A 60,628-nucleotide genomic window follows, 5' to 3' on the forward strand; every position below is an offset into this window, starting at 1 on the left:
CTAAAAGTGGGATTTGTAGTTCTGATCTTTGTTAATGTTGTTATATTATTGGTTTGTAAAGCTGCTTGAGAAGTAAAATGAAAGTGAAAGCATAATCTGAGCCTCTGGTCTTGACATAAAATCCCAAATAGCGTGCCACATGGATGAGAACAGACCCACTGCCACCTTATCCAAATGCAGCCCCCTCTGCTACCCTTCCATGGACTTAGGGAAGACAGAAGTGACAGCACAAGAGGAGGATGAAGAAGGGATGGACAGGGAAGGGCATGCCCGGGCCCTCTTCCGGCCCCTGGTTGACTCTGCAGAATAGCCTCGAAAATAGCTGCAACAGTCTCCATGCGGACCAGTCTGCCATCGTGGAAGGCCTCACGGTAGAGGAGGACGACCACTCGAGGTGTCACCTCTCCCCTATGAGCTTCTCCACGTCTCCCCTGTGAGCTTCTCCATGGTGAGCAGACCTCCCACAATAACAGAGTCCATCCCCTGACTTCTTGACTCCTTACCACAGCCCCAGAATCATACCAGAGACCACCAATCGACTGGCTGCAGGATTGCCCACCAGGTTGCCCCCATGCCGCAACACATAGCAGACTCCGAGACCGGAGCTCCTCAGGGACCCGGAGTCCTGAGAAAGCGAGATGTCATGGCATTTCCGGGATCCAGAGCTTATCAGGGACCCCGGAGATCCCGCCCGAGGAGCACCTCAGCAAGCTCGGCAGCGCGGTCCACCTCCAGGCGCAAGAACGATGCCCCCTCAAGCACAGCAAAAGGAGGTTTGGTTTCCTACACAAAGGTGAATTTCTGCCCAGGGCAGAAATTTTTTAAACTGAGGCCTGTCATGTGGGTGATGCCTGATATCCCCAGGGAGGGGCAGGACCTAATAGAGTTTAGAAAGAAAGAAAGGATTCCTGGGAGAGTGAAGACATCTCACGCTAAGCAGTGGAACAAGGAAGGGCACGTGGAGGTAATAACTATTGGAATATGTAAGCTTTGCAGATATTTTTTTTTAACTCCAAAGAACCACAAGAAAGATTCTCCAATTTCATATCCTTGCAAGATGAGAACCCTGAGGGATAGCAGTGGATAGCCTGTGTAAAAACAGTCATTAGATTTAAGAACAATGTTCATTTTAGCCAGCTCTTCTCCTCTTTTGTTCTATATTATGTCCACATGCGCAATAAAAAATCATCAAGAAAAGTTAAACACGACAAATGATAGGACATAAAGAAATATTAGCTCTTCAGCAATCTACCCGTGTTTCTATTAGATGAGGCTGAATTATTTTATTGCAACATTCTTAGAAAGTCAGCCTAATCTCCTCTTTGGAAATAAACTAAACATTGGTGCAGTATAAATACAAGTTAATATAGCATAACATAGCACAGCATAACATGTGTGTGGAACAAAGGGGAAAGATTGAGTCAATATGGGTTTAAATCTGGTACATAATTCTCCATTTTGATCACCTTTTGGCTTAAGTTTGCATGAGTTGAGGCCTGATTTCTTCGTACTTGCGCTTAAACCGAAACTGCAAACGTTTTACAAAGACTTTAAATTACCCTTTAAGGAAAAGATGCCTTTTTGAAAACCTATAATTCCCGATGCGCGGAGTCCACGGCAGTTTACCAAATCTGGACGCGAAATTGTGCGAGATTACCGATTGGCCACGCTAGGAAACTCCAACGCCCGCCCTCTCCGCCCTGTTCTGCCAATGGCCCTGTCATTGCGCTGCGTATTCTGCTGACTGAGTTTGTTGAGGATTACTATGGCTGAACGCACGTACGCTGCTTTTGTGTGGGCTTTTTTTGTGTCCTGGGAGTGTGTAAGTTGATTGGGGGCCCCAGAGATAAAAAGAGAAATGTGCAGTGAGCGGGGTTTTCTACTACAAGGGTCATGAGGGAGCGACTCCGTCGGCCTGAGTCTGTTGACAGCAAATTGGCAATGAGGGACAGAAATTGCCTTGCTGGAGCGCTGGGATAACATCTTCCAAGACATGTCTCTGAACTATATCAAGAATTTTTATGAAGGATGCGTGAGTATTGGGTAAATAAGGAAATGAGAGGCTTCTGGGAAATTCGTGCAGTGTGTGCAGTTGGTGCTGTAAACGGCAGTCACCTGAGTGCTGTGGCCATGGAAGAGCACATTCAATGGAATAACTTATCTATCACTAGTACGCCGAATTTGAAGGAATCATTTGACATCCATGCGATCAAAAATCATTGTCCAAATATAAACAAAGGGCCTGGACACTGGGACACGCAGGTGCGTACGCTGGGCTTTGTCAGTAGACGCGTGCACGCGCTTTGCAAAGTCAAGGCTTGGGACATCCCCGTGCCCGATGCTTGAGTCGGCGCTGAGCAGAATCCCAGCGGGCCTTCCCGCACTTAATTAAATCCGCGACGAGCTTAACATTTCGTTCTGTGACACTTTACTGACATTCATTGAGATGGGACTGTTTATGGTGCAGTGTTTATTGTGTGTACTGCTGGAGCTTCAAACAGGACAGCAACAATGTGTCTCCATGTTACCATTTACCAATTTCGATTGTGGAATAATAGTAATGTATGTAAATATATCCTTTTTAAATATGTAAAGCGCTTTAGATTAAAGTGCTATATAAAAAATAGATATCATTTTAAAATGCACAAGGGTCTTAGATGCGTTTTTTAAAACTATTTAAACTCTTTTTCTGCACCCTATTGCAAGCTGCTTGTTATTGTTTTTTAATCCAAACATATTCTACATGTATTATACTTAATAACTCAAAGAACTCTTACGTTAGGTTAACCAAGATGTTAGGTATTAAAGAGGATAACAGTAAGCAGCCATGTATATAAGGGATAAAATACCCCTAATGTACCCAAACACGATATTGGCAGTCACCTCGAAGTTCCATAACCTTAGAAAGGAACTCAGCTTTGGCCTCTTTCCTCTGTTTGGTTAAAGAACCCCAATGTGACTTCCAATATCCTAATATATGGCAGGGGTCCTTCTTTATCCCATGTATAAAGACCAGCTGTCATCATGTTGGGTGATTATATTGACAAAGCATTGCTTAAAGCGGCCATTTTAAGCACACCAAGAAAACAGTAGTGAGAGCAAGCACCTGACGGTGTTACTGAAATATACGGTGAACCTTTTTGTGCTGAACCTGTGTGATGGTATAGATATTGAAAGACCACAGATACGCAGCTTTCCGCGTAAAGCACCAGAAGACTATTATGCTTTCCACATTACGTCGTTTCCTGCAGTGTGAATTCAGAATTATGTCACACTCGTTTTGGGGCGAGAACATGGGCGGTCTGCAGTGACTAACGTGCTGGTCCTTTCATCGTGTTGACTGTTTTGTTCTGCCTTCCCCTCTTTCAGCTCAGGCCTCCGACGGTGATTGGCCAGTTCCACACCCTTTTCTTTGGCTCCGTTCGCATGTTCTTCCTCGGGGTTTTGGGGTTCGCCGTTTACGGGAATGAGGCCCTTCACTTCAGTTGTGATCCGGACAAAAGGGAGGTCAACCTCTTTTGTTACAACCTATTCCGGCCCATCACTCCTCAGGTTAGTCATTTATACCAGTGTATTTGGGTGATACGAATTTATGCGGCTCTCCAGCACACAAGATGATATCGAGTTTCCACAGAATGTATAATGAATGCAACATGGAACCAGTGGCAGATTTAAGGCAAAGGGCCCCAAGTGGGCGGGTCATGGAGGGCGGGGCCTAGAGAGGGCAGAGTGGCACAATGATGAACTTCATTTTTTGTAAGTTGTGTTTTCTGTGTTTGGGGGTCTGACTCTAGCTAGAGACAGCTGGGCCCCCTCACCAGATTTTGCTGTCAATGGTGGTAATATTGGAAGATCAAGCCTGAAGCTTATGTTGGAAATGATCGGGTTCAAGGAAATGGGCAATGGGAGAGGACATCACAGGAGGTGATGGCATGGCATAATTCCTACAGCATGCAGATCCATGTCGCTGGTGTCCTTACCCCACACACTTGAAATATCATTAAACATCACAGATGTAATTAAAGGAGTACGCCCAAACTGTAGAGTTGTTACATATTAATAATAAAGTGTCCATTCATATATTGTACCCCACAAAATTCTCTTGGTTTACACAGGAAAACCTGCCCTCTAGGATGGGGAAAATAAATGTATATTCACATTCTTCTGCATGCCCTGTTTCTATAATGTATATATATATACAGATATATATATATGTATGTCAGTTTAATTTATTATGTGATTTGTGTACTTTTCAAGGCGTTGTTAGACAAATAATTATTTACCCCTTTGATTACCAAACCTTTAAAATACTGATATGAAGTTGTATACCTGGGAAGATCGTGGCTTTAATTTTCACTTCCTAAATGGTAAAGAAAAAGTCCCAGAATGCAAGATAATGTCAACCTGAAAAATCTAGTTAACCCACTGTACTTTCAGTGATTTAAGACATGTAATAAAAGAAGTTATGTAATAAACTCCGATATTGTTCATAAAACATATACTATTGGTTCTGAAACCAAATCTGAGATTTGTTTATGCACGGCCCCATATTCCCAGGAAACGCCACTCGAAATTTCCACAGGGCACAACCAGCCCTCATCCCTGCATTTTCTCGGTAACTGCCCTGAAAGGCCTGGACCAAAGCTCGGTATTAACCAAGCCTGAGTGAGCGCCACTTGCAAACAACTGCCTGCACTAGCAATATCTGTAAACATTGAGCTAGTGGCTGTTATCTATGACTGACAGTTTACATTCATTAGCTCTGGGGTTTACTGTCAGTGGGAGGTCTATATGCAAAAGTCTCTATAAGGCAGATGCAGAGTGTGGTGAAAGCAAGCTCAGTGGGCTCATCCACCCACTCCTCTACAGCACTCCCTGCCTGGACAGTGTGGGAGGTTCAGTGTCTTGGCAAAGATGGGGGAGGGGGATAGAGCGGACTGTAACCTAATGAGCATTTTGGCATTACAATGAGATAATGCCAGTGGTTGCTTAGGGTACAGTTGGGGGGTGCTGGGATCCAGGTGAGAGCTGTGGATCCAGGTGAGCAGCACCAGAAGCCATGGGTAGAGTCCTAGGAAGCCACCAAGGGTAGCACAGAGCCGTCAAAGTCCAGCAGCAGCTGTCTGGTGCCCTCGGCGGTGGAGTGCCCCCTGCTGCAGCTGAAGGCATGCTCCCCCTGTGAGCACACTGGGTCTCCGGGCCCCCTATCACTGTCTGTAGGGATTGCGGGGCCCCCCGTTTTGCCACTACTGATGGCCTGCACTGCACAACCCAAGCAAGCATGGCGAGATCTGATTGCAGGCATGCTGCAACCATATGGAGACAGGCGTTTTCATGGGCTGCAGCAGAAAAGCACGTGCAATGCTGCGTTGCTAGAGCCCATCATTTTCAAGTAATGATGTACTCTGAGTATGGAATCTAGGCATCCCAGTGCGCAGTGATTAAGGCATCATGCACGGCATGATAAATAGAAGGGCGCGGGCGCCCTGTTGAGACTGAGAAGGGGAGGGGCAGGGCATGGCAGGGCAAAGGGGCCCGCTCACCATTTGTCTGCCTGGCGACCGTTAGATCTGCCTCTGCAAGGAACTGCCCCCTTCATGTGAGGTTACCCTTTTGATGCGTGCGTCTCTATTTGTTTTTACCAATGACTTGCAAGCCTGCTTCAAACTGACCAATGGCAATGGCAGAATGTGAAATGTGCCATTAGACTGCATGTTTCAATGCCCCTACCAGTGCCCCCGCTGCTGGACAGCATTTTGGGGGAGCTTGATGGCAGTTTTTAGATCTCACTACTTACAATAAATGTATTTTAAAAAAAAGAAATCGAACAGGTCCTCCTCACATCAGATAACAATACAAGAGCTCCTCTGTGTGGCATGCACTGCTGTGCTTCTGTTCAGAACTTGCCCAGCGCACATTGCTGAAAAAACGCTTTGCTTGCAATCTCGTAAAAAAATATCCTTTCCACAATGCGTCTGCGTAGGGGGACGGGTTCAGCCAGCGAAGTTGTAAAGAGTGGGGGGGGGGGGGGGGGGAGCTGGGGAAATGGGAAAGAGATGGGGCGCAAGGAGCATAAACAAGAGGGAGATCCTGCTTATATATTGCTCCCCTTTTTTTACTGGAAGTATGCCACCAATTTTAGGGAGCAAAACACAGATATACCACTTATTTGGAGGGCTGCACACAGAAGTGAGTGGGGCCCTTAAACTTATTACGTTGTTCATCCCCACCCAAGCCCAGGAGGTTGAGTAGATATTACGCCTTCCTTTGGCCCATTAGATGCATCTTTCACCCCAACTCACCAGGGCATAGTCAGGATTGTGTAACAAGTGGGGCCTGCAGCTAATGTAGTAGGGCTCGCTCTAAGGGGAGCCCAAAGAGGGACTGGGCTTGTTCTGCCTGGAGCCGAATCCATAGGACCTGCCGAGCGTGGCGAGAGAGAGCGTACCAACCAAGGTGTGTTCGGAGGGGTCTGTCGCAGAGAAAAATGTTTAAATAAGGGGTTCAAATGGTGAATTTTACAGTCGGTTTTGTAGGGTAAGATATGAAAAAAGTCCATTAGATGCCAAGTCATCAACAATGCACGGGGGCATTTTCAAACACATTTTCATTATGCCTTTGCCCACTATATGCCAGTTCTCTGCCAGTGTAAAAAACATTTTCATACTGATTGTGCCCAAACCCGTCCATTCTGGTATTTTCTCATAAGCAAATACTCATTATGCTTTACCCATGACGCCAGTAATGAAACTTTAACAAAACATGTTCATGCTGGCTCTGCCAATATATGCCGCATCTCCATGTAAGAACATGCCCCTGTTAGCTTGGCCTTAATGCCAGTTAAAAAAAAAAGCCATGCCACAGTAGGAAAACATGACCTTGTTGGCTAGCTGGTACGATAGCTCAGCGGGTTGAGCCCTCACTGCTGCAATCTGAGTGTGATCTACAGGTCACAGGTGCAAGGCCTATTCAGCCTTTCATCCTTCCGAGGTCGATACATGAGTACCAACTTTGGTTGGGTGATAATTTTATATAAATATGTTCTATGTAAGGTGCTTTGGCGACAGCGCTATAAACATAACAAATCATTATCATTACACAAGTCCCCCATATAAGAACACTCATCATGTTGTATTTGCCCCCTAATGCCAGTATAAAATGTCATGCAACAGTAAGAAAACAGTGCCTTGCGGACTGCACAAATTCCCCTCCACTCGCCCGCCTATGTAAGAATAATTATCATGTCGACAATGACCTTAACACCAGTAAAAAAATGCCATGCCACAGTAAGTAAACATGCCCTCCCCCTTGCAAGAACACTCACCAAGCTGACTTTATCCTTAATGAGAGCACAAAATTCAAGGCCACAGTAGGACCCAGACAGCCCCATTGCTGTACGCTCCCCACACTCCAACCCCTCCTTCACATAATCACACTCAAGTTTGCTTTGCTTTACCCAAAAGTGACAGTAAAACATGCCATTCTCTGTCCAGAAAATGTTCATGCTCCAATGCGCGCGCGTACGTGTTTCCCCCCGGACCCTCTCAGGTCCTTCCCCGTCTAGAATTCTGCATCTCACAGGCAGTTTAGTTAAACAAAGAAAGGTGGGAAATCATTGGAGACATGGGCCAACTAAGACTTGAGCCCAGCAGTTAAGCCTTTAGCTTCCACACAGGGGGTCTATTGATATATTCTCCTGGGCACACTGATTCTGCAGTCATGGCAATGACTATGAGAAATGGGACAGCTTCTTGTCGTCTGAGCCCGGACTGGCCCTCACTGCAAAGTTATGACTGCTGCCTCAAAGTGGTAGAGCTTTATCCCTCCAAAGCGCAAGCCTGGCGCTGCCCATGGGGACGAGGCAAGACACATGCCAAGCGCCCCATTGTGCACAGGCTCACATTTGAAATGCAGTGGTGTTGTTTTTGGACTTCAGCAGGAAACGAGAAGACAATGGACCTCATGAATTTGGTGGTAAATCGGCAGTAAATCTGCTGTTTTATGACCACATTTGTTTACCGTCACCTCCACTTGGTCCTGTGGCATTGCAAAGGGATTCTTATTTTGGAGTCCATAGGAATCCATGGGGACATTTAGCAGATCTACTACAAGCAGTAATTATGTGTGGTAAATTGGATGTGTTTTGATGGTAAAGTGGGAGATATACCTCCAGCTGTTTGCTGGAGGTGTATCTTCAACCTTAAGGCCAAAACTTACAGTGTGGAGTGGCAGTAAAGGGCTGGTAAAGTAGCAGTAACAAAATGACCACACCATTTCCTCCCGCCGTACTCGTCATGAGCCCGGATGTCCTTATGTTTTGCCAAACAGTGTTTAATGTACATTCCACACAAACGGGTAGTGCCGGCACTAGGATCTGCAGGGCCCTTGGCGGCAAAAGATGTGTGAGGCTTCCTAATTTGCATAAATAGTGAGATTGATATCACAGAATGAGTCTTTACTATGCAACGATATCTTGGGAAGTTACATTAAAAACATATTGCAATGTGCAAGGTATTAGACAAATACACTGTGATGTCCAGCATGTGAATCATCACTATTAATATTTACCTATGTGGCAATATCAGGAGTGAGGCTTGAGTGTAGCAGATATTGTGATCTGAATACCTTGTAGAGACTTCTAATTTTAGCCGATAAGGCATAGTGTGATAAACGGATTTATCTGGGAGCACTCACTTTCTTTAAGTGACGAAGCCCCGATTCGAGAGCAGTCTGTAATTCAGGAACTTGAACACATCTCTTCTCATATTTAATTAGTAGAAATATTGTTTGCAAAAGGTATTTTCGAAACTGGTTTGAAGCCACTATCTGACCATGGAAGGCATTGCAAAAATATGGTGATTGTGTTTTGCTAACTGAAACTAACTGATGTTTTTGCAGACGTTGCACGATTCTTTTTATTTAGTGTATAGTCGGTCATATTGTCCAAATTAGCAATATGATTTTATTTCAGAAGCTACAGATAAGGATTGGTTTGACTGTCAAAAGAAATAAACTTCAAGCAGATATATTATACTGTGTTGAGTTTCTCATCTAGACAGTGTGCCCAAGTATCATTGAGGGTGCCCTACTAGCGTCACTGTATCAAATCCTGCATCTAGATTCTGTTACAATTTGAATTTAGAAAGTGCGGCCAACATCATTGAGTGTGCCTAATAGCGTCACTGTGTTAAAATGTGAACTTAGAAAGTGTGCCTAATAGCATCACTGTGTTAAAATGTGAACTTAGAAAGTGTGCCTAATAGCGTCACTGTGTTAAAATGTGAACTTAGAAAGTGTGCCTAATAGCGTCACTGTGTTAAAATGTGAACTTAGAAAGTGTGCCTAATAGCGTCACTGTGTTAAAATGTGAACTTAGAAAGTGTGCCTAATAGCGTCACTGTGTTAAAATGTGAACTTAGAAAGTGGGCCTAATAGCGTCACTGTGTTAAAATGTGAACTTAGAAAGTGGGCCTAATAGCGTCACTGTGTTAAAATGTGAACTTAGAAAGTGGGCCTAATAGCGTCACTGTGTTAAAGTTTGAATTTGAAGGTTTTTCCCATCATCAAGTGTACTGTGTTAGCGTCACAGTGTTAAAGTGGAATTCAGAAAAGGTGACTAATGGTGTCACTGTGTCAAAATCTGAAGTTAGAAAGCATTCCCAACAGTATTGAGTGGGCCTAATAGCGTTAAAGTCGAATTAAGAAAGTGTAACTAATAGCCCCACTTTGTTAAAATTGAATTTTGAAAGTGTGCCCAACAACATTGAGCAAGGGATATCATCGAGTGTACCCCAACTATTTCACTGTGCTGTTCTTTACATCTAGATCACGCACTCAAAAAGCACTGAGTGTACCCTAACTGCTTCAACCGTGTTGAGTCTCACTTCTAGATAGTGCACCCAAATATCGCTGAATGTACCCCAACTGTTTCACAGTGCCAAATTTCACAGCTTGATTGTTGCCCAAATAGCACTGAGTGTAGAAGGTATCCCAAACATCATTGAGTGTGCATAATAACGTCACTGTGTTAAAGTTTGAATTTAGAAAGTGTGCCTAATAGCGTCACTGTGTTAAAGTTTGATCTTAGAAAGTGCGTCAAGATCATTGAGTGTGCCTAGTAGCGTCACTGTGCAAAAATTTGAACTTAGAAAGTGCGCCCAAGATCATTGAGTGTGCCCTACTTGTTTCACTGTGGTGAGCTTCGCATCTAGATAGTGTGCCCAAACTGTTTCACTGTGTTGAGTTTCTCATCTAGACAGTGTGCCCAAGTATCATTGAGTGTGCCCTAATAGCGTCACTGTATCAAATCCTTCATCTAGATTGTGTTACAATTTGAGTTTAGAAAGTGCGGCCAACATCATTGAGTGTGCCTAATAGCGTCACTGTGTTAAAGCTTTAATTTAGAAAGTGTTCCCAACAACATCGAGTGTGCCTAATGGCGTCATTGTTTTAAAGTTTTATATATGCTATGTACCTGTATCCCCATGTTATCTGTATCACATGTTTACCCCTATCCATCCTGTCGCTTTATATACGTTTGCCGCTATGTACGCCCCCCTGTCCTGCTCTCTTGCCTGGTCGCAGGCGCGTTCCTGATAACCACCATATCACACTACTACGCTTACTCTCTCCTATACACATCATTCAACTAGAACACAGTTATACCATGATAAATTCGGTCTAGCTGGTCTCATACTAACATGACCCCACAAACACCTCATCATCCTATTAAAAACACAGCTAGCTGAGCACATTCCGGCTAGCTTAGGCGTTCCTCAGGCCTAACGCAACCAGAACTCAGTCTGGGTGACCATCCTCCAGACTGAACAGATCAAACTGACTTCCTCAGCACCACACCTACCGCTAAGAAGCAGCTATCAGGCTACAACCACACCAGCTGCACACATATCCGGTGCACCCACGCACCATGCAACACTCTATCTCTCTACTGACTTGAACTGCGGTTCCCGAGGGCGTTCAACCTACCAGCGCTTGAGGTCATACCAATGATATATAAGGTGCTATATTAATGCCAAATAACATAACATAACATAACAAATAATAACTGCGTTTTTCAAATGCAGCTCACTTCAAAATGAGAAGGGAGTCTGATTAATGTACCCCCTGAGCCTTTGTTGGAGGGGTGAGCAGGCCAAATCGGTTTGCCGGCTCTGGGAATAGCAGGTTTTCCTAAAGAAGAATGTTGGAAAGGCAACTCAGCAGGTTAAGTGACTGTTGATGAGATGTTATCGGTTTAAGCCTTACGTTAAATTGCATGGCTTTTTTTCCTATTCCTGCTGCAACATCCGCTATAACATGTGTTGTTTTGACCTGTTGATGAGTACAGCTCCCTTGCTTCATTAACCATGTGTGCCATTCAGCAATACTCTGCTTTATGATGATGACTTGAAAAGTACACATCATAGTAAGGTACCCACTCAAATATATAAATCCTTATAGAAATATGTACAATTGTGTCATTATTGCCGCCTTCTTGAATGGGAGACTACAAATACCAGAATGCAATTCTGCAAAAGGCAAAACATGGCCATAGGGTTTTGAAACTGTAACTTTAAGAGTTATAACAAAATGTAGTGTGTGAAAAGGTTACCTGTTTGTGTTTCAATGTTTGGCAAATGCAGGGTTGATATATGATGTGATGAAATAAGACATTCTACCCAAAAATAAACGGTTAAATATGAACATCTGAAAATAATGTAGTTAGTTTGAAACTGTTCTGCGTGATATAATTTAAGTGGCCTGGAGCAGGGCATAGATTTAGGCAGTTAACTTGTGCTTTCTATGTGCTTTCAGAATGAAAATGTCCATTTGCATTTCCTAACACTGAAATGTCACGTGACTTGTCCAAAAGAATGGCCCCTTAAAGGAGCCATGGTTTATACATCCTCCTACTTTAAAAGCTCTGCTTGAAGAAAGTGATAGCAGCAATTAAAGGGCCTGCAGCGCTCAATGGGCCGCTGGGAGTGGGTGTTTGTCTCTAGAGAGCCAGAGGAGGACATGGAAGCCGCACAGTACCTCTTTAAAACAATATTCTTCGTATAGTCGAGGCAGGCACTGTTGTCCGCGGGGCCGTGGGCCACCGCTCAGACTGCTCATGCCTCCGGCCGGATCTGCAAACGGGGCATGAGGTTTCATTGTGGACTTTATATATGTGCCCAAGTTTGGCTGGCCCACCAGTGGCTGGATTAGGGGAGAAAAGGGAAGCTTGCTACCACAGGAAGTCAGCCATAATAGCACAAACCCTATTTAGAGCTCATTTTAGAGTATCAAATATCTGAATGATTGTAAAAACTACGGCGTTGCTAGGGGAGAGCTGGGGGACCTATAGCCCCGGGTCTTTTGGTTGTAGCCCCGGATAGAAGCTCAGGGGCTACAACCAATAGTCTAGCTACCCCTGAGTCCTGACAGTACCGACATTAGCCTAGCCCCAGATCTTTTCCAGACCTAGCAACACCCCTGTTACATGCCCTCTTGGCTCTCAGCATTTGAAACATTACCTTGTAGGAGTCCTACCCTTGGGTTTTTGAAACGAGGTGCGGAACCAGCAAAAGGCTCACAGCATTGTGTATTTGTGTGTCTGATGCTGTTCGGATGGATATTCATTATTTTGCTGACTCTCCGTCCTGCATAAAAAATGACACTTGTGCTGTTTGGGCACGTGCCCAGGTGAACTACATAGGTATGATCCATTCTAGATTGCTAGCAGGTTTTTATGCTTTTATTTAAACAAACAGCACTTTTCAAAGTATCCCAGGTTATAGTATAGCAGGCACCAGGTAGGACATAGGGAGTGATTATAGGAGTGATTATAAGTTTGGTGGTAGTGGTGAAACAGCCAATATGTCAAAATGTCTGATGTTCTACCATTCTGACACACTCTAAGAATTACTCCCGAAACCCTCGTGTAATGCTGGCTTTTGTGTGGCGGTGACTATTTCTCCACAAAAGCATTAGGCATCCAGTAATTTCCTAAGGTAGTAATTACCACCCGTGGTGGTAAAAAAAATCCCCATGGAGTCCAAGCAGACTACAAAATGGGGAATAGCTTAACGGTGCGCATGAATCAGGATCATGCAGACCCTTAAAAGTACTGCATGCTTACCACATTCGGTAGCGGTATTACCCTTTGGTAGTACTTGGGTGTCTTTGCCTTTTTGTGAAAGCACAGGTGCAATTGCATGAGTGCCTTCCCGCAAGGTCTAGAGCACTTATCGAGGGAGCTTTGTAAGCAGAAGGGAGCCGAGCAGGAGATCACACATGGAAATGAAGGCACAAGGAAGCACACTTGAGAGAGCAGCAAAAAACAACAAATATTTGCTGTCCCTGGATATGTTTAAAAAATGACTTGTTATATATTATATTTAATTATAGACATTTAAGTCCCAACTCATCTAAAAAAATACATTAATTCATGAATGTGAGAAATACATATTTACATTTCAAGTAAAAAATCATAATCAATCATTACATATCATGTATCAAAACGAACAAAAAACATATATTCAGAGAAACTCATGCTTTCTTAACCAGTAGATACATTGAAAAGAAAAATATGACATTGACAACAAAAATTACAAAAATGTATAATTTCCAGAAAATTGCTCATTTACTTAAAATTGGCAGTCACTGCAGGAACCAAAACAAGTTAAGTCTATGTCTAAACTACTAAATGAGAACAATCAAAGTGTTGTGCATTATTTAGCAGTTCCAGAAGCCATTTATATCAAAGCTCCTGAAATAGCTTTTATCATGATTTTTGGTTGTAAGTCAACTGCTATCAACAGTTTTTCAAGTAGTTTTTATCAAGCTGTTGTATTGTAAATCAACTGATGGAATAAGTTGTCCAAAAAATATAGTTTCAGTTTATGTTAAGTTTAAATGCCTTCCTCAGGACAAAGTATACTCCATGAAATGAACAATTCTGATAAGACTTCAATATTTTCACAGAATTATGTTCAAAACATTCCTTTAAAGAGAACAGGAATAACAAAAAGTGAGTGTACAAACCATATTCTAGGAGTTTAAGATACAATAATCAAATAGTGTATGTGGGGATCAATATGGGAGATCTAATTCACTCACATTAAGTGATGATTATTCACTTGAAAAAGAGGTCGTTTCAATAGTGCATATGTCTGCAAACCTTTGCAAGTTGCAGATCCCTGCAATAGTGTGTGCCATAAGCTTTTTATAGAACATATTGTTTTAGTCCATTCAACTGAGCTAATATGGAAAAAATAGTAAGGTGAGGAGAGCAGTGAAAAAAGTTTACTAAATTCAAAAAGGTATATCAGTTAGAAATGACCTGTTGAGTAGTAGGTGAGCTTGTGCCACAGGTATTTTAACTGTTCAATAGGTGTTCAATAGGTGTTTCAAATATCGATTCTACAAACACAAATTAATGGCAAATTAGTAGATAAATATCTTGGTTACTACAAATTATAACTGGAATTTCCAACAAACAAATACAAAATGTTTTTTCCAATTTTCATTTAACTTTTTACAGAGGACACATACCCTATTTTAAACATGAGATTCATTCATTAATTTCAGACGCCAAAGGCTTAGTCAAAATGATAGGTCCCACGAGGCCTGGCCTCTCATGCTTAGAAACACATATGCACTGCTCCATTTGATTATTTAGTTGAACGGAAATTACATAATTACGCTGTGCATGTTTACATAATATTTTTTCTAGTTTGTATTTAGTGCTATGGCTTGTAAAACAAACTGTTCACTTATAATACAATGAATAAACAGAATTAACAAAATATGTATTAAGAAACATACAATCTCGTACATACTTATACTTAATCAATGCGATTGTTATTTACATTTAATACAAATATAGCTTATATATCTGATAAGAGCAAAAATCTGATATATTCATCAGTTGTGTTAGAAAAAACATTCATTAAATATCTGATAATAGCAAAAATCAAAGACACTTGAGACCCAACCAATATCCAATTCCAAAGAACAAGTGAAGTAAGAACGTCCATATCACAGAAGAATTTGGTGAAATAGAAACACCTCAAATGGTCCAAATGTACACATTCAACAACCACATGTTTTAAGGGTCCAACCATTTTCGGGTTCTAACAGAGTCTGCAGCACCACTTGATCCTCTCAACTTTTTGGCAGGCCCCCAGAATTTAATTGGTAGCTAGCACATTAACCCTTAATCATAAGAACCACACTCTCTTATTTGCATTTGTCATAGGATGTAGTGGCAGCTCATTTTCAGGCTACCCCCGGCCTTCTCTTCCACTTTCCTCATCTCTGACTGTCTTTCTGCTATCCAGGAATGGTGTGCCGCCAACGACCTCTGCCTTAATGCCAGTAAAACTGAGATTCTACTTATCGGCACACCCACTCCCTCCTTCCCTGCAGTTCTCTGGCCGGTTTCCCTTGGCCCTCTTCCTGCTCCTACCTGCACGGCAAAAAACCTCGGGGTCATCTTCGACTCCACACTCTCCTTCTCTCCTCAAATCTCTGACGTCTCTAAGAAGTCACACTACCAGCTACACCACCTCAGAGGTATCCTTCCTTTTCTCTCCTTCCCCCAGAAGCTAACTGTCTCCAGAGCTCTGGTTCTCTCTAGGCTGGACTACTGTAACAGCCTCTATCTAAATCATCCTGCCTCTACTCTCTGCCCTTTGCAACTCATCCAGAACAGGACTGCGAGACTTGTCCTTGGCCTCAAGCCCAGGGACCGTATCTCTCCAGGACTGAAATCACTACACTGGCTCCCAGTGGCTGCAAGGCTTAAGTTCAAAACCCTCTGCATTGTCCACAAGGCCTTCTGGGGCCTTGGGCCAAAATATCTGCAACTCTCTCTTCCTAAATATCTTCCTTCTCGAGCCCTTCGCTCATCCACCTCCAACTACCTCAGGGTCAGCCGCTTCTCCAAGCAACGAGCTGGTGGAAGATCTCTCGCCGCAGCAGGGGTCTCCCTCTGGAACAGCCTTCCTGCCTCCCTGAAACTTGAGGAGAACCCTCTCCGGTTCCGGAAGCACCTCAAAACCTTCCTCTTTGCCTCCGCTTTCTCTCCCTCTCTCCCCTGCTAAAATCACTGAACCTGTACTGAATCTGCAACTGGGCCATTCACCAATCTCATGTCCTGGCCCAGCCACTCTTCCTTGCACTGCCTACATGCACTACGGGACTGTCTCTGTATCCTACAGCCCCTTCTCCCGGCACTTACCTTTGCACTTGCCACCAGCTGGCCCTATTATTTATCTTGTATTCTACTAACCATTTACTGCACTTCCCCTCTCCCCTTCCCCTGCACTTTTCCCAGTCCCCTTACCCTTGCACTTGCGCGATTTGAATGACACCTGGCCTAGTAGGATCGTTGTCTGTCTCCCTTTGTCCCCCCCCCTGCCTCTTCGCGCCTTGAAACACTTGTGTATAGGCGCGTTACAAATGCCATATCATATCATATCACTACAATTAATGGTTTCTCAACATCTGCGATACAGAAAAATAGCGTATACTCCATTTGAGTTTCCCTGGTAGAACACCAGTCTGAGATCCATACATTATTTTTAATCTCTGCAGGACAGGTGATCAATTCATGTACAGTCATGTTTATGGATTTCAGCATGGAATCACCATGTAGCGCCCAATTAATAAGTTCTTAATTTAATCATTTATTCAGGGCCAAATATAAGGTACAAAACAATGGGGCCTCTCTGGGCTTAAGAATCTTCCCATAACTTCAATTTTACCATGGCTGCTAAAGATAGCAAGCCCAATTCATAGAGTATGATGACAGTTGGTACACAATTTGAAAGATTAAGCGTGTGTCTTCAAAATAGACCCTTAATTTAAATCCAGAAGTTGTCTGTTATCAGGGCAACGATGTCTGCCCCCTGCCTTAGCTTTAAAAAAGAAAATGTAATAATAGGTTGTTGTGAAAATGTCCCATAACGATTATGGATCCTTTTGCCTGACTTATTAGGGTTAGACATTTACCTCATTTCCTTAGGTGATGTGCCACTTTCCTTTTTTGTTCCATGAATCGAAAATGCCAGATAGACTATTGAGCAAACTACTTCCAGACTGATCTCGTTTAGTCTCCATACAAAGTTGGTTTTGCTTCTATTTTGGGGCGAGAAGATGTATTACTTGGTTTTTAATGGGTTAATTTTCAAATCGGTGCTGTTCACATTAATATCCAAGGCCTTAAATTGGCTTTGAAGGTCAACCGGAGTGTAATCTAAAAGGACCAAATCATCCGCATAAGTCCAACAACTAACTGATGTGTTGTCACATTTTTGGGGGAAAGATCTAACCTCTGTAAATACGTCGCAAATGTCAGATATACACATTTTGAATAAAAACGGGGCAAGGAAGCAAACCCTGATGCAGGCCTTTGAACATAGATAGTAGCCAAGACATGAGAGTTTAGTCGAATTTGAGCCTTTGTTTCGTTATGCAAATAGCATAGGATACGTTATAGTGTATTTGGGCATCCCCACTTCTGAAGTTTTGACCAGAGTAGTGATCTATTAATAAAATTGAAAGCCATTATGAGGTCCACAAATGCTGCAGAAACTGGTTGTCTTTTTAGCTTAGATCTATTTTGCAGAATGTTTAAAATTAGACCACTTAATGAAGTGCCTAATTGTTTTTTAAAACCTGATTGGTTTATGCCATTGACTCTGTTATCGATAACCCAGCCTTCTAAGTGCTTTAAAAGTATAGCCGAAAAAATCTTACTTGAAATGTCTTGTTAAGCTATAGGTCGATAGTTCTTAGGGTGTATCTTGTCCCCCTTTTTAAAAATTGGAGCAACATATGAAAGGCGTAGAGTGAAAAGTTATTACTTGGTCAAATAATGTTACTTCAGAGTAATGTTAGAGAGAATGTCTGGTCTTGGGATAAGTGACATTTTGCACTTGCCAATTCCCAATGATCTAAAAAATGTCATCAGCATCATAGTCTAATGACCAATCTGAATTTAATATACCGGATTGATATCATTCTTAGTTGGTGTACAGGCATGTTATAAATGACATATCATATCTGATCATATATCATATAATCATCGGTAAGAATTAACCCATTCTACCTCAGATATTGGATTTATCAGTAGGTTAGCTTGATGGTCTTCTCTTCTGGGGATGAAGTTACAAAACGTTGCTGAGTTCTTTGAGATGAGGATGCTTAACACAGCGCTCAATCTCTCTGTACTTAATATTTACAACATAGCATCTTGATGAAAACTACTTCTGGAACTACTAAATAATACACCACACAAAGGTTGTTCTCATTTAGTAAATTAAACACAGACTTACCATTGTTTTGGTTCCTGTTGGGGCTCTCATTTTAAAGGAAATGGGCAATTGCCTGGAAATTATGAATTTCTCTTAATTGTTTTGTCAATTTCATATTTCTTTTTTTCAATTGATCATCTGGTTGTTATGAAAGCACTTGTTCTGAATGTGTGGTTTTGTTAGTTTTGATTCATGTTATGTAATGTTTATGATTTATTCTTGATATGTAAATATCTATATCTGACATCCATAAACAAATTAACATCTTTTTAGATGAGTTAGGACTGAAATGTATCTGATTAAATATAAGTAGTTACAACAAAAAAGGTAATTTATTTAGAAAATACAGGGAAGGCAACTTTTTGTTTTTCCTATGTAGCTTCCCAGCTCTCCATTGTTTAGGGAACCCCCCAGTTTGTTAACATGGGCCCATGATGAAGCAGACCAGGCGCATGGAAGCTACAGAGGTTTATACAGGGAGGGATGGTGGTGTGGATGTGGGTGTGGGGGGGTGGAATTGGGCCCCCTCTGCCTCAGCAGGACAATGAACAGAGGTTGGTTTGGAAGAGAGTCCAGAAGGTAACAGAGTGCGTCGAAATTAGCAGCACAAAAGCACATTGTAGTAAATGAATCTTTGAAACAGTTCCTGTTCTCATTTGAATAATTTAGTAAGTTAATTAGTAAAATTAGCAGAAGTCAGCATCTGTTTTATGCTACAAACAATATCCTTTTGGGTAGAAATTGAAGAAAACCTGGCCTGTCCCCCTTCCCCATCTAATCGAAATCAGTGTAGAAGACGTTCCTGCATTTAGGACATTCATCTAAATATCTTAAATTGTGACCAACAATCATCTGTGTAAATGTTGTGTTAGTGGGAAGTCAATACATTAGGCAGTAGTTGACGGGTCTTGTTTTGTGCCGATTCTCACCTGAGGGTTGAATTAGTGAGTGGGGATTTCTTGGAAGCCTGGTTTGTAGTTATAGGCATGTTGTTGCGGTGCATCCTATCCTGACTGTGCCACACCCAAAAGAGAGATACAAGCCTTCATGAGTCTTGTCAGATATTACCAAAGATTCATTGAACACATTTAAACTCTGACAAGACCCCTCACCGACCTACATATCATGTCCATTAAAAAGACGCACAAGACTAAGAATTAGATATAATGCAAAGTTCATGTATGAACACATGGGCATTTGGTCTGGAATACACAGAGATACCCAAAATTGTTGAATATGTGATAAATGGATGATAGAGAACATACCAGACATTCTAACGGAGTGTGAGGGTCTGAAGACAGAGCGATGCCTAAAGGCTACAAGATTACATGAATGATCAGGGGTGAGTAGGACTTCAGCCATTTGAAGCACTCGCTTTGCCAGCCACTTCTCCACATAATGACATACGTCAGATGATCCTTCATTCTACAGATGGATGGATGCCTCTAGGATCGGGTTGGGTTGGGTGCTGTCTGTCACAGCAATGTGACGCCTGAGCCGTAAGCTTCTCCCTAGTATGAAGAATAACAATGCTGGGCCATAAAGTTGGTAGGAAGTGGGTTTTAAAATACTGTGAAGAGTCTTGTCTTGGACACCTCCTCCATATTGTCTCCTCTCCCATTCTTTACCTTCTCCTGTGCTGTCTGGGTCTCCTCTCCCGCCTCCTTGATGCCACACAACATGTTGGCCCTCTTCTTCTCCCCTCTTAGCTTTTCACTGCACCACCTTAACACACTTTCCTTGTCCACCTTTTCTGTGGCCCCCTTAGTCTTCTTAAAATGACCTTTCTCCTTATGTTCTCATCCTCCTCTCCCCTCCTACTTTACCTCCTCTTCTCCCTTTGTCTCCAGCTCCCGGGATGTAAATCCCTCTACATCTCGTAAGTGACCTCCTTCAACTTCTTCTACTCTCTTTCTCTCCTCCTGCTCCCCCTTCCTCCTTGTTCTGCTCCACCATCACCTGATCATTTCCAAACTCCTCCACCGTCTTTCTCTCCTCCTGCTTCCTCTCTGCCTCCTTGTTCTGTTCCAACACCGTCTTCATATTTTCCAACCTCTTCTGCTCTCTTTTTATTCTCCTGCTGCCCCTGTTTTTCCTCATTCTGCTCTGCCACCTCCGCTCTCTCTCTCTTACTGCACACTATGCTCCTTTCTGTGCTCTGCAGCTTCTGTGCCACACTGAATTGCCACCTCTCTCTCACAGAACCTCCAGCCTCCAACTCCCACAATCTCGGCTGACAGTTAGTAAGCATATAGGCCCGCACAAAATATCCTTGGACAAATTATGCCCTACTGTGTCTTTGCCTCAGCCGAGCATAAGAATTGGTTCTCCCACTTTGAAGTTGGCATCATTGCTGATTCTTGTTTGGCACAGCATTTCTGCATAGAACTGTGCATTAAGTCCTCATTAGAGTCAACTGCCATTTGGGAACTTTGGTCTTCGCTGCTGTTGTTTTTCTGTGGTCCTGCCACTCCAGGCACCACTGCAATGAGAGCACGTTTTTGCTGTTCCAAGCTGGCACCCTTGAGCGTCGAGGCTCCCAATTTGCAGGTGTGTTGTGTGTGGCACCAGAAGCTTGAGATCACTGTTTAGAAAACCAGCATTGAATGATGTTGCTTGAGAGTCCATGAGGACTCATATTTGTTTGTCAATGAGCGGGTACCGCAAAAGCCATTGACCCAGCGTGGCCCTTTTTGTATGGTTGTTATCGCAGTGTACAGTGACCGCATAGAGCTGCAGTCACCAGGATGAAACCAAGACATTGATGGGCATGATGGGCAAACCATCAATGCCAAGTTCTGGGGAGGGTGTAGGAAGTCCTGAACCCTGGGATAGGGTTTGGTAGTTGGGGTGGGTTCCTTTAGTTCACCTCTTAGTCTGTTCACGTGGAAAGTATACGTCATCTTCTCCCTAGGGTTTGTTTCTGTGCAGGGGTCACGACCCTCCATTTCCTGGCTATTTGTTGCTAGAAACTTGCTGAGCCTATGGGTTCCTCACTATTGTATCGGGTTTCATTGTTTTGGTGTTGCCCCATTTGAGGGACCTGTACTTTCCTGTATTGGGGTCTACTGGGGGTTCATTTGGTGGATGGCATGCTTGAGGCTGGTGATGGACTGGGGAACCCAGGGGAACGTACATTTGCCTCATGCAGGACTGCATCACAGAGGAGGCTGTGGCACCCAGCCACCATGCTCTCCACATTCCTAGCCCACAACCTATACCGTCACACTGTTGATTGAGCAATAAGAAAACGAAGGAAGATGAGGTTTGATGAAGAAAATCACACCTGTGGGTATACATTGAATGTTGTTCGAAATACTATACATGTCCTGATGAAGGAATGTTGTTTGGAGTGAAGACGGTGGGACAGAGGATGTGTGTGCACTCACTCTAGAAGGCTGTATGTTAAAGGATGTTATTGTGTAACATCAATACAAGGCTTCTGCTCAGGATATAGAAAAATTGCTTCTGTATTCACTGTATAGACTGGATTATACCGTAGAAATTGTAGAACAATACGCTGTCAGGTCCGGTTCAATGAGAGACAGAGTTAGTAGAAGAGATCCCCTATTTAGGTGGTTTATGTTTCTCTATGAAATGGTGAAATTGTTGGATTAGCACTTACTAACCCCCATGCACTGTATTTTGTTGTAATGTTTTTATATGAAAGATAGAGATCGGATTGAGTTTTGTCTATTTTTGTATAATAAAGCGATGTTTTGAGAGATGCGAATCAGATACAGCAATATTTGATGGCCTTTTTGTCAAATACATTGAATGTAAGACATTGAAGTGGTCCATAGTGTGGTGACATTGGACCTTATTAGACCTTATTATGAGTATGGTGGTGCGAGGAAAAACAGCAGTGATGCAGTAGTTACTCCATTACCGCCACATTACAGCATCGCCGCATTACAACCTTGGTGGTGAGGCGGATGAAGAACGTCCAGCAAAATGCTGAAGGTAATTCGACTGCCTTAATGACAAAACCAACCAAATCAGCAAAATTACTGCCAGTGGTAATTCCACCAAAATCCCAATGGAGTCAGTTTGACTCCATAAATGGCGACTAATACAGCCATACCACCACTCGTAATCTGGCAGTAAATTCACGTAACAAGTGTCAGCAACAGTAATTGAGTTTGATGGTAATTTGGTGGAATTACCACCAAATTACCGCCAAACTCATAATGAGGCTCATTGGGCATCATTATGAGTATGACAGTAACTGAGTTACCTCCAATTTTACCAATATGCAAATTATGAGTTTTGGCTTTGAGTGGAAGATTTACCTCCAGAAAAACCCTGGAGGTAAATCTTGCCACCCAATGCTGAAAAATCGGCAGAATTGGTGGAATTACTATGGCTTTAACCCATTGGGTCCAATGGACCCAAAATAAATGGGGGTTTACAGCACTACCACCACTTGTAATCAAGCAGAAATTCCGCCCGACCATGTGGTGGTAACTGTAAATCCGTTTGTTGGTATTTACCTCTGAAATACCTCCAAACTTGTAATGAGGCCTATTGTCACTTCACCTCCAAAATAGAATAGAAGTCTTGAGTGAGATGATTAATTCACATAACTATAACTTTATCAGCCTTTTTTCTTTTTTTTAAATGTATTTATTTATTTACAGCAATTATCTATCCACTACACTTGAACAATCAACCGTCAACGCCTCAAATAATATCTATAAAAGTAAACAGAAACCTAACTGTATATACAACAATTCCGAAATAATGAATAAATAACACAATTCAAATAACTTTCAATATTACAAATAGAGAAAATCAACCTATAGACACAACACAAACATGAACATGAACACACACACACAAACATCTACAATAACACACCAACCTACTCCATAAATAGTGACCGCCAAGCACCTTTGCCGTAGAAATCACCTATATAAAGTATTAAACGGCGTCCCCATTACAAGATATAAATCCTTCCGATCCTTATTCAACATCAACACTTTCTCATAGTTGAATAGAACCTGAACTCCTTTAACCTCTCTTCCACACAAGGTTTTTTTCTAGTCTTCCAAGCCCTCAAAATCAGTTTCTCTGCAACAACCAGAGCTTTATTGATCCATTCTTCAAAATCCCTCACAACCACACATCTCCCACTACGCAATAGAAAGATCACTTGTGCAGGCGACCTTGGAAACATAATATTCAGAACCATGTCCACTCTATCCAAAACCTCCTTCCAGAAACCACGTACCCTTGAGCCGTCACAAAGCGTATGCAGCAGGGTACCCCTGTCCCCACCACAACTCCAACACAGTTCATCTTCCAACAGACCTACACCATGCATTCCTAATGGTGTCCAATAAAGACGCCCCACAATTTTCTGTCGTATCAGCCTTAAATTCCTATCCACCTTGCTCCTAAACGCAATCCTAAATAAATTATCCCATTCCACTGCCGAAATCAGTAAATTTAAATCATCCGACCAAGCTTGCCTCAACCCGTCCCAAGATTCCAGGCATGATTGTTCCATAGGCATCATGGCAATATAAGTAGATGCCATGTATGCTGGCACATCAAATACTTTGCAGAGATCGGGCCTAGATTCCAACCCAATATTCAACATACCAAGTCTCTGAGTCGGCAGAGCCCACATTTCCATAATGCTCCCTTTTCCCCAACTGGAATTTCTGTTGGGAGTTACTGAAAATTTAGCAAACTACCCTCTTTCAGAATATCACCCACCTTCAAGACACCTCTCTCAATCCAGCTACACCAATGCAAACTTCTATTTTCAATTTGGAGCGCCGGACTGTGCCACAGTGGCGCATCAAAATGTAGCCACAAGGATTGATCATCCTCCATGAACCTCGCCACCAGAGCTGCTCGAGTAGTAACCAAAGACTGTAATTTCATTTTCATCCTGTTACTTTTTCCATTCAATGCAAATCATCCAGAGCATATGGCCATACATCTCTCTCCAATTTCAACCAGAGTGGTTGAGTAACACTGCTCAACATTAAATAATGGGCCGCTTTTGTAAGCAGATATCATTTGTGGTACTTCCCAAGATACGGGTAGCCAAAGACGTCCTCCACAATGCTATGCAATAAAATGAATCTCAACATTTTTGGACGCTTATCAACCCCCCATAACAAGTTATGAAAGACTTTTTCAGACTTTGGGCCTTTTTTTAAATGCTGAATTTCTTCTTCTGCAACCATTTATTTTATATATCTGCTTCTATGTCTTGGATCATTGTCTTGTTGCATGGCGCAATGTCGGTGAGGCTGAGATTCTCCTTTGGAATCTTCTGATTCAATGCAGAACGTTTGTCAATGAAGGGAAGCCGCCTAGTTCCAAAGCAGCCCAAGCTCTTGACCATGCTTTCACTGTTGGGATGATGCTGTTCTGTTTCAAAACGGTTTTCCATTTTCACAAAACACAACTTTTCTTGATTGATGAACATAAATACCTGTTTTCTGAGATCCTCAGAGTCTGATTTTGACTGTAGCATGACGCCATCCCGCTCACCTGTATTGTGAAGACCAAGCGCAAAATGTTTCTGATCTTGACTTTGGGGTAGGCCTCCCAAACCCACCAATGTGGATTTATCTACATATTTAAAGCCTGATTCTAGTTATCCACATTAATTAAGCTGTAAAACCCATGGGTCCACTTAGTGGTCTAATTGCTGGTTTAATTTATACATCATTTTGCGCCTAGAGACGTTGAATGGGTCATCATAAACTCTATTAGATTTGTAGGGAAAAAAATGAAATACAAGAAGGCGATCTGGTAAAACTGCGGTCTTTCTGTAATTATAATTGGCGTTCACAGACGTTTTCATGACACTGCAGTTGCCCATTTGATTTCCTCTTTCTGTGGTCATATCTTCGACCTACATCAAGATATTGGATCATCTCATATCGATGTGCAGATTCTAAAATACCAATGTGCCTCCAGCACTATTATTTACAGGATTTCCTCTTCCATTCTCGTTGTGATATTGTCAAGGCCGCCTTGTATGATTTCAAACATTGTACGTACCCTGATATAGTCATCCATTTAACCACCTTTGACATCTCTTTAGGGAGGGGGCCAGTCATATGAACCAAAGGCTCTACCCATGCCCATCAGGGGGTCATGGCTCTGATTCTCCTCTTTGGAGGGAAATGCAATCCAAGAGTCAGAAAGCGCTAAAAGGGCTAGTCTCCCAGATTTGCATTGCCCCACATTTTGGTGCCGGACTGTCCATGGGAGGCAGGACCAGACTGACATGCAAATGGATATTTATGCTCTGATAAGGCAGAATGAGCTAAACCATGATTTTGGTCTTTCCTGGGTGAACATATAAAGTTCGAGAGGTTATTGGAGAATTCACAGGTAGAGGTGGTCGAACATAAACATTATTTTGGTACCACCTTTGCAAAGAATGGTCTGTGGTCAGCAAACAAGGCCAGAATTCAGACATTTCTTGACCAAAGAATCGTCTTTCTTCTTAGGTTTTATATTAGAGTTTTGGCTTAGGCGATTTCAAAATGCATAGTGTTTTCTCAGGTTAAGATTCCTGCTGCAGTGCTTCATGGAGAGGAAGTGTGAGGCTATTGGTGTCGGCAGCCTTTAAAGTATTCTGAATACCTTTTAAGGGCTGTTTTGGGAGCACTTCACTGCACTCAAATGAGTGTTGCTGGATTTGAAGCAAGCATACCACGAATGTGTCTACACTAGCTTGAACAGCATCTATAAGGTTTATTTACAAAAGATGGTTGTATGGACGGATGAATATTAATGTAAATATACAATCACAGAATTTGTGCAGGCAAGTTGTAGAAATAAATAACCCTTATTGCAGGAAATGTGCACATTAGGCTAAAGGTCTGAGCTTCCACATATTCCGTCCTCGTCGGGTATATACTCCTCCGGGAAGATCGGAAATCGGGAATCAAACTCTTGGTGGATGCACAACAGAGTGTGGATGGCTGGATAACCGCAAACAAGTCAAGATCTTCATGAATGTGGAGGATGGTAAAAATCCTCCATTGACAGAAACGTATCTAACGAATATCAGAGCAGCGGGTGTGAGGCGGTTCATCACTGGCGTGCTGCTAAATGTTTTAGGGATCTGTGACAGGTCATGGTCGTGGAATGGGTCAGAGAAAGGTAGGGATTGTGATTGTGGAATTGGAGATATCAATATTTTGCCTCACTTCTTGTAGTTTTGCCAAAGCACACTGAGTTAAGGAAGATGCATACTATGCCGCGTGGAGTTAGGCAGAGAGCTGAGGATTACAGTCTGATTTCAGGCGTGAACGATAGCGCAATGATCTATGGTAAGGCCAGTTATATCCATGAGGCTTTACTTAAGATGGCAATATTGTAATTCATAAACCATGGCACCTCTCTATACAAATAGTATTCTATTTTAACTTTTGGTTAGTTATGTATATTTTTGTTAGTGGGATGGTTTGAGGTATCAACCCTTGATTTTAAGACTCATGACAAAGTAATTGTGGTGTCATTGTTGTTTTTGTGTTGTACTTAATGGTGAAAACTGAATAGTTCTTTTGATGTTGATCTTGAGTGGCAGCATTCCACAGGACAGGCTGTTTGGCCTGTGCCTGATCTCATTAGAAAGACTCCCACATTTGCGGCAAATATCTCTCACCCAATTCCACTCCAGGCCCCTGACACGTACCATTTCTACAACCGGCAGCCTCACCCGTTGCCACACTCTCATTAGAACACATGGCAGGGAAGCAAGTCTGGGGAGCACAACATCACATGTGCAATAGACGCCCCCCTCATCCTCCAGCATCTGGTGTCAGCTGTAAAATGTCCGAGTCAGGTAACATCCTGTCCCAGCTCAGCACCACTAGCTTCTCGAATTCTGGCTCTTGTGATTGTGCTACATGGTCAGGCTGGAAGGGGACAGCTATGCTGTCTCTGAGGATTGGTTTCTTCCCACCTGTGGTCACTTCCGCAGAGGGGGCTACGGCTCTGCACCATCAACCTCTACAGCACACCTCCTCACCCTGCTCAACCTAGTAGTGTGGCACATCCCATATTCTCTTTGAACCTCTTTGCACCCCCTTGACGCTACCAAATTATATCTGGGCTTCATGTACAGACAGTGTCAAGTCGAGGTAGAGACTTGAATAAGGATGAGGAGGAAAGTCCTAGTGCTTTAGTCTGACTTCTTCTGCCCTACACTGTTCCCAGGCGCATTTTAAATATTGATTTTAATAAATGAACGGTATCTTTCGTTTTACTTCTAACATGGCTTCCAGTGTCATAATTTTTTTTGTTATTGTATTAGTTGAATTTAATCAACCTTTCAATGTTATTACAGTAAAATAAATCAATTTGCATTTACAGTGTGTAAAATCAACCTTTCAATGCTGTTAGAACAACCTATTAAGGACATCAATATTTTTTTAAAAAAAGAAAACAAAAACAAACTACATAACACGCAACAAGGTTCAGGGGGTACAACTCATGAGCTAGACACATGCTCGAACCTTCAACCGTTCGTGTCAGTAATACAAATTAATCATTCCTTACACAAATTTTACATTCAAACATGGAGGATGTACATCAACCTTCCTGAATTCATACAACATGTACAATGGTTTTCTGCAAAGAAAACTTTTTTAAACGATCAAACTCGTTTCTATGTTGACATCTACTTGGCTTGAACTCCCAAACTAGATGGTCACGGATGTTCCTGTGTCTATCTGAAGACTGTTTAAGAAGTTAATGGTCGCCAATTGAAGTGGTAATTGTTTGTTACTCATTATAATTGTCCAACAGGTGCTATATGCCAAATTACCCAAGAACTTACAGTGTTTGTCATAATGTATTTGTCTAAGATGACGTAAGGCCAACCATTGAGTGATCAAGAGTTCCAGGGTTTCTGGAACATCTGTGTTTTTACAAAATCTGCACACATTTGCTTGCGAGTCTATGAGATGTCGTTTTGCAAGAATGTCTTTTACAGGCCACAGGTTAAATCACAGACGTAAAATTAACAGCCTGTATTGTGGTGTTGGAACTCTAATTAAATAAGCAGGCAAAGCATGCATTTTTTCGGAGGAAACCTGCACGCATTACCTTCCTTGTAACTCACGCAAAGTTCATATGTGCGGATCCAATCCGTATTATATGATTCTGCTTTTGCTTTATCTGGATTGATAATCGGCAACTCAATGGTAATGTCGCTGTTACCTAAAATTTGACACACTTTATTTGCCCAGTCGGTCATAAAACAGTTTTTCGATGTGAACATGTAAGCGGACAACAGTCTCAATATGGTGTTAACATTAGTGGAGATCAAGCATTTCCTAAATAAAGAACAACATTGCCAGTTGTGCAAGGCATGTAAAGAAACCAGCCCAAGTTCATATCTAATCCAGGCATGTGGTACACACACTGGCAGAAGTAACATCTGCCTCCAGAATTTAGCCTCCCACTTATCAAACTGAAAATCAGATTTGATGGATAAGCTTTCCAGACCATACAATATTGCTGGCACCGCCTTCTGATTCCTGTAAAACCATGCTGGTTTAATGGACAATTTCCCATACCTCCACATGATGATTTGACATTGACATACTGCTGTGTCTATTTTCTTTTCCACACAAATAATCAGACTTTTTGAGTTAATTGTACCCTCAAAACACGTGCCCAAATAAGTGTACCGGGCTACAGTTTGCAGTTGTATTTTATTTACAGCCCATGGAAAACACTTCAAACCAGCTCTTGTCGGGGTATATAGCACAACCTGTGTTTTCTCGGTGTTCAGTCTTAGTTCATTTAATTGGATGTAGTTTTGAAAATCTGTTAATCATTTTTGAAGACCGACTTGCGTCTTGGAAATTAAGACAATGTCATCTGCATATAACAACGACTTTATGGGTTCGTTTGCTAGTTTTGGAGAGTCAGATTAACTTTTGCGAATACATGTTTAACATTGTGTATAAAGTAATTAAACACTGAGGATATGCTAATAAGCCCCCTTGCTTGAGCCCACGTGCTGTGTGGATGGGAGCAGAAAGGACACCATCTAGTGAGAGCACTCACAATAGTATTCTCATCGGCAGAGATTATTAATGATATGCTTTCTTTGAGCTTCTGTAAAACATCAAATTGTATACTAAGAGACCGTACTATTTCAACTTGAGTTTGTTTCTTTTTTGGTAAAGCAATAGTGTGCTAGCTCGATAGTATGATAATCAGAGATGCAGAGAATAATGATGAGAGGAGCAGGGGTCAAGTCTTTAAAAACAAGCATTGTCAAATCCTACAGTTTTGGCTGGTGTATAGGTATTAGGCCTTTGGCAGGCACTGCTATTAGATGCTCAGGTACTCGCTCCATTTTGCACCTGCTACCATCAATGGGCAGTTAATACCACTACGGCAGTGCCTGGCAAGTGCCTTTCCCATGCCTATACAAAAGCCCAAACTGTTGGCATTGTTAATGCTTGTTACCCTTTGGATTCTAGCACATGTCATTTTGTTATTTCCCAATAGGAAAATCACAAGTCCCAGAATTCAAAGCAGAAATTGGACTGCATGCCCTTCTCGCGCATGGCCACAGGAAACTTAGTTCTGCTCTGGTCAGCCACACCCCCTATTCTACTTCTGCCTGCTTCAGTTCGGTGAGCTCTGCCTTCATTCTCTGCCTTTGCTTCCTTCTCTGCAATCCACAACAGGCACACGTCAGTGTTTCGTAAAGTCTCCACAGTGGTGAATCCATGGAGTTAAAGATAGACTTGCTTCTGGGAGATAACACAAGGAATGGTATGTCCCTGGAAGCTGACTCGTCACAATAACCCCCAAATAGGTGATGTCAAATGTTAACCATTTCAATTCCACAAGGCTCGTACACAGCGAAAATACAGCCCCATAAATGCTGTCAAACCTTTACGTGTTTAATTTCACAATTCATTTTTAGTTTTGAATTATGAATTGGTGCTTTTTGGCGCCGTTGTTTACTCTGCTTGTATGCCCTTTTTTCTCCTCACACTTCACTCCTTTTCTCTCGCTCCTTGCAGAACGTCTTTCCTTTTTCTTTAGCAAAGCCAACCCTAGCACTTCCATAGTATTCATCTAAACAGTCCAGGTTTTTTGTTTTTTAAGTCTTGCAGCAGGGATTCACAACTTTATCAAGAAAACTCAAGATTAGTTTACGAAAAATAATATCACTGGTTTAACACAAGAGGGCGGTGATGACCCACAATGACCTACAATGAATCCCAATGTTTTCTCGCAAGAGTGTATGAAGTAAAACGTGCCGAATGGGACAAGAATTATTAGGGCATCAATAAACTGTTTCATACAACAAAACGGATCTGCAAGCCTTGCGTTGCAACTAGCTACATAATTCAGAAGAGTTGAGGTTTTGTAACTGGTACGTCCAGCCTCAGTGTCATACTGATGCATGTAAACAAATGAGGTGGAAGCACTTATTTGAAAGGTTGAGGGGAGTTGAGTGGGACAGCGGCCTAGAGACATTTTCTTTCCCTTGTTAAATGCACTGCAGTAAAAGTGAGATGGCGTGAGGACAACTGGCTTGTTGTGAGCCCCAACAACCACTTTTGTGCCAGAGTTCCCGTGGTCCCAGCATCTATGAGGGGTGGGGTTTGAGCATCTTGTACATCTTCGTCTAAGGAAACAAGGCATGAGCTACGTGCTAACCTTTAAAAAAAGAAAAGGTGTGTCATGTTGACGTTCTAGTTGTGGGAGACGGGAAGGGAAGTGACGTTGGGGTGGTGGGGAGTTGGGCAGTTGGAGATGTAACTGGAATAAAGAGGTCACATGCAAAGAAGCTCTGACTCTGTGTGTTTGTCCCGCGCTGCGAGGTGCGCACCTGTGAAGGAAACACCCAGGCCACAACACTGGCGACGAGGGGAGCCGCAGATGCCCATGGTGCTTGGGAGCGGAACAGGTCAAATTACGACAGTCTCACGCGTGGTAGCGAGCAGGGGAGCCGACTTATGAATTTCCCGGGGGGGGCTCAAATACAGGAAGTGACATCACTGGCCATGACCGAAAATTTGCATATTGTCGCCAACTTGGTGCAACGGCGCGCAGGGGTGGGGTCGCGCGCAGTGCAGAACAGTGGAAACATTGGCTAGCATGTACTGCATATACTAAAGTCAAGAAAGAAGGAGATTTAAGCCTTCAAGTTGCATTCCAGTAAGCTATCACTGCCCCTACTCCACCCCTCTATAATCATCCAGGTTGTAGTAGCCCTCCCTCAAAAGGCAGAGCAACATGGGAGAATGAAATGATTGCTAAACAGAAGGTACAGCTGCAAGGTGGAGTACCACCACCACAAAAAAAGTTCCCAATTCAAGGGAAACGAGAAGTAAAGACGTTTACCCATTAAAAACTACCAAGCAAGTGCTGCTGTAGAGGAGAACAGGTGAACTGTTTTTATTGCAGCACCTTCCCCAGGCTAAATGTATTTTTACGGACAACAGTTCGTTGAATAAATTCATCTGCAATGGCCTCAACATCCAGATGTGCAGCTTCATCTTTGTGTCCATGCAGCAAAGCAACAGCATTTAATCGAGCTTGGCCCATTGTAGCCCTCAGGTAGGTTTTGATGTGCCGAAGGCATGAAAATGAACGCTCCGAAGAACAAGAGGATACAGGGATGGTTACTGCAATTTGAAGCAGTCGTGCCAGTTCTGGGAACAAATTGCGCATAGGACGACCCCTTTCACCTTGGAACAAGTCAAAGACATCCTGAAAACACATAACCGGAGTCTTATCCCTCTGTATAAGTTCAAGGCACTGTGGGCCCCTGGGGCCTTTCCTGTGAACCTCAACTCTTGGGGCGCTGCAGATTCTAAATGTCTCCCTAGCAGAAGCAATGCCCACCTTGCCAACAGGCTTGTGGTCTAAGTTGGAAGCGCTGTTTGGCGCACAGTATTACATCTTCCACCGTCAGTATCAGGGTCAGCAATCAGGCGTGAACTGAGTCTACTATCGTTAGAATGTACAGTCCTCTGCAACTCCCTCATGTTGTACAGAAAATGTCTAATTGCACACAATAACGAAGTCTTTAAGCTACTAAAATGCGAAATGAACAGCAGAAAATGCAAAATGCTAAACGACTGGCAAGACAAAAATCAACTAATTCTGAAGATCATCGCATGTGAAGATCAGGAGCTCATAAGCAATCCGTGCAGAATATTAAAAAAACTAAAAGACAATGATTGGGCTATGACAATAGATAACGCATCCAAACTGAAACTCACTTTGCATCTCCCTGGTAACACTCTAAAAAGGAACGAGTTACAAAGATATGTCAATCAATGCCCAAGTAAACATATACGAAATGCAATCCTGCGTGCACGGCTAAACTTGTACAAAACAAGGGAGATCCTACACACTCGCGGACAAGTTACAACAAATGGATGCCGCTTCTGTAAAACCAATTCTGACCCTCCAAAAGAAACACTAAGACACTTAATCATGAGCTGCTCAGCCACAGCTAGTATCAGATCACAATATCTTGCACCTATGGCAGGGTTTGACATTTTGGCAGAAGAAGCGACATGGTGGGCACGACTAATAGGAGGAGAAAAAACAACATGGCAAATTGCAATGGCACAAATGGTCCGACACATCGAAAACAATTTATTAAATGAAAATGAAAAGTAACAGATAACCGAATCAGATGAAACGAACGCTGTAATAGAGACTAACTGTGCGAACCTAACCACAAAAGAGAGAAAAACCCTGACAAAGCTTCTGACGACAACGATGATGATAGAACCTACAGTCTGTATTGTAAAATCTTATTTTTTGATCAAACAATAATAAAAAAAAAAAAAAAATGTCTCCCTAGTTGGGGGACTTTGAGTGCCCGCTTCCTCTCATTTTGGGGTGCTGTGGGCCCCTGATGCTACCCTAGTGGAGCACAGTGTTGCCAGGTCGGAAGGAAAAAATAAGCTGAATGCCCTTCAAAAACAAGCCCAAAACAAGCTGACTCCCATCCAAATAAGCGGAAAAAACAAGCGTGCACCTAAAAAGTTGTGGAAAGGTCTCAAAAGTAAGAAACATAACACAACAAGAAAAACATACATAGACAGAACACTGACATAGTGTGTTAGAACAACAATATTTTATTGCATGGTGACTAGAAGTCCCAGATTGCAAAATAATACGGCCCTGAAATATTTGTATTTATTGTTTTATATAGCGCCTTAATCCAAGGCGCTATATAATATTGTAACATGGCCAATTGGAAGCTGAAAAGAAACATGGCCTTCCTGAATACATCTGAGAAAATGTTGTATATAGATTCCAATAATCCTCTAACCCAGTCTTGCAAAAAAAGTTTTAAAAAAATAAATAAATAAAGGATGTTAGTGGATAATGCGTCAGCACTGGGGATATCACCAGGATAATATTGCTATAGACTAGTGACGCTTGCTAAACTAAACCAATCCCTTTCTTTACATCTTTACATGTGTCTGCCTGCATGACAACACTTTTAAAGTGCGCTTTCTTTGCATATGTTTAGGCATTTGGCATTGATGGGCCACCTGGTGGGCAAGTAACGATCCCATCAGTGCCAAACACTTAAGCATATGCAAAATACAGGGCGCACCCGAGAGCAAGACAAAGCAGCAATTGCCGTCAAGTGCTGCAGCAGCCCAGTGCAGGACGCTCTGTGCGACGTGTAATGGGCTTAACAGCAATATAAACAAGCCCAATTACACGCGCACAGACGGTCCAACAAGCGGACGAAAACCGCGACAAGCGACCTCCAAATATTATAAGCGACTTTGGGCAAAAACAAGCCCAAAGTCGCTTATAATAAGCGGACCTGGCAACACTGGTGGAGCACTGTGTGCCCTGGAACCTCGCCCACCCCCTAACCATGGCAACAAAATAAAAATAAAATCACTTACCTGCTGCTGCCGTTTTCCGAACGTTCTGCTCTCTCTGCTTCTCTGGATGGAAACGTCTGCTATTGCTGCCGCTGCCGCTCCTGCTTTAAACATGGGCGAACCGGAAGCAAAACACAGAAGCTTCCGGTTCGCCCCTAAGCCCTCCCCTCCAGGACCATACACCAATAGGAGTCCTAGAGGGGAGGGCTTAATCCGACATTCTCGCGCTTTTACCCGGGCCAGATTGAAGTGCTGCAGTATCGATGGAAAGGGCCATCGATACTGCATCACTTCTCTCCGGCCCGGGGGGGGCTCAGCCCCCACTCGATTTTGCCGGGGGGGGGCTCGGGCCCCGGAGCCCCCCCGTACTCGGCGCCCCTGGTAGCGAGTGCTGTGTCGCAGGTCGCTTCTAGGGCGCACATTTAAGGAAGGCGCCCCGCCCACCCTGAATCGTTCAGTGGGGCGGATCAAAGTCCTGGGATGCAGCAGTGATTTCTCGCACGCAGCGAGAAGAGCGAATCATTTCCCCGGGCAGGGAAGGTGCCCCACCCCCTTTGGGACACTCAGCAGAGCGGACTCAACCCCTTGGCTGCAGTGGTGAAGAATCACACACAGTGCGTGTGAAGAAAGGTCCCTCCAATGGTGTTCGTGCCAGAAGGCGGCCATTGAGGGGTCCAGCTACACTGCAGGGCACTCCTCTCCCTAGAACACAGTGCTCGTGCCTGTAGGCGGCTGTGGGGACTCCAAAGGGTGTGGGGTCCACCATAAAGGAGGAAGTCTGGCCAGGATGGGGCACAGGCGCAGGATGGGGCCCAAGGGGCAGTGAATCAGGGACCAGCAGCCCCACAGGAACAGACCCAATATAGGCTCCCAGAGACTTTGACTGCCCAACTGCCAGGAGTAGTCGATGTTGCAGATACCAGTAACATGGGGCCAAGATGGCTCGATGGATGAGAGACTTTGAACTACACATGGGGGCCACGGAGCCCATTGAGAATGCCTGTTGAAATTGGCGGTTGGTCCTGCTACGCGTGACATCATTGATGAGATGCCTGCAACATCAATAGGCTCCCTGAAAGGACTAAAGGATGCATTATCAGCATACTTCACCCCACATACTAACATACATTATGAGCGACACCTGTTTCACAGCACTAAACAAGCCAAAGGTGAGACGATGGACGCTTATGTTATGAGACTTAGAATCAAAATGAAGCACTGCGACTTTGCAAACTACTCCAACAGCGAGGCCCTGCAGTCGCAAATTTTTGCTGGATGTGAATCCCAGATGTTCTGAAGAAAACTACTGCAAAAGGCCCGCAAATTAGTATACGGGTAAATACTAACACTGGCCAGGGCGGAAAGGACGGTTGACTCGTAGGTGGAAAGTTTTAACACCCCAGCCACAGGAGAGTCTGTACAGCGATAGCAACAGGAAAGGAAGCCGGATGAGCCATTCTGCTTCAAATGTGGATTTGAATATCCACATGAAGGCTCCTGCCTGGCAAGTGTACAGCGATGTGCCACGTGCGGCGAAGAAGGACCCTTCAAGGTAGTCTGCCGCCTTAACTGAGTCAAAGGAAGGGACAAGGGGCGAGAGGCTCCCCCCAGATACAAGCCGAAGCCCCGGCCCACAACACCCCCGCAGCCAGCGGGCAAGACACACACACCAACAAGATCGATGGACCTAGAAACCAAAGACCAAGACTCAGGGAAGGAGAGAATCCAGATAGAAGGGAAAGGAGAAGATATGGGACCTGGGTACGACCAGAGTGACACTCGCGATGCCATGTGCGATATCTGGTTGAACAGTTCCCGTCAGAGTTTGAAGGCAGCTCCTGCGGGAGTGAACAACGAAAGAAAGCATATGTGTACGCCTTAGGAAATGCTGTGGCCACAGAGCACAGTCCCACACTCATCATAAAACTCAACGAAAGACCCACAGAGTTCCTCATTGACACGGGAGCGTGAACGTCATCAGTGAGGAAGTATTTCAGGAACTGCCGCACCGCTTGAGTCCAGCCACAGTACAAACCTATGCATATGGAGCCACCATGCCTCTCAAAATCTGCAGGCCAATTTGAAGGCTCATGCCATTACAAGGGCCAGGAGAACAAAGTCTTAATCCACATGCTGAAGGCTGGCAAAGAAAGTGGCTGCATCTTAAGCTTCAAGACGGCCGTAGAAATGGGTCTAATTCACGTGTTGTACAAGATCATGGTCCAGAAATAGATAGAGCCGGCGCACATGATAAAGAACCTCTACCCCAAACTATTCAAAGGCATCGGAAAACTCTGCAACAGATACATCAAACTACACATCGACGAGTCGATACGCCCCGTAGCACAACACTATAGGGGCATACCTGTGAACATCAAAAAAAAGGTTGAAGACTAACTGCACAATCCCTTAGAGCAGGACATTATAGAGCCGGCGACAGGCCCACCACGTGGGTCTCGCCCATCTTGCCAGTACCTAAGAAAGGTTTGGACGCAATAAGACTCTGCATGGACATGAGGAGACCAAACCAGGCTATCCAAAGGGAAAGGCACATGGCTCCGCCTATCACTGATATGATACATTTAATTAACAGCGCCAATGTCTTCTCAAAGTTGGACCTGAAGAAAGGACACCACCAGCTGGTCCTAAGCCCCGAAAGTCGGAATATCACAACCATCGTCACCCATCTAGGGCTATATCGCTACAAAAGGCTGAGCTTCGGGGTCTCTTCAGCGGCCGAGATATTTCAGGAAGAGGTCCACAACATAATAAAGCACATTCCGAACTATCTGAACTATAGTGACGACATATTCGTTTTCGGAACTGATGTGGAAAAGCACAACGAGACCCTGGCAAAGGTGTGCATTGGCCCTTGAAGCCACCAACCTCACACTTAACCAGGAGAAGTACGAGTTTAGGAAGAACACACTATGCTTTTTCCGACATGTATTCTCCGAAAAGGGCATGACACCTGATCCAGATAAAGGGCCTCATTACGAGTTTGGAGGCAGCCATGGAGCTTTTAGCTCCATGGCTGCCTCCAAACAGGGCTCCATTACCGGGTTCCTGCAATGAGGAATAACCGGGTCATTCCGACATAGGAGGACCCGGTAATTCCTCATTGCAGGAACCATTCCCCATTCCCATTTGAGCCGCTATAGGGTTCAATGGGAATGGGGATGGAGGTAACAACGGGCACATTACAAGTGTCCGTTGTTACCTCCCTCTTCCCCTCGCGGGACCCGGAAAAGACATCTGGTTTTACCAGACGTCTGATCCGGGTCCCGCAGAGGGAACCGCGTAATCGGCCCTGACGGAATGAAGGGAGCCGGTCCCGTACCGGCCCCCTTCATTCCGTCAGCGCTAGGGTCGTAATGAGGCCCAAAGTGTCTGCCCTCAATAAGACACCACCACCAACCAATGTCTCATAACTCACATCCTTCTTAGGCCTAGCAAGTTATTGCATGCGAGTCCCTATGGGCGTTGACGAAACAGAATGCTGTATTCAACTGGTCAGAAGGATGCCAACAAGCCTTTGAAGTCATCCGGAAAAGAGTAGTCAAGGCGGAGAACATGTCGTACTACGACTCGGAACGCAAGACCGAGCTCACCGTTGATGCAGGTCCTGTGCGGTTAGGTGCCATCCTGGCGCAAGTTGATGAAAATGACCCAACCCAATCAAACATAGTGGCATACGCTAGCAGGAGCCTGTCACCCACGGAGCAGGCCTTCTCACAGGTGGAAAAGGAAAACCTTTTCAGTCGTGTGGGCGTGCAAACACTTTCACCTGTTCCTCTACGGCAAGCCATTTCGGGTGTTAACGGATCATCAGGCACTCCTATTCCTCTATGGTAACACACAAGCCAAGATGCCACCTCACATCGCTCAATGGGGACTACGGCTGCAGGATTATGCATTTGAGATCATCCACAGACCGGGCAAAGAGGACAACCCGGCTGATTTTCTATCTCGTCACCCCCAAGAGGAATATACACCCGAGCCCTCGGTGGCCGACTGCTACTTGCGTTACTTGATACAACAAGCAGTGCCCGAAGGCATTGAAACATCTCATCTGCTGCAGGAGGTGGACGCAGATGAAGCCTGTCAGATCATTTGCGAAGGGCACCGTTCCGATCCAATAGATAATGGCTAGGGAACGAGGCCGTCTCGCTTCAGAAAATGTACGCCTGGAAGTAGACCGCTTCCTGCAAGTGAAAGAGGAATTAGCAATTTCAGAGGACAATCTCCTGCTCAAAGGCCACAAAGTGGTGATTCCCAATGCTTTGAAGAGAAAGGTGGTAGAGCTGGCTCACAAAGCCCATACAGGTGTGGTCTCCATGAAAAGGATGTTGCGCCAAAAGGTCTGGTTCCCTCAGCTAGACTCCATGGTGGAGGAACTGTTGAAGCAGTGCCCCACCTGCTGCCTCCTGACACCAAACCGGCATCCGGAGCCGCTGAGAATGTCTGAGCTAACCGAACGGGTATGGGACACAGTGGCGGCTGACTTCTTAGGATCTATTTAATGGAGGAAGGTATCTTCTGACTGTTATGGATTAGTATTCAAGATATACTGAAGTGCGAATCATATCATCCACCGCTGCCCATCACGTGATACCAGTGGTAGACCGCATCTTCACGGCCTACGGCGTCCCGCACCAAGTAAAGACGGACAATGGGCCCCCATTCAATGGACATAGCTTCAACAACTTCAGTGAATACATGGGGTTCCACCATTATAAAGTCACCCCACTGTGGCCTCAGCCCAATGGCATGATTGAGAGATTAATTGCCAATCTGAAGAGGTCCTTGCAAGTGGCAGAGCTCACTGGGCAACCGCATGAACAAGCACTACACCAACTGTTGCAAGACTATCGCAGCGCCCCTCACAGCACCAAGGGGAAAACCTCCAGTGAAATCATGTTTGGGAGGGACATAAGGACTCAGTTACCCCAGGTCGGCCAACACTTAAGTGAAAGGGATCAGGCTGCAAAGGAGCATATAAAGGAATATGCAGACAATCACCGGATGGCTCGAGACTCACACCTGGCCATAGGGGATGTGGTAGCTGTAAAACAACCTCAGACTTACAAACACACGGCTGCCTTCCAAAAGGAGCCACTCATCATCATCGAGAAGAAGGGCTCTATGGCCAAGGAGATGGAGGTCCGACCACACGCAACTCATCACACTTTAAGAACGTCCTGCTGGCAGGGTCACAGTGTCTCAGCGGCATAGTGGAAAAACCCCTTGATTATGAGTCGGATGATCCATACCAAGGGGACCACGAGGACATAGAGGTGTCTGATCAGGAGGGCATGGATGGGCGATTTGGATTAAGTCGACTTATTCAACGCTACAGCTCTCGGCCCCAGAGAGCCCGGAATAAGCTTTACCACCTCACCGAAGAAATGGCGTAGTGAACAACGTTCCTGTGCTTGCTACCCACGTTATGTAACTGTTTAAATTGGGGGAGTGTCATGTTGACATTCTAGCTGTGGGAGGCTGGGAGGTGGGAAGGGACGTTGGGGGTGGGGAGTTGGGCAGTTGGAGATGTAACTGGAATAAAGAGGTTGCATGCAAAGATGCTCCGACTCTGTGTGTTTGTCCCACGCTGCGAGCTGCGCGCATGTGAAGGAAACACTCAGGCCACAACAAGGTGCACGCTCTGTATCAGCCCTACAGTATTGGCGCTCTATAGCTGGTTGCTAGGCAACCAAAAGCCCACTGGTGTGCTGGCTAACCAGTTCCCGAGAAGCAGAGCACGTCATTGATGCTGTCATTGCCCGACGAAGGACCTAACAGACCGCAAAGCAGCAGCCTCTGAATTTGACATGCCACTGTTGTAAGTTAAACTAGCATGAAAACTGACTGTGGCTGCCCCCCGAGTACCGAACAAAGCCTTGACGCTGAATGTGCACCCCTCAGGTATCCGGTGTTCCCACCTCAATGGCTGTCCATTATTTGTGAGTAGAGCTGTGCCAGATGGTATGCAGCTACAGACTGTGTCCCCCCCAGTAGGATAGACTGCTCGCTCATTGAAGCTCTTCTTCAAAGAGGACTGCCTCCCTGACAGGCTGCCAGGGCGCTCTTACCGAGGCAGGGCTCCTGGGAACGTCAAAGCTATGGTGAGGGTTACTGACCGACCGTGACTCTGACAAGAGCAGGCAGCTGCAGTGCTGGGTGGCTCACCATTCTGCCTCAAGGGGAACTATGACAACAGCACATAGAACCCTGCTTGGCTGCATGAATCAGTGAAATAAAATGGCTACTTTGGGGGGAAAAAGCACACCCTGTACACCAATCACATCATACTGACATCCCAAAACTGCACAACCAATCGGGTACTACTTTATCACAGACAATAGACCCACAAATAAGTACATGAACATTTTAGGGCCCGATTTATTATGAAGAAGTATGTATGTAGCATTGTGCTACCTTCAATAAGCACCCGAAAACCTGTACATAGAACACGGCAACAGAGTATGGAGTATAGCACAACGGCATTTTGGGAATCCTTTTCAATAGTTTGGGGGATACTATCTTTGATGTGATGCCTGGAGAGGTGAATTCTAGGTTAAATATTGGAGTTGATCATTGTGAGAAAGTGACCAGAATGTTCCTGGACTGATTTTTCCAAGACTTGTTTTTTAATTATTTTAATCGATGAAACCAACCCATTCTTATCCTGCTCTTAACTCTCACCTCTCCCCCTCTTTCTTTTTCACTCGCCCGCTCTTCATTTCCTCTCGTTTTACTGATTTTTCTCCTGTTGTTATTTTATGAGTGCCAAGCAATTTATCAAGAAAAAGCCACTCAAAAATGTTTTTTTTAAATATTTTCATCATTCTGAGAGAGGAACAGCTTTTGGGTTGCTTAATAATTAGAGGAGAGAGGCAGGTAGCATTATGGTATTCTGAACGTTACTCAAAGAAAAATGGGGCAGGCTAAAAATGCACAGTCCACTGTTTTTTTCTGTACTGCATTTATGGAACATAAGTAAAGCTAGGTCTTCGTTCTGAGTGTTGCGGGAGTCCCCAGAGTGTGGGGGAGGGGTCCTCACTGAGGTGGTCAGGCCTTGATCATGGCTTTGTGAATGGTGCAGTATGTTTTGAACAACGGGCTGGTAGATGGGACCAAGATCGATGGATCAAGATTGGAGTGAGTTGAATGACTTTTTGATTACCTCAAACCAAGTGGGCACCTGCTCGTAGGACAGCTTTGAGGGGAAGAAAGGTGGACACTGGTAGACCAATCATTAGGCTATGCCCGTACAATGTGTGAAAGGTTAAGCTTGAAAACCGTGATATGGAAATTGGCCCCAGAGTGGTTTGAGGTTCTGTCGGTCTTTAGGAGAGGTGTCTGTGTGTGTTTTCTTAATAGGTGGCATACTTCGACGTTGGCTTGAGAAATAGACTGTTTATAGGGGATGGATACATTGGTGATTAGACTCTTAAGTAGAGCTGTGTATTGCCGGCATTGATATGTCTGATGATATGCTTGTCTGCTATCAGGTCCCTATTGTTTCATGCAGGGAACAAAGATCCCAGGGGGACAGGATAAGAGACTGTTGGATCCTGCAGGTGGTAAGTCGGGGGAATCTGCCCTGGAATACTCCGTCTGAATAAACTGCCATTTGAGAAGGATAGGAACAAGTGTAAATCACTATGCCCTTTTCAAAATGAAGAGGAGAGGGTGAGCAGTAGGGTTCAGTGACTGATGCTGCCCATGCCCATTAAGAGAGGTACATGGGTGAGCAATGAGCAAAGACACCAGCCCTATTGTTCATCATTGCAGCGTGTTGGCAAACACCTGACTGTTTGTGGGTACAGCATTGCAATCAGCCTGGAAGATTGATATATTGTATGTCTGCAGCAGATTTGTGCAGCTATAGCCTACATCATTATTTTTCCAAGGGATGGGAAGTGTGGTTGATGTAGTGGCCATTGGATAGATCTTGGTCTAAAAGTGGTTTTATGGAGGATGGGAAGTAGACAGATGAGGAAGCAGCTTTAACAATGCCGAGCATGGTTGGGATTGGAGGACGGAGGATGATAGGCTGTCATCGCCAAAGAGGGTGGATTTTACTGCGTGATTATGTTGGAGTGGTCTGTGAGGGTGAGCAAACGGGATCAGTTCCTATCGGTGGACACAGTTTAATGTTAAATCTGTGCCATATTCCGTTAAGCAAGGACAAATCCAATACAATTCCTTAGAATAATTGTACTTATTGTGAAGCATGCACACTGTATCATACGAGGCAACGTTAGTAGAAAACCCTGAAAGAATAAAGAAGAATCCATATCGAGCGGACTGGATAAGAACACAAGATGAACGCCAGCCTCTCAAATACTACGGTAAATCATTTGTGGAAAGCTGAAAACTAAATACTCTACCACAATACCTGGAGAAATGTCCTAGCTGGGCATTTCGGGACCCGTATCTCCGATTCAGACTAAACATTTTTCCGACTGGGGAAATTCTAAATGCATGGCATCACAAAAGACAAAAATAATATGTAGATGTTGTAAAAACCGGGACATACTGGAAACACTAAAACATTTAGGGCCTCATTACACGGTAGGCGGTAAGGGTTTACCGGTACCGGTATTTTACTGATACCGGTAAATCCTTACCGCCTTACTACGAGGTCCCTTTGCGGGTTGGGGAATTTAACGCCTGCTTTTTGCAGGCATTAACAACCAACCCGCAAAGGGACCAGGGAGCTAATTACGGTACCGCAATTTGCGGCACCGTAATGAGCGCCTTCCCCATTCCCATAGAGCCCTATGGGCCAAAAATGGGGAAGGGCAATGGGGGAAGGTGGAAGTACCGCCCCACCAACCTTGGAATAGGGTGGTAATTCCCCTTTTCACCAAGGCGGTGCCGGTATTTTACCGGCATGGACCAAGGTGCTAATAGCACCTTGGTCCACCGCCATCCGTGTAATGAGGCCCGTCATGTTTTGCCCAGGCCTGGAATCTAAACGTCAAAGACATATGGCTGACATTACCACAAAATATGTGGGAAAAATGTATAAAGACTGGTGGTTAGAGCTTGTGAGAGGACAGCAGATAACACTGATCTTAGCGCTGGTTACATTCCTAAGACATATTTGTTAATGACAATTGAGAAACAGAAGTGAAGAAAGATCTTTATAGACAGTTCTAATCTTAGCTTTAATGTAAAATGTGAAACATAAACAAAAGGAAATGTAAATATAGCTACATCCGTAATGTAATTCAATGTAAACTATGACATGTAAATGAAAAAAGGTGGCTAAAATGTGCCAATAAAAAATACTTCTGATGTACACATTTCATTGAGCAGTTGTTTTATTATTTGAATACATTTCGACATTTTAATAGTGGATTGAAGTCACCAGAGAATTCCCAAATTAGCCAACTTTGGAATCATCAATACAATTCCAATTTAAATTCCCTAATGTTTCAAGCAAATGCGCTTTCCTTCAGGTTGGCAATGGAAAAGGTTTTAAGGACTCTTTAGTAACTATTATTACAAAAACACAATGGGCCTCATTACACGGTAGGCGCTAAAAAATGTGATTTACCGTCATGCGCCATTAGCGTGTCCGCCACGTAGGAGACCGCTAATAGCGTCACATTACGAGTTAGCGGACACGCGCATAGGGCCATGACGGTAAATGACCCCACCGCCATGGCGGAAAAGCACCTTACCGGCTCCGACCAAAGTGCTGATAGCACCTCCGCCCTCATGCTGCACGCTATTAGCGGCCACCGCTGTTAGCGGTCACTGCTATTAGCGGTCACTGCTATTAGCGGTCACCGTAAAACACCGGAACCGGAAATAGCGTCATCGCACCGGAACGGGAAAGAGCCCGGCGGCCATCTTTAAAAACACAATCCATTGCCATCCCCTGCACTCAGGACCTGCAGCAACACCACGACTGGCAAAACCACATCCCAGAAGAACAAACAATGCCCAAGGCCCTAAAGAAAGCCGATGCGCGCCAGCGCAAAGAACGCTTCTCAAACGAGGAATTGAAAATGCTGGCAGACACCCTGGCTGCAAATGCAGAGGTAGTGTTCGCTAGCGACATGCGGCGCCCGGCACTCCTGAGAAAAAAGGAAATCTGGGCTGAGGTGGCGCAGAAAGTCAGTGCGGTGGGCTCCACCCCCCGCACCGTAAAGGACGTGCGCAAGCGGTGGGATGATCTGCGCCTCCGTGTACGCAGCATTTTATCGGCCAACAGGAATCTGGCCATGGGCACAGGAGGCGGAGGTGGATCCCCGATGAAGATGCAGGAGTGGGAGGAGACATGTGCCAGCACCATTGGCATAGAATCCATCGAGGGAGTGGGCCGAATGGAGTGTGGTGTGGCAACAACGTCAGACGGAGGTGAGTGACCACGCAAGACACAGCAATGCCAAGCATGAGTCCCTCCCCTAAATGTGAATTGGGAATCAGCTAATGGATGGGGTCATCACACACACATGTACACAACCCTGCATATATGCCCTGCACATCCCCACACAACCACATGCATGCAGCACCTCACACACGTGTCACCCTGACACATGTCCGGATGACCCACCCATCTGGCCAACAACCTGCAGGCCCAAAGTAGATGTCCAAATCCAAAGAACTGCAGCAACAACAACATATGCATGATGCACGTTGACCCATCACTGATGTTATCCCTGTCTTGCTCCCCCACAGGGTCACAATCTGACAGTGAGGAGCTGGACGCTGCAACGCAGGCCCCACCACCCAAAAAGCAGGCCAAGGGAAAGGATGCAGGCACCAGGCCCAGTACATCGAGGGGCACTGGGATATCTGGAGTGGCCCAGCGTACAAAAGCCACCCACGCAACGACCACACCAAGGGTCGAAATGCCATCCGACACTGTGGCAGCACCCCCACCACCCACCCCCACCACTCAGGAGCCAGTGCCAGAAGGCACGCCGTCCGCAGCCAATAGCTCCGTTGGGGAAGCAGCAGCCACGGCACCTATGAGTGATGTGGACGACCCATGTCCGACACCGGAAGGGCAGTGTACACCCAGCCCCCAGCTGTCCCCACTCCACAGCCCATGCAACACATCCAATGGCAACATCCATGAGGTGCATGCCGGAGATGCAATGGATGGGTCATTCAGTCCCGTGGCGAGCTCACCTGATGTCGGCCACATGCAGCAAGCTGCGCCGAGGAGTAACAGGGGCAGGGCCGCAGACGACACCATGAGCCTGATACGCCAGCGCCAGGAGGAGCTCAATGCCCTGGTTGCCCGGCAAGTGAGCGAGGCTGCCTCGACCAGGGAGGAGATCCGGGTGTTGTCAAGGGACATGAAAGCTGCCATGGACAGCAACACGACGCGCCTATGTGAGGAGATGGCCGCTGTGAGGCAGGTCCTAACGCGCATTGCTGAGGCGATGGAGAGCATGCGTCACTCACAGGGAGCAGATCAACCAGCCACGCCCTCGTCTACTAGCTCCGACCAGACAACCATCCTGCGCAGGTCCAGCCGGTCCTTGCGGCGGTCAGACTCACAACCCCCCAATGGTGGTAGTGGAGGAGGGAAGTAGGGCCAGCCTGTCCCTGTTGACACTTGGGAACTAATGCAGCACTGATGTGCACACCATGTTCGGTGGAGTTGTGGGGGAAGGGGGGTGAGGGTGTTTGGGGGAGTTGTGGGGGGAGGGGGGTGAGGGTGTTTGGGGGAGTTGTGGGGGGAGGGGGGTGAGGGTGTTTGGGGGAGTTGTGGGGGGAGGGGGGTGAGGGTGTTTTGGGTGGAGGGTACATGCACGTTTGAATGTCATAATGCTCAATACAGACGTAATGGCATGGATAATCACATGACTGGACATTGATAATTGTGTATGTGTGTTTTATTGTTGAAGGGTGCACTGTGATTATGTCCTCCATACACCCCGTGCCCTGAGCTGAACACCAATTGCACCCTCCTAATCCATGTGCATCAGAAACAATGGTCTATCAGGTGCTGCCGCACAGCACGTCCCTCATGGGCATCGCCACCTGCATGACCTGCAGCCCCCTCTCCTCCATCCTCATCCCCGTCATCATCCTCAGACGGTGGTCGCAGTTCTATGTCAGGGGGCATTGGCACATTCCGTCTGATACACATATTGTGAAGCATGACACATGCCATGGTGATCTTGGCCACCTTCTCATGCCCGTACAGGAGTGCCCCGCCCGACCTGCTGAGGCACCGGAAGCGTTCCTTCAATAGGCCGAATGTCTGCTCGATCACCACGCGGGTACGGGTGTGTGCATGATTGTAGTCCTCTTCGTGCCTGTTCTGTGGGTTCCGCACAGGGGTAAGGAGCCACCTCTTCAGGGGATAACCTGCATCACCTGCATGGGTGCAACAATGGGTATGTGTAAGTGTCTACATAATGTGGAGCGTGCACATGTCACACAAACAAACATTGCATATTCAACGACATCCACTGATCCAAGCACGCATGGCAATCAGGGTAACTGCAATGTGGGAAGGTGAGGTGGTCCTTGCAAGTGGACATGCACCATGCATGCATACAGCAGGGATTGCCATGTCCCGCCAGAGTTTAAGTGATTTGTGTTTCCTGGCCCTGGCAACGTTAGTGCCACACTGCTAGTACACTGCCATTCCTTAGTTGATGTCCCCATGCTGTTTGATGGCAATTCTGTGGTGGGGTACGGGTGTGCCTCACCACAATGGCTACAGGGGATCCATTTGTATGCACTCATGTGCGCGGACCATTTCTGATGTAGTTCAGCGTACATTTCAGTTGTGATTTTGATATGCATGTTGCTGATTTGTGTAATGGGGGAATGGTGTGTTGTGCGGTGTGCATGTTGTTTGGAATGGCCTGTTTGGCGTAATGGATTGATATGTTTGCCGTGGCACTCACTTCCGGCATGTGGTTTTGTCTCTGGTCCATTGTGGGCTGCCTCACTGTACAGTGATGCAAATATGTATGTCCATTCTTCTCATGACACAAGTTCACGCCCAGTTGGAGTATGCATCTCCCCCCCCCCATTCACGCCCAGTTGGAGTATGCATCTCCCCCCCCCCCATTCACGCCCAGTTGGAGTATGCATCTCCCCCCCCCCATTCACGCCCAGTTGGAGTATGCATCTCCCCCCCCCCCATTCACGCCCAGTTGGAGTATGCATCTCCCCCCCCACTCACAATCCACATCACACTGACATGTGGTCGGCCTGCTACTCACCAAGTAGCCACGAACGTTGTCCAGCATGTCGCTCCATGTATCGTGGTATTGTCGAGTTCCGCAGGACCATTGCATCATGGGTTGAACCGGGATATCGGGCACAGCAATGTGTGATGATCTTATTGGAGTCACATACCATTTGGACGTTGATGGAGTGGTATTGCTTTCTGTTACGGTACACTACCTCATTGGCATGTGGGACCACCAGTTCTACATGGGTACAGTCGATGGCCCCAATGCAACTTGGGATGCCTGCCAGTGTATGGAAGCCTACTTTGGTGTTGGAGATCTCCTGGGCAGTCCGTGGCATGTATATGTGTTGACTTGTGTGCTGCAGGAGGGCATCGAGCACCTGGTTCAGTGTGCGTGAGAATACTGGTTGTGATATGCCATGCATCTGACCTACCGTATGCTGGTAGGTGCCTGTGGCCAAGAAGTGGAGCACTGTTACTACCTTCAGTAGAGGGGGGATGGCAGTACGGATGTCAATGAGACTCACAATGTCGTTGTATATCATGTCTACTATGGTGGTGATGGTATCCCAGTCCAGACGGTACAGGGTGTGTATCTGCTCAGGGGTTAGGTTGACTGGACTGGCTCTGATCCTGGGAATTGGTGGCTGCCTCTGTGGTATCACTAGGTGCACTGGTGGTGCTTGCTGCGCCTGTCTTGCCCTCCTCCTCCTCCTCCTGCGTCTCCTCTGTGCTGCCTGTTGTTGTAGCTGCTGCACAGCAATCATGTCCTCTAGCCCATGTAATGCTGCTAGTATTGCATCCATCTTGGTGTGGGAATGGGTGTGGGGAGGGGTGTGGTGTGCTCTTTTGTGCTGCCAGTCTCCATTGCCTCCACCTGTGCTGATTTTGTCCACCTGTGGCAGGTTGGAACTCTGCTGTGCTCTTTTAACGTGTGGTTCGCGATGCCGGTATTAGCGCCTTGCCGGTAAGGGTTCTTTGGGTCTAGTACATGCCGGTATTGCCATGTACGCATGGCTCGTGATGCCATGATATTAGCGCTATGCCGCTATTTCCGGTCTGAGGGGCCGCGCGCTCACGGACTTGCCGCTAATAGTGCCACCGTACTTTGCGGTGCCGCTAATAGCGGTATGTCCGGGTCGTGATTGGGGTGGGGATTTACCGATATCGGTAATCCCTTACCGGTAACGGTATGTCCCTACCGCCTACCGTGTAATGAGGCCCAATGCATTCTGAACATTCTAAATAAAAAAAGGAACATCATAATGAGAGCCTTACCGCGACCCTATCCTGCTAACCCACAGGGCCCCCCCTTTAACCTGTTATTCCCCCTCCCCTATTGTATTGCCCTTTGCTGCCAAGATGAATGTAACAGGTCTGAAACAGCGCCCCGATGCCCTCAGGCTTGGGCGCTTTACAAATGCAAATACAAAATAAAAATGTTTGAAAAAAATGATTAAATGATGAAATAGACATCAAATAGACATCAGCAAACATCTGTGGGCATGCTGATGCTGAAATGACTACCCAAACAGAAAGAGCATAAACACATTACTTTCTGTTTCCTTTTTCATGAAAATAAACAGCAAACTATTTATGTGAAATTTAGAAAAAAAAGACCCTCCTAGTACACATTGAAATTAAATGAATGTGTTATATGAAATAGTCCCTTTCAAACTATCAGGTGAAAGACATTGTAAATGCTGGAACCAATATGTTTCTCATTGATACAGTCCTTTCTTTTGAGCTCCTCCACTTGGATGACGCATAATGACTTCTAACACTTGAAATGTAATTTGATCAACAGTATTATTAAAATGAATAATGTGCCTGGCAATTGGAGATTTAAAATTGAATAGTCTTATATCACTTATGTGTGGTCTTTCCCACATATACGAGTATACACAGGCATTAAATAATACAAATATAGAATTTTGTATGACATGCAGCATAATTCCATAAAGCAAACAATACATCATCGAGTTTTTGTACCGATATTGGAACAACTACATGACAAACATTGAAAACATGCGTTTTGGGGTATTTAGTACAGTTGCTGTTTCTCAGAGGTATCCATTGTGCCAACACAAACCAACAAATCTTGCAAATTCAGGTTACATTGAAGTGCAAATAAATGTTTTGCTTGAAACAATTTGAAATTGTCTGTCATATTAAAGAAAGGCCCAATGTTTTCAAATTAGCTTTTTTTTTTCATTTGATGGACTGTATTTTAAAATAATAAAGAAAGGTATGAAAAACATACCCAAATCTGTTATTGCCATAAAATACATTGGTTTTTCCTCTAAGGGAAAAACTACATGATACTGAGATGAGGGAAAAGACCTGTGTAGGAATACAGATCATGCAGCAAACGAGAGAAAGGACTGTGATGTTACGTTGGGCAAGGCCCAGGAAAGCGTAATAAAGGAAGTAGGCGGAGACTGGGAGAAGAGTGAGAGAACCCTTGAGTTACAAACTTGATTTGAGAAGTATCTGGAAGGAAAGCTGCAGGCGCGGCCTCCTGTGTGAAGGCGAGGAACAGCTGAAGTCTCTGACACATGACGTTGTAGAAGAAAAGTGACGAGAGAAGCCAAAGTGAAGGCGAGGTGCCCTAACCCAGAACAAGAGTTAAGTGCTGGCGTGACCGAATTTGAGCAGAGGTGGACCCTGATCAATGATGACAACACTTCAATTCATGGAGGAAGGAACGAACCAGTGAATCAGAGACAGCAGAGATCATATGCGAAATTGCAATAACTACACAAGGTCAACCTGACAAGTGCCGAGGAAAGTCCCAACCCATCGAAAGTTCTGGTGACGTTGTCCTCGAGCATAAGAAGAATCAGGGAAAATGGAAGACCTGGGAAGGGAAATGAAGAGAATCATTACTGGCACACTCATACTCGTCCGAGTCAAGATAAGATATTTGCCTTGAGTGAAGAGAAAGAGAATGATTACTGGCACGCTTATACTCGTCACAGTCATGATTAGATATTCGCATTGAGTGAATAGAAAGAGAATAATACTGGCACGCTCATACTTGTCCCAGTCAAGAAAAGATATTCACATTGGGTTAAGGGACAGAGAATAATTACTGGCGCTTTCCAACTAGTCCCAGTCAAGATGAGATATTCGGATTGAGTGAAGAAAAAAAGAACCATTACTGGCAAACTAGTATTTGTACCAGTCAAGATTCGATACAGACATTTGGGGTCATTACGACCCAGGCGGTAAGTACACCAACTTTACCACCATGGTGTAAACTATGTTTACACCATGGTGGATGGCGGATTTACCGCCCCATTCCAAGGTGAGTGGGGCGGTAAATCCCCATTTCCCATTTACCCTTCCCCATTCCCATTTTTGCCCCATAGGGCATAATGGGAGTGGGGAAGGCGCTAATTACGGCACCGTAAATTACGGTGCCGTAATTAGCACCAAGGCGGTTTAGCGCCATGGATTTTAACGCTTGCTAAAAGCAGCCATTAAAATTGGAATCAGGCGTTAAGGGTTAACAACGGCGTTAACCCTTAACGCCTGAGTTGTAATGAGGCCCATTAAGTGAAGAGAAGGAGAATCGGTACTGGCACGCTTAAATTCGCCTCAGTCGTGACAAGTGATTAAAAGAGAATCATTACTGGAACCGTCATACCCATCCCAGTTGAGAAAAAGAGTTGCATGAGAAACAAAACTGGAATGCTCATACTCACCCCAATTGAGAAGATTGTTGTTGAATGAAGAGAGATTGGCATGCAGTGAGGAGAAAGAAAATCATTACTGGAAGGTTTACACTCGTCCCAGTCGAAATAAAATAAAATTGGTGTTGAAAGCAAGAGAAAGAGAATCATTACTGGAAACTTCATACTCGTCCCAGTCAGGACAAAGCACCAAGAGTGAAAGAGGGAAAATAGAATTATTACTGGAATATTTATACTTGTCGCAGTCGAGTTAAGACACTCATGTGGAATGATAATCCTCACTGGAAGGTTTATAATCCAGGAGATAACCCTGATATATGACCAGAAAAGAGATACAGTGAGAAAGACAAATCGAGAGAAAAGGTTGAAATACAAAACAAGGGCCAAGGCCAAGGTGAAACCAAAGACTGTGAAGAAATGATCAAGGACTCAGAAAGTCAAGGGGTCAGTTCTAATTGTTGGGCATTGTCCTCAATCTCCTCCACTGACATCTCCACTCCGGCGCCTGCCTTCCTGCCTCCCTTGGCTCCTCTCCTACCACCCCCTTCACTGTCCTGCCTCTTACCCATAGCACCGGATGAGGTCTCTAAAGTGGTCCACTCTATGAAGGTCTCCTACAAACGGGTGCGTCAATGCTCCTCCAGAACCATTGAGGACAACATCTCCTCTCTCGCCCGAGCTCTTTCTAACTACTGTAACCACTCCTTTGCCACTAGCTCTTTCCCTCTATTCGTCAAGCACTCGCTTGTGCACCCTCTCTTAAAATGTCTGTCTGCTGACCCCTCCTGCCCGGCTAATTATCGCCCTATTTCCACTACCCCCTTCCTCGGTAAACTCTTGGAGAAGGTGATCCTCCCCCAACAGACTCTCCACACTGATGTTGTCGGCTGCCGTCATGGCCATGAATCTGGATTCCGGGCATCCAGAGGCACGGAAACTGCTCTCCTGAACACCTGTGAAACCATGCTCGCAAATCTCAACTCCAACTCTGGAGGCTTTTCTCATTCTCCTTGATCTCTCCTCTGCCTTTGACACAGTCAATCATACCATCCTCATAAAATGACTCTGTGACACCCTCGGCATCACTGACCAGGCACTGGATTGGCAGACCTCCTTTCTCACTGACTGCTCTTCCCAGTTGCAATTGGGCCCTTTCTCCTCCACCACCTCACTCTCTACCTGTGGTGTCCCCCAGGGCTCTATCCTATCGCCTTGGCTCTTCAATATGTATCTTGCCCCATTTGCTCACCAGATTTCCTCCTTCTCTCCTCATTTCCAGTGCTATGCCGATGACGCACAACTTTCTTTCAAACTTCCCTCTACTACCTCCTCTCTGATGTCTGACTGTCTGTCCGCCATTAAGGCATGGTGTGCAGCTAACAATCTCTGCCTAAATGCCAGTAAGACAGAGATCCTTCAGATTGGGACACTTGTGCCCTCTTTTCCTCCTACCCTCTGGCCACCCTCTTATGGCCTTCTACCCCCACAATCTTGTGATGCCAAAAACCTTGGGGCCATCTTCCATTCTGCTCTCTCCATCATCCCTCACATTATGAACCTTACTAAGTCCCACTTCCAGCTCTAGCTCCTCAGAGGCATTCTTCCTTTCCTAACCTTCCCCCAGATGCTGAATGTCTCCAGAGCTGTGGTCCTCTCCAGGCTGGACTACTGCAACAGCCTCTTTCCAATCTCTCTCTTTCCTCCCTATGTCCCCTCCAGCTAATCCAGAATAGGGCTGCAAGACTTATCCTTGCCATCAAGGCCAAGGACTGTATATTGACAGCCCTAAAAGCTCTCCATTGGCTCCCGGTGGCTGCAAGGATCAATTCAAGAACCTCTGCATCATCCATAAGGCCTTCTGGGGCCTGGGACCATGCTATCTCCAACTTTCCCTCCCTAAATACTCCCCTGCTAGAACCCTCCACTCCTCTAACTCCAACTCTTTGACTGCGAAATGTTTCTCCAAGCAGAGAGTGGGGGCATGTCTTTCTCCTCAGCTGGTGCCTCCCTTTGAAAAAGCCTCCTTGCCCCTCTCAGACTTGGGCCGGCCCTCCTCAAGTTCCAGAAACTTCTCACCCCACTGCTGCTGTGACTGGTGGCCTGATCCTCATGAATATCAGAGGATTCAAGGCCCTTCTTCCCAGTCGATACCAGCACCGCCCCTCACCCCCACCACTTCACTGCCCTTGCAGGCCCCTGCTTGGCTGCTCTGCATGCCACCCTTGGGAGTCGCCTGCACTAGCACTTAGCCTGTGGTTCTTTTCCTTCGCTCCCCTTAGCACATCCCTTCCAGCCCCTCCACCAGCACTTGCCCACTCCTCTGCTCCCCCCTCCCTGCCTATCTCCTGCACTTCTACTCACACATCTGAGGCACTCTTAATGGAGCTCTATATTCTTTTCAAGCAGACTCCACAGTGTCTCCCAGTGGTGCATTCGGCCAGGGGGATTTCTAGGTGCCTGATTTGTTGTGGATTTCCTTGGTACCTTTAGGTCTTGAACCTACCAGCACCCAACAACATCTTACTCCTGACTTTGCCAAGTCTATGTTCTTTCATACCTTTGAAAATGTCACTTGAGCTTGTCCCAGGTTTTCCAGCTGACTATCGTCTGATCTTCTCAAGGTTCCACCACATGCTTGTTCCTCCCCCCACTTCTCCCAGACAGAAAATAGTCTTTTATTTTCTTACTCACCCTTCCTGTGCCTTCAAGGGACTGCCGACAGTACCCCTTTCTCACTTCCGGCTTCTACTCCTCTCCTTCAAGTACTTTTCCTTCCTCCTTATAACTTCACCACCTTCCCTTCTTCTATGTTTTCACGCCTGCCAACGTCTCTAGATTTATCCCTTCCTTTCCGGATGGTTAGTTCTTCCAATCTCTCTTTTCCCATCTCTTTCTTCCCTCCTCCTGCACCCCCATTCTCTCTTGCTTTCTATCCTCCTTTTGGATGTTAACCACTTCCAATCACTTTTGCTTTCTTCCCACCTGCTGCGCTTCCAAAACCCATTGCTCACCCCCCTCCTTCCGGGTCTTTACCTCATCCAAGCTGTCTTGCTCCCGCAAATCCTTCTTCACCTCCAATTCCTTGTCAAGTCCCAGATCCCCTTGCACCTCCTCCACCTCCAGCTTATCCTGTACCTCCAACCTATACCTCCAACTCTTCCTACAGATCCAATGTCTCCTCCGCCTCCTAACCTTGATGATCCGCTACTCCAAACTCTTACCCTACTTTTGCTCCTTTGTGTAGTTTCATATCAGTGCTCTGCCCCCCTCACCGCCCTCGGTAATGATGGATTGGTGGTGACACCAGGTAGTCACTTGCCCAGTTGTCTAATTCAGCTTTACTGGCTTTCCTCCGAATACGGGTCGAGCCTCTAAAAGTCTGCTCTGTAATCTTGACTGTACCAGAGTTATGCATGCATGCCAGGTCGCATACATTGAGCTGTGCAACGGGAACTGGGAGGGCCTGCTGCACACGCTGCATCTCTCTGCAGTAGCTGCATGCATATCGCTGATTGTTTTCACTCTGGTAAGCTTCTGTGTGCTATTATAGTTAAAAACCATAGGTCCGGACTTACCAGACCTGTGGATTTCATTACCACACTCTGGGGCTGATTTCTCAAAGGGGCATTAAGAGGCAGCATGAGCCATGTGGTGGTCTCCTTCCCCAGGCTCCCAGTGCTACTGGGCTCCCAAGGGACCCTCCTCGAATCACTGCCAGACCCCACATCACATGATGATGCCCCCACACACAGCTTATAGGTCAGGCAGAGGACATTGTCACAGTTGTGAATTGATCCAGTGTTTATAAAACGTGTTCAAGGTCACATACAAGATCCCCTTCAACAGGCCACCCCACCCCTAAGGTGGCTACTGCATTTGATAGTTTTTGGTTCTCAGGACTTCTTTTCATGTTTTAGGAGAGATTGGGAAGTCCGGCCTTTTCTTTAGTCAACATATTTCCATGCCTACATTTTTGGAGGACAAATAACTTTCATGGTAAAGAGATAGATAGGTAAGAAGACAGGCAGCACTCTCCCACCTTCTTATTTTTCAAGTCTGAGCACAAATGTGAAGAAAAGGCAGCATGTGCTCGTGCACAGGTCACAATCTGGCCACAATGTTTGGAGCAAGGTACTCTGTGAGGCGGTAAAGGGCGAAAAACAGCTTGTCTAAGAATACTTGCATGTCATATTTTGAACAGAGTGCATGCAGTCTCAGGAAGACTTCCCGCCTCCTTTTCTTTGCATGTTTCTCTCTGAGTTAAACATTTGCAGAGGGGGCTTAACTGAAGCAGTGGTGGGACAGACCGGTCGCCTTGTCGAAGATTTTTAGGAACTGGATTTTGATAGTAGGGTAGAGGCAGAAATGTAGTACAAGATCTGTGTCTATAGTTTTTCCCTATTCCTCATGTATGGTGGAAGAGTGCTGCACTGTGGTTCCATGAACATCCAAATGTTTCACGGTGAAGGGCTCTGCCATAGTACCCATTTCAAAACCAGTTCATCATTAAGATTGTGATAGATGGGTGTTAGGATGACCAAACCTGTGCCATAAACGAAGCTCAAAGCACGTGGGCATTCATGAGAGCAAAGCATGACATGACTGACTGACCTTCTATTAAAGGGGACAAACAGACCCATGCCCTTCAGAGATTGAACAGCTCTAGAGCAGTCTGCCATGAGTATGATGGGCTTGCTGTCACCTAGCATGGCTGCTCTAGCGCACAGAACAACACACGCCATTTCCGGCCCTTAACCAGGGGTGTTGCTAAGTTTGGAAAAGATCAGGGGCTAAGCTAATGTCGGGTCTGGCAGGACTCGGGCTAGCTAGCATTTTGTTTGTAGCCCCTGAGCTTCTATTCAGGGCTACAACCAAAAGACCCAGGGCTATAGCCCCCACAGCCCCCCCCTAGCAACGCCTCTGCCCTTAACACCAAAAGAGTTGCCACTTGTGACTCTTCCTGCTGCACAGTACAGCCTTCCTACATTAGCCCTTCCCACAAGGCTGCCATCTTTTGTCCAAACTTCTAACACCTCTCCAGCAGCCACCCACATTTCCTGTACTTCAGACTCCCTTTCATATTTTCACTTGGGCCTTTCACATAGAACGCGACATCAATGAAAATATTGCTCCATATGGTGAACGAGTATGGAATCCAAAATGCCATCTGATGCCTTAAATGGATATAATCTATTGGCAATGTGGTATGGAAAATGGGTAAGCTTCCAATGATATTGCTTTTCGCATACCCGATATATGGGTTAATAGGATGCTTCATTGTTATTACTAAAACCCTACACGGTCCTGAGTAGAGTTAAAAGGCCCTACAATGTATCTTATGCTTGTTAAAATGCTGCCTTATTTTTCTTTTTAAATCCTCAAGCTTTCTGTTATGTACGTTGCAAACCTCTGATCTAACTTGGAATTTGTGCTGTTCCATAGGTCTTCTGGGCATTGCAGCTCGTGACTGTGTTGGTTCCGGGGGCCGCGTTCCACCTCTACGCCGCTTGCAAGAGCATTGATCAGGAAGACATCTTGCAGCGGCCCGTCTACACCGTCTTTTACATCATCTCTGTGCTACTGCGAATCATCCTTGAGGTTGTAGCGTTCTGGCTGCAGAGCCATCTCTTTGGTTTCCAGGTGAACCCCATCTACAAGTGTGACGCCAGTGCCCTGGATAAGAAGTACAACATAACCAGATGCATGGTGCCAGAACACTTCGAAAAGACTATATTCCTGATTGCCATGTATACGTTTACTGTGATTACAGTGGTGTTGTGTGTTGCAGAGATTTTCGAAATCCTATGTAGAAGGTTGGGCTTTTTGAAGACGCAGTGACTTCTGTTATTTCTGCAGCACTGCAATGGGTCTTAGATCGGCATGCTTTAGTAAGATCTCAATTTCTTTACCTCTGCGATTTACTGCAGAGCACGGTGTGTCCTTGTCTTACAGCAACTTGTACCTTTCTTGGAGATCAGCTTTTCTAACTAGTTATGTAAAAAAAAACATGTTCTACTTAACTTAATCTTTTTTACCATATAATGCCCGCATTTATACATCCAACAATAGACCAAAGGCACCAGGAAACACAGTTTACTGCTTTATCACTCTTCACCAAACTATGCAAACTGTGATATTAGCTAATCTAAACTAGCAAAAAAGGTATTTTCCACCCGTGGAAACACTCAGGATTTCATTCATACCACTCTCTAAATTAGCCCCTTAATATATATGTATAAATGTGTATATACGAAAAAAACATATATATATATATTATAGATAATCATCGATTTTGTAAATATGTTTGTTGTACAATGGAGTGGTTAATATATTAAGAAAATATATGCTTTTTAAAATATGTAAAGGAACCATATATCAGCCTTTGTGTTGCAATATTCCATTCATTTAGCAATTGGCTTCTCTTCTGCAAACAAAAAGGATACACACAAAGTATTGTAATTCAAATGAGTTAAAGTTTCGAAGATCAGAGTTTCATTGGGAAATTTAAAAAAGGATTCAGTTCTGGTTGGATGATATAGCAGAATCGCTGATCCGCTCTGCATTCCTTCGAATAATGTTAAGAGAGTTACGAGAAAGCCAAGGAAACTTTCAAAAGAAATGGGAGCCAGGCACTTTTTCTTCTACTTGGTCCCCCCTTCCTCTCCTTGTGCCCAAATGGTGATTTGCGTCAATCAACTGAGCTGCTCTGTATTACCTTTTGTTTTTGAAAAACAGAAGGTAGGGCGATCATGCCTGACGCTTTACATAACCATTGACTTTCACTTTTAGTTATGGAAGTGATTTTCTGATGGCATTTCAATTGGACAATACAGGAACAAGAACAACAGCGATTGAAATAGAATTGGCCTTGGTGCCAGGTAACTCAGCTCGTGTGTCTACGGCAATAACAGAGCAGATTTAGCTGCAAAAACGGGAATGGAATGAGAAGCGGTGGGTAATCCCATGCTTTTATGTGAATGGGAAATAAAGAATATATTAAGGAATGAATGAGAGATTGGCAAGAAAAATGGGAAGGTAACAATCAAGGGAGTCATTATTATAAAACAAAGAGACTCCTGTGCAGAATACAGCGGACAATGCCTAGTAGACTTAGATTACACCATGCAAAACTGCATAAACAACTAAATAGAATTTGCAAGTACGAAACTGGAGAATGTGGGTACTGCTGAGAAGCAGAAACTATACAACAGCAGTTGTTGGAGCGTGCAGAGTAGGAACTCAAATAATATTGCGGATGGAAGAATCGAGAGGAATGGAGATTGAGGATGCAACAATAAAGGATATACTGAAAGAGGAGAGAGGGACAAGCAAAACAGGAAAAATCAGATTATTTTCAAATAAATTTCAGATGGGGATGCGGAAATGTGGGCAGAGTTGTAATTGGGAACTGAGGTGGCAACTAGGGGGTGTTCATCGTTAATCCTCTGGGCAGAAGTCACCCGAACTAAAGGTTAAGAAGCAAACGAAAAAGAGGATATCCTATTGTTTAGGGATGAAATTGTATGACTCTCCTAAAAAGCGAGCTGAAGTTCTTGGAGCCTGTCTTAAAGTAGCTACATTTTTTGACAGCATATACACACACACACATACACACAGTGGTGAATCTGGTGGTGCGTGCATAGCTGGTTTCACTTAGACAATGCATTTACGACACTCGTCACCACCTTTTTGGTGCAGAGTCGACCTCCAGAATGCGCTTTTGTCTCTTGTTCAAACACAAGTCTTCAATTGCAAGCTGTACAGGAGTGAATGTGTTGGACTGTGACATTTTAATTTGCTTAAGAACCATCTTTCCAACCTTCCTGGAGGACGAAGAGACCATGGGGCCCGACTCATGGAATTGGTTGCACGCTGCAAAGTGACTTTGACTGCCAACAAACACCCTGATTCAAGGAGAAGTGCAAAGTGTATTTTTGCAGTATAAAGTGACTTTTACCCTGCAAAAATACACTTTGCCCTGCTTCATGAATCAGGGTGTTTGTTGGCAGTGCAAAGTCACTTTGCAGCATGCAACAAATTCCATGAATCGGGCCCCAGGACTTTGAAATGCACCACCGTGAAAAATGAAATATGCTGAGAAAAAAATAAATTTCCTTCAGTGGAGTTTCTTTTAATGAATAAAGGAAAATATACTTTGCTTTTTAATTGGCACCGTAAACAATCTCACCAGAGAAAACAAACAACATTGACAATTTAATTCCACGGTAGGATAACTCCACACTCCCTTTTGAGTTTGCAATGGGAATGCCTTTTTCATTATTTTAGTTCTAAATTACTTTTATAGTGTTGCAATTGTGGCTATAGTGAATTGTGTATATATGCTTTATCTTCTCCAGAAAACCACACTTTTTATGTGGGTGGATGGATCATACGTTTGTGTGCGATGACAAAACCAGATAGCTAAAAGGCTCAAATAAGGAATTGTGCAGTTATTTCCAGGTTTTTTATTTCCTGGGTAGATGTAAAAACTGAAGGATTTCTTTTTTCATAGTCAGCTGGTATTTACCTCAGCAATACCATAATACTGTCAAAAACAAAATTTGCAGAGCAGTAACAACAGGTGGTAATTTAACTGCCACCCCCTTTTACCATTACCACCAGCCTCATAATGAGGGACATAGGGCCATAAACCTGAAACATAGAGGTCACAGAGCTGGAGGAAGAAATACTTGCTCGCAAAGAAACTCCGGCATCTGCAATGTAATCTCGCTGGTATAGTCAACAGTCGTTGGTCAAATTTCAAAGCGAGAACTGTACTACGCAGACACACAGCAAAAATGGATCAAACTGAACTGAATATGTACTTCAACAGTTTTTAATTGTTTCGTGCTCTTTAACCTTTACAAGCCAAAGCTGAAGTCCAAACCGTTAGTTATGTATACACTTTATTTTATTCAGGAATTTTCATGAACTGATCATTTCCCGGAATCACAGATTTCAATGCATGTTTTTGTGTTCATTTTCCTGTTATTGATTTTCTATGTAAACAAGTATATTTTTTTGTTATCAGTCATGATGTTTCAAAGCACACCTGATTTCTTTGGAAGAGCTGTCATGTTCACAAAATCATTTAAATTAAATATTCACAAATTACTGGTTCTGAATGATGTGTAACGCCGGTTCAATGAACACTTGGTGTATTTGTAGACATGACTGTTGTTTATTGTGCAGTAAACATGACTTTTTTTTATCACATATCCATCCATCTTGTTCAAAGTCAGACAAGGATTTCTCCTTTCATATGAAGCTTGTAATCTCAGGTATAATGTGACTTCTTACTATCTCAATGGGCAAACCGCGTCTCAGAATATGTCTTTTCCAGCGTTTCACTTATCAAAACTATTTTTGTAAATTACAATATGTACATGCTGCAATTGTAGTCTTGTCATATTTCATCCGATTTTTAGATGACCATGGAACAAAAGAATAAAAAAAAGATTTGTTATGATTTTATCTTTGTCTAATTTACTTTTCTACAGATTTGTATTGGGAAACTCTCTGGAGACGATCAAATATGGTTGAAAA

At 44.7% G+C, this 60,628-nt stretch overlaps 1 protein-coding gene across 1 annotated transcript; it reads left to right on the forward strand.

The window, feature by feature from the left end:
* The first annotated feature begins 1,993 nt into the window (after window positions 1-1,993).
* GJE1 (gap junction protein epsilon 1) lies at window positions 1,994-58,970 on the forward strand. The gene is made up of 3 exons (XM_069605023.1): window positions 1,994-2,032; window positions 3,370-3,552; window positions 56,525-58,970. The coding sequence occupies exons 1-3, from the start codon at window positions 1,994-1,996 to the stop codon at window positions 56,918-56,920; spliced, it is 618 nt and encodes a 205-aa protein (XP_069461124.1). The 3' UTR covers window positions 56,921-58,970.
* Window positions 58,971-60,628: the final 1,658 nt, after the last annotated feature.

Source organism: Ambystoma mexicanum, chromosome 4p (genome assembly GCF_040938575.1).
Source record: "Ambystoma mexicanum isolate Mex_15411 chromosome 4p, UKY_AmexF1_1, whole genome shotgun sequence".
NCBI lineage: Eukaryota > Metazoa > Chordata > Amphibia > Caudata > Ambystomatidae > Ambystoma > Ambystoma mexicanum.

Bases quoted from the DNA above. Each gene is read 5' to 3' on its own strand.
- GJE1 (XM_069605023.1), top strand. From the start codon at position 1,994: ATGTCTCTGAACTATATCAAGAATTTTTATGAAGGATGC. The intron at 2,033-3,369 runs GTGAGTATTGGG...CCCCTCTTTCAG, and splicing joins AGAATTTTTATGAAGGATGC to CTCAGGCCTCCGACGGTGAT. The intron at 3,553-56,524 runs GTTAGTCATTTA...GCTGTTCCATAG, and splicing joins TCCGGCCCATCACTCCTCAG to GTCTTCTGGGCATTGCAGCT.